Source organism: Platalea leucorodia, assembly GCF_965183815.1.
Source record: "Platalea leucorodia genome assembly, chromosome: Z".
Lineage (NCBI taxonomy): Eukaryota > Metazoa > Chordata > Aves > Pelecaniformes > Threskiornithidae > Platalea > Platalea leucorodia.
Window position 1 is genome coordinate 72,496,731 of NC_138858.1, and position 72,089 is coordinate 72,568,819.

Here is a 72,089-nt window from a genome sequence, read left to right on the forward strand (position 1 = left end):
GTGATCACCCTTCATTTATTACATTAATTTCAGAATATTGGATATTGGTGCTATTATTAAATTAATGGGAATGCTTCTAAAGATGGACTCGTTAAAACATAGTTTGCAAGTGAAGCCACACTTTTTCATGTTTCTTTTGCAGTACTGGCTATTGGTAAAATGCTGCTATTTCTTTCAAAGTGAAAGCTGAGATTTCACTATAACTTTCCAGCTATTATTTGTTCTTATAGGTAAAATCTTATAAACATTACTTGTAAACATAATTTTTAAGGTGTGAAAAACAGGGAGAAAAGTACCAACAATTAACCAGCTTGGCAGGGGGGGAGGGAAGGGGAGGAAACGGGCACTAAAATTGCAAGCTTATAGGAAACATACTAACATATTTTGAAAATAAAATATGATCGTGCCTTTCTAGAAGACTGGATTTTCTGTTTTGCAGACAGATGGGATGAAACCATCACATTTGATCATTACATTGAGACTTTTCTGGAGTGTGAGAGGAAGAATAAAAAAATGTGATCCTGTTGCCCACACACACTGGTTGAAATTGCATGCTACTCTATTGGCCTGTTCTCTCATGATTATTCTGGACGAAGAAAAAACATTTTCTTCATATCTCTTTGGATTTCCCCTCCCGCTACTCAACCATTCATGTTGTAGAACTAGGTTGGAGGTAATGCAAAATATTAGAAATAGGTTCCATTATTAAATCAGCTTATTTACACACAGTACTTAGTGAGAGAATATTTCTCTAAGGATTCAAATATCAATTTCTTGCCGAAACTCAGGTATCCTTGTTGCCAGAACTTTTTAATTTCTTAAAGAATGTGTTTACTTGGTGAGCCATGTGCAAAATCCTTAGGAGTCTATAGAGTTTTCTAATGAATCTAACTGTGCAACTTAAACCTAAAAAAAACAAATGCGAGATGCTGATTATTTGCAGAGCTGTGTTGGACAAAACAGCACTTCAAACTGTAGGTGAGTTACTATGCAAGTGGCACAAAATGTTATACGTATAGAAAAGGTAGCAGATTTAAGCATGTCTAGAAGAGTTATTTGAAGTATTTGGAGTATATCCCTTTGCTGACAGAAGTAAGAAACTGATTTTTTTTTGTGTGTGTGTGTTTTGTTTTTTTTTTTTTTTTTTTTTTTTTTTTTCCCCTAGGATTTTGATGCAGAAGTAAGCTGGCATGTCTGTGTGAGAAAGTCTCTGTCATTTCACTTAAAGAAAAGTTCATTTTCTTTCCAGGGCAGTTTGATCCAGATGAAAAACCATCCAAGGGTTTCTTAGCAATGGAGAGACCACACAAAGACAAAATAGGGAATTAAATAGGGTTATGGGAGAACCAGTGACTGTTGGGTTCTAACTGAGGAGAAAATGGTGAGAGAAATGCGAAATGTGATAGTGAGAATTCAATAGTGACAAATATACAAAGTAAAAAAAACCTGGAAGACAGGAGAAATATTTTTATCTCCGTGCCTCAGTAGTTATGGTCTTGTAGTGCTGCTAATAACTGAAGGTTAAAAAAACTCACCAAAATGAAATTTTGAGAATGTAGAGCACTTTCGTTAACCTACTGCCGTAGCAACTGCTGAAATATCTAGCCACAGGCTGCCTCTCTGATTTAGCATGGTTTGAGTTTATTATCTTCTTCGGAAAATTTTATTTTAAGGCTTTAAAATGATGAGCTTCAACATTCCCATAAGAAAAAAATATATGTAAATAATCTTTATGTTATGGCAAGCTGTATTTTTCTTATCTTGTAGTTTGGAAAATGGATCAGCATGTGGCAGATAATCTGTAAATTGAAGTGTAAAGCGTTTGTAAGCACCTTGTTTAGTTTTGTATTAGGCCAGAGAAATAAAAAAATAGAACAATGTACACTAGGCAGGAAGAAATATTGAAAAGAAAACTATGTTTGTATAGTGTATATGAACAATGACAATGAAATATGATGGCTATTAAAGAAATATATTTTAACAGTTTCAATAGTTAGCTGCTTCGTTTTCATGCAGATTTATAGTCATTATTATCTCCTGGCCTAACTAGAGGATAAGAATAGACTCAGTGATTGATGACCCTAAATTAATACTATGCAGTCATTTCTATAAATTAATTTCATATAGCATATTTGCAGTGCCTTGTATTAACAGGGGAAAACCAAGATAATAAAAGCACCACCACCCTCTGAGCTAATAAAGTCTTCAGTGGCAGCACATTCTTCTGAGTGAAGGACTCCATCATCAGTCTCAGCAAAGGGAAGAAAAAGAAAAGAAAAAGGGAGAAGAAAAAGCCTGGAGGACCACTCCAGCGGCAGTGGAAAAGCTTTTAAGGTGGGAGTGGATCAAAACGATTCTCATGCTCAACCCACCCGTGTAATGAGGGCCAGGGAAGTCCAGGCCTTGCTGACACTGCTTCTCCTGCCTAATTTTTCACTTTTTGGCACATGACAGCAGCTGGTGCGTGTCCTCTGTCAATCGCGTGTGGGTATGACAGCCTCTGGTACAAGTAACGCCCCTTCCTCACTGGTGGCACACAGTTCTGACTCCTCAGGGCTTTCCATCCTTCCCTGTGTTAAAAGCTTTGCAGCTGCTATTTAGATGAAAATTAATGGTTTAGGCATCTGAGAGGTCTCCTTGGATGTACAATAGCTTCAAAACGAACAGGAACTGTGCAGCTAGGTTTAGGTAGAAGCAAAACTGGCCTCATTAATAAGAATAAATTCTTTAAAACTTTTCTGACTAGGCAAGACCAGAAGGCTTTGTATTTTACCTAGGTGTCTCAACTGAAGAAAATGTCTATGGGCAAAATACTCTCAGGCTGACCAAAGACAATATTGAAAACCTGGTGTGCTTTCACACTGTACCCATTTGGTACTATGTCACTCCGTTCATTAATCATATTATTAACACAAAATTGGTTTTAACTCTGGGTCCAGATATCAGGGTACAGTGTCTAGCTGTGACTTGCTGACAGTGCTGCATGTCCCTTCAGACCAGCTGCTAGCTTCAGTAAACAGTTGCATAAACATGGCTCCTGATGCCATGAAATATAAGACTAGCTGATTAGACAGCAGCAAGACGAAGGACTCTGTTCTACTTTGCTATGTGCTTTACTCTGGGATGAGAAGAAAGGGATTTCATATGTTTCTTCATTAAAACAGACTTTTCATCCTGCATTAGGCAAAACTCCAGGGAAACAACCTTTCCCCACCCTTAATTAATCCAGAGAGTGAACATGAGGATGACTAGACAGATGGGACATAATTTGAGTATGGAAAAATTGTCATCATCCCTCTTTAATTAGTGTTATAGGATGGCTCTCTTCAGATGTAAGCAGATATGACAAAGATGTGTTTCACGTATTCAAGAGGGTAATTAAACTGCCGCATGCTCAAACCAATATACATACAGATCTGATTAAAAAGCTGATGCTCTGAAAACAATGATGGATGAGTTTTTAATGCGCATGGGTATTAGAAAAGCAGTGAGATGGGATTGCTGTGAAATGAATTGTTTCAGTTCTTGGCTGTGAAGACAAAAAAATGGGGAAAACATTAAATTTAAAACAGGGAAAAGCTACAAGGAGGAACTGAGGACACAGGAGGATGAACTCATGCTATATAGTTTAAAATAATGATTTAATTATAAAGACAGAGGAGAGCAGGCAAACTACCAGTCATCAAACCAAAACATATCTCCCTGAGTAGCTATGCAGTATGCACCATGTAGACTGCTTTTTCACCTCCAGACCATTTGGCTGCTCCTTGAGATAAGGTGGTGAGTTAGGAGTGTGTATTTCTGGAGATGAGTTTTAACTTTTGCACAGAGACATGCCAACAGGAAAACCAAAGTCTTCAGTTGCTCTAATGGGACAGGAAATTGGTTGTGGCTTTTGTTTCTGCCTTGCTGTTGGCAGTGTTTTGACCTAGCAATAGAAACTTTTTTCACCACTTAAAAAAAAAAAAAAAATTCTAATGTATGCAGCAAAGTTTTTGCTGACTAAATTCTCCCTGTAACCTGCTTTCCTCTGGTGAGCTCCATGTGGGCTCTTGGAGACACTGCAAGAGTACCTGCACAGGGGAAGGAGCCTGCAGGATTTCCCAAGGTGGTCTGCATGCTCAATGGATGCTTCTTTGCCCATCTGCAGGTCTATCAGCTCATGCAAGGTCCTCTCTGGAGGCTACTCCCTTCATGAGACAAACCTTGAAGTTGTTTTGGCATTCAGTCTCTGTGCACTGTTGCTGTCTTTGCAGAATGGCTGTTGTGACTCAAAATCACAGAAAAACTCTGCTTAACTGCACTGAAGTAACATTGAAATGGCGTGTTACTACAACACTAAAAAGTCTTGGGATGAGCTTGGTAGGCAAGAGAATTAAGGGAAAATAGGAGTTAAATATACTTGTGGTTTCCTGTCAAAATATTGCATAAATCTGTTTACATGTAAGAAAGACAAAAGAAAAACATACACAAATGCCATTTCTGTTGCTTAAGGGAAAACTGGCATGCCAAGTTTGGGCCCAGTCATATTGTTCTCCCTATCCACTGTATCTGCTAAAAAAGACACCTCTGCTTGTGCTTATGTTATATGGGAACTGATGTTGCTGTTATCTGTAACATGTAAGAGGAAGTGAAGCAAATGGTAAAGTTTTTGCACTTCCAAAGATGCTTCCTCATCCAGCTCCGTTGAGGGTTTCAGCTTCAGATCTTAGTTTTTCTCCTATTGTGAGTCTTGTCTCATCATGCCACTTCACTTGGTAATTTCATTTTTTTTTAAGTGAATACCACTCACTAGCAGAAAAATGATGCTTCCTGACAGATATTTAGCTTTACTGTTGGTTTTTACCTACATCCCTGGAAGAGTGGTGCAGCTAATGGGCAACTTTGACAGTGCAGAATGACCAGATGTTTTTTCTTCATAACCTTATATTTTGCTGGAATATTGTAACAGTTTCCAGATTTATTTATTTTAGTTTTCTTTTCTCCAAATTAGATATATAGTTGCATTCTGATGGCACAAATGCCCTGGCACTTAACATATCTGAATCAAAGAGAACTCAGTACCCATTAAAGTTGGAGCTGGAGTTAAATAACTAAGAAGTATAGAAGATCTTTGAAACCTGCTTCAAATAGAAATTTCAACTCCAGACACTCAGCCAGCAGAATTGCCCTTTTATTTATTTCCTGCCACTTTCATTATGATTTATTCTTCTCTATATAAATAATCCCTTTACTGTGCCCGGGGAGTCATTTCATTTTTAGGAGATAGAAATCATTCATTTCCTGCCAATGGAAGCTCATAAAACAATATATTGACAATTACAGCCAGCTGAGCTGGTGATTATGAGATTAATTATTGTTGTGAGTGATGGTGTTTAGCAGCTTCAGGTTTCCGGCTCTGGTACAGTGGGCATTTTCTGCAGACAGAAGGCATCTGTGTAAAGAGTGCTGCAATGGCTGTTGGACACAGGGTCAGGTCTGTGTGAAGGACTCACAGCTCTCCTCCAAATGGACAGGAGCACATGGCCTTAGCTCTGGGATTTGCAGCTGATGGCTTCCTGACAGCTGACATTTTGTGAAAATGGCTCTAGTACAGTTTGGGTCAAATGCCATTTTGAAAAAGAATCTCTGGGTTTTATATGCAGGTAGGAAGCTATTTTCACTTCCATCCACGGTAGATTATTCAGGATATCCCACAGGCAGTGGTGACAGTTCAATTTTCCCTGCAGTTATCATGAGAAACTAACGTCGCAACAGCTGTCATAAGAAACTAATCTGCAGAAGAGCTAGACAGTCTCTCAGATATTTTGGACCACATGCTAGTCAGCGATGACAATAGAAATTTGACTAAAGGAATTAGAAGAAAAGCCAGTGAAGTAACCAAAGCACCTGAATAATTGGCTGTGAGCTACTGAGCAATCTTTCTGAAAACATGAAGCTTTCTAAGGTGGATATGGCTAAAATACTTGAGCCCCAACAGTCATGAATGCATGGACAAATATTTTTTCTTTAAATGCTTTAAGCTAATTCAGCTCATTTTAACTGAAAAAGATTAGGAATCCGTCTCCAGAGTGGTTTAGCTGACAGATCTGTGTAGGATGTGGCGAGCCCAAGTAGACAAACTACAGCCATGAGTCTCATCAGCTTTGGACTGAACACAGGCAGATTTGCTAAAGGGAAAAAAGCTGCTGTGACTGTGATAGCTGTCCCAGAGCCTAACTGCCTGGTGATCCTGAAGGCAATTTCACTGAGCAGCATGAATACTGCTCTTAAAGCCAATGGAGAGAAAATTTAAGTGACAGTTTTCTTATTTCTTATCAAGAAAGTGAGTCACTGGAGATGTATTTTCTCCACTCCTCACCAGATCCTTGCTTTCACAGCAGCTCTCTGGGCAGCACCTGAAAGTGGTCAAGCCTGGGGTGAGCCTGTGGACAGTGCACATTGCATTGCTGTAGAGGCAGTACTGATTACAGTGGTGCTGCGACACTGTGGGGCAGCCCAAAGTAAAATACCTGAGATGGTCTTTTAAATGTGCATGTTGCTGTTAAAGAGGAGAAACGTTGCGTTACATGGAGTATCTGTAGGCAGGGGACATGACCAAAGAAATGGCAAGTGTGGATGCCCAAATCACTCAGCCTGCTGAGCCAACTGATGGTGAGGTGATGTGCCTCCCGTGCTGAGTTACGTTACATGCTCCATGCACCATCAGACTATGCGGGCCCAGGTCAGATTGTGATGGAGTCCTTGCTTTTGCACCCCTTGTTACTGCCCTGGGAATGGATAATTTCCCAGAGCTGCAGTCTGAGATAATTATGTACAGGAAACATCACACAATGTCCCAGTGAAATCCCAGGATACTCCATGTTCTAGGTCACCTCTAAGAAAATTAGGTTGTCATATCAACATACAGTGATTGCCCAATTATACATCCCCAAGTGGAAAGCAACTGTTTAAGGAAACTGAAATCCAGAATACTTTGTCAAAAGTTTGTGTCTTGAATTGTATTTCACTTCCGTGGATACCAGACTGTAAGGTGAATATTGTTATATTTAACATTCCTGATGGCTGAAAACTCCATTATGAATGATCTTAAAGCAACCTTTAAAATGGTTTAAATGTCAGAATTTTTACCATTTCTTTTTCTTAATCTATATAATTGCCAACTAAAGCATTATGAGCTGTTTAGTTTCTCATTTTTTTGGAGTTGGGCCAGTTATGGCAGAAAGGTTTTTAAGAAAAGGAAAGGAAGAAATTTTCCTTTTTAATGTGTAACCTTATTCCAGAACATCTCAGTAAAGTGGGTTACAGCTTCCCTTCCCACCTCAAGCTGTATTTAACCAGGATTACACATCATTCCAAACTGAAATAAAATGTACATGTTCCGTGAAAACCCACTGTTTCCATTCTACTCTTTCCTGTCAGCAAATCAAATAGCAGTAATTTGCCTCCCTTTATTTCCAGTTGGAAGCCCTTCTCATCTGAAGTAGCTTGTTTCTTTGAACAACAGTCTCTCATACTAATGAAAGAAACACTAATAAAAGAATCTTCTCTCATCTGGAAGAACAATGCTGGAAATATTGCAGAAGAGAGAATTAAAATGTGGCAGATTTTGGTTATGACTGAGCTGGTCTCTGTTGAGTGGAAGCATACAAATATTAAGTGTTCTTTGCTTTGAAATGCTCATGATTTAACATTGGCAAGGCTGGAGAGAGGGAATGGTTTGGAAGGTACAAGATGTAAAGGAGATGGACCAGAAGCCTATGGCAGCTGTGCATTGCTCTGTTCTCTCCTCTCTGTCACCCACCATGTCTTCACAACCACCTATATGGGCTGCTAAGGATGAAAAAGGAGGCTGACTTTATAGCTGCCAGCAGGATGCCCCCAAAGAATAAATGCTGTTGCATTTACAGGTAGGAGGTAATATACTCTGATATCTTATCTGAAGCTACAAAGTGGAATATCTTGTCATCACATTCATAATCTCATTCTTTGTGAAGAAGAGCAATTCCAAAAAGAAATAGAAGTATTTAGTTGCATTCTAGCCTCTTCTTACAAAGCATTTGGTGTAAATCTCACTGGGTTAAATGTGATTAGAGGAACTTACTTAAGTTCAATAGTACTTGTCACTGATTTACAAGTGCTGAAGTCTTCTTGAGCTGATTAATTATTAGTTAATTTTTGGTCAGTTGAAGGAACCCTGTTAATAAAGGATGTTATCATGGACTGTAAACATTTCAGCAGAAGTGGGAATATTTATTCACTTAAGAATTAGTTCCCTCCTCTGATAAATTGAGAGCAATAATAATGCATGACAGACTTGGACAATATATCTATGTACTCTGGTCAAACAGTGTACAAGCTGCCTAAACTTTGGTGGTCCTGGGAGAGGATATATGAGCTACAGTATTCAGCTGCAAAGAGACAGTGCCTTAGGGGGAAAAAAAGGTGCCATGAGAGAAAATTCCTTTTTTTCCAATTTATAATTTGGATTGCATACATTTCCCTGCTGAAAGGGAAAACAATATTGTAAGGATGCCTTAACTCTTGACTGTTTCACTGAATCAATTCTGCTCAATTCCATGGAAACCAGAACTGTAACAGCAGCAGCGAACAGCAGAGAGCTTCAGGAGAATACAGTGTACACTGTATAAGACACAGCTTTTTACCGGTTTGTTGATTTTGACACCAAAACATTTTACAGAAAATTAGAGCTTAAAACATAGAGGCATTAGGAAGGCAGAAATAATAATCTAATTTAAATCTTTAATGCTAAACCACTTATTTTACAACTTAAGTTTATAGAAACAGGAGAGGAGCTTGTTTCAGGAGGTAGTCAGTGGCATGGCAGGGCTAATCCAGTGCAGGCTGTGTGGCTGTGCAAATGTGTGTCTCAAGGGTGGTGGTTGTCACATGTATGCAGCAGCTTAGTTGCTCGCACTGTTATGGGATGCACAGAGTAATTTATGACAGAGCAAAGATTGTTTTAGCTGAATGACAGCTATAGATTTTCAGCTCATAAAGGCAAGATACTGAATAGTCTGGGATAAAACTATGCATGGTCAGGCTGGTTACTGCTATGGGCCATCATCTTTAGGGGACATTAAGGAGGGATTTCCCCCCCCTCCCCCCGCCTCCCCGGCACCTGTGGGACAGTGCAGAGAGGTATTTAGAAGTTTGTTGGTCTCACGGCATTTTAAAAGTGGCTAGGATTGCTGGTATTCGTCCTGAAAGTATAGTTCACTGGTTGCTGGCTAGTTGTGTGTTGTTAAAAGATAGCTGCTTCAATCCTGATTTAAATATCTTAATGTAGTTTAAACTTTGTGAACCAAGCAGTTTTCCCCTGTAAAAATATATGTGTGTGTGTCGTTTACACCAGCTAATCATATAAGGTCCATAGTAATTCCCTGACTTTACAAGCCTAGTACCTCTTACGTAAAAATTCCTGTTTCTAAAGGAGCTACCTGTATTCTTCTGTCTGTTTCTTGAAACACCAACCCACCTGTTTGCCCATGTCCTTCTAATAGCTGGATGCCTGGAACTAAACATGCAAAACTCTGACAATAATAAAGTTTAGAGAGAAAAATTATTTATTCAGCATCATAATATTTCTATGTGTAAAACACAATATTCTGTTAGCCTTCATAGATGCCTTCTTGCCTTGTGAACTTCTCTAGTTCATCCTGTCAATTTGGAAAGGCTACCACCACAGCAGGAGAGAAGAGATTCGAATGTCTGTGTGTTGGTCCTGAGTCTGGTTCCTTGCGCTACCGGTTCTGCAGCCAAAGGAGATCAGGCTGCAGTTGAACATGGCCTGGTGTTGAGTGTGGATGCAGGGCCATCATGTTTCATGAGGACTCCATGATGAAAGAAATTTGAGTCCATCTGGACTGATAGTGTACAAACCTTTACTGCAAGTGTGATGCAATTTAAACTCTTCTCACGGAAAATCCCAATTTATGCACCTACTGCCTTTCTCTTTTGAGAGATGTGTGGGAGAAAAAAGAGACCAATAAATGCTTTGCAGCCAAATGTACCTATAAGCAACACAGAATGCAATTGATTATTTCAAATTTGTTGTGGTTCTTTTCAATTCACCTAACATTGGTAAAATGTCTCTTGATAAATAGAAGCTGTCTGTCTGTTTCTTTTGCCTGGAAAAGGAGGCAATAGTGCCATTTGTTATTTCTGGTTTGTTTACTGCAGATAGTTATTTAAGCAACAGCAAAGAACAGAAACAATGGCTTTCCTTGACTTGTAGAGTTACACAGCATTGTTTTTTTGCTGCCTTTGGCAAAGCTGAAGTAATCAGTGGAACAGAAAATGCTCAAATGCTATGCTTGTGTGCAGCTGACCTGGATGTCGTTGTGGAAAGCTTATGGTGCATTTAACTGCAACATTGCTTCACTTGCCTGCTTCTTTTGTTTGTTGGAATGGCTAAATGAAGGGAGTGTCTAGATTTGATTGTGTGTGAAAGAAATTAGTGAAAGCTTCACAGCAAATGCATGGGGAATTTGTATTAGATTCTCATGAAATCCAGCAAATCTGAACCTCATACGCCTCATTAGTCAAAACAGAAATTTAGAAATCTTGGTACAAACCTTGTTTATCTTGCAGCCTGCATTAAAAAGGTTCCAGCATATATGTCTGTGGCATACTGTTTGTAAGACATATTGTCCTTTAGTGGCTCCTCTCAGCCTTTGTTCACAGTAGAACTAAGTTTATAGCATCACATATTTTCCTCCCAGGCTAATGGCTTTTGTCTTGATGAGCTTGAAATCCTTTGATGTACCGATGTACCATATAGAGCCTTTGCTGACTTTATGTACACAGGCCTGCACACATTACTATCTGGGTGGTTCTCCTAAATGCAATATAGACTTCTACCATGGGCTGGCATGAAAAGTAAATAGTGGGACCCTCCAGTCTGCAACTTGGCCCTCCAGACAATCATTTACAGCAGTTCAGCTATAATGTGAAACTGTTTTGATCATGGACCGTTTTATGCCTCCTGTGCTCTGAAAGAAAGGATGCCTGTCGCAGAGCAGCAGGCAATGGCACCAGCTCTGGACTCTGTTCCTCCTGGTCTTTACCCACCCCAGTGGAATTTAATGAGTCTTTTTATTATGTTCTGTGTTCACCTGCTCAGACTCTAACCCTCAGTTTATAGCTCCAAAATGTCTATTTGTCTGAACCATACTCTATAGAGAGTTACTCTTTCTTATGCGGTGACTGTGAAAACTGATGACATTGCTTGTGACCTTGCAGTGCAATTGAAATATAAGGGATTCAATTAACTCTGAACCTCACCAGCTTAAGCCATCAGCTGAAGTGGTGCTGGGTTAGTGGTCTCAAGCTTGTGACTTTCTGATTGTGCTTTGGTGTCCAATGAGTTTTGCACTCTTGTTAGAGCTCCTGCATTTCACTTTGCCAAAATAATGTCACAGTGGAAACAGTCTCTGAAGCAAGACTGTGCTGAGGACTTTGCTTTCCTCTGATCTCTTTCCCACATCTCAGCCGCTGCTACTTTCCTTGTACATTTCTGACTGGGGACCAATGCACATGCTGAGTGAATGGTTGGCTGACTAACCCTTTTGAAGTATTTGCCACAAGGTCAAAGGAACATGTGGAAGCTTGCCTCGCTACTCCTTTATGTGATGGTCTCAGGACTTTTCTCGTCAAGGGATAACATGTTTCCCATTAGAAGACTCAGAAAAGCTGAAGCTCCTAGTAGCAAAACTAAGCAAATCCTTTTTACAGTCTTCAGAACACTAATCAAAAAAACCAAAAAAGAAAAGGGTTTCCCCACATGTTTTTCCAATTAAGTGCCTCACAATTTGATTTAGTCACTTCCTGAGGGTTTTTAGATGTCTAGACTGTAAAACTTACTTAAGATCTTTGAATTTTTTTTCCTGTTTCTCCACCCCAAAAGCCACTACTTGTACTTTTTGACGGTTACTCACACGTAAAATCCTACCCATTGTGGGCCTGTCAAAAACATGTTTCCTTACTGATAGTTACCACAGTGATCTTTCCACTTTTTGATTACATCTTTGCTTGCTGGGGGCATTAGCTATAAATTTGCTGCCAAAATAATGTCAGTTTACTGAATCCCATTTCTGTCCATGCATGACACTCATGCATAAATACACTTAAATACTCCAATGTAATCTTCTCTTTGCTTATGACATTGCCTATTTAATGGAGTTTTTTGAAAAAAAGACTTGGTTTCTTGGGATGGAGTTGGTGAATATGCATTGGAAATGAACCTGAGAAGTTACATCATCTCTGAGGGACTTAAAGAGTAAGTGTTCTTACCTTGATTCATGATAGGAATCCTGCAATTAGCAAGTGGAGCACTTGCTAATTATATAAACATTAAATGCTGCAGTATATGACTTCATCAATATTTTCTGACCATCAGTGGGGGTAGGGAGGGAAAGCAATTTAATACTGACAAGAGTTAGTAGCACATTTGCGTCATGGGCGGTCATAAATATAGTTGACTGAATTATTCATTGCAGACAATTTTCATGAAGGAGCTAGCTCCTTTTTCTCTGCTCCTAGTGATTCACAAGCTTTGCCCATGTGAACAGTGTCTGTTGAGCCCCATTAACTTCATGAGGGAAGGGCATTAATTTCTGCAAATGCGTTTTACTATTGCTATGTGTTTCCCAACTAGCAGAGGTTATTTTATGGGCAATTCACAAACAGTTTACTTTGACTGTCTCCCATTTAGCATTCAATGGGTGTACTTGATCAGCTTAAATGGATGAGACTAGCACCTTTTGGAGGTAAATAAATTTGATTCAAAACTTAAATTTTGTAAAACAAGATGTTTTTTATTGTAAAACTGAGGAGTGGCACAAAAGTTAATCATATTATAAAATATATCTCAAAGCCGATAGCTGTTCTATCAACAATGTTTGTTCCCCTCTTAGTATGTTTGAACTCCTATATAACAGCACTGAGAAACTGGAAATGAATGCCAACAAGCAAAAGTGAGATTTGTCATGTTTTGACAGTTTTGCTTTTGTAGGCCTAGCTGAAAGCAGCTGTCCTGCAGATGAGATGATACAATTTCAGTCAATTATAGTGAATGGAGCTGATCAAATTACTTTTTATGAAACGATGTTTTTGTCAAAAGTACATACTTTTTTTAGAAAGAGGTAATTTTGTATGTTTCTTCTTTCACATTAAGAAAAATAAAACTGTTGGTTGTGACTGGACTGCTTCAATTTTGAAACCTGCAAATCTTCCCACTAACTCTTCCTCCTTTCTGTGTCTCCCTTATTTTTCAATTTTGCCTAAGCATGACTGGTAATTAAACAATAATTTATCTTGTACCCTTTTTTTTCCTGTCCCTTGTTGACTTAAGGGCAGCTCTTCAGTTTACAATTATCTGGTGACAGTTCACACTAAAAGAGGGAGCTGAAACAGGCGTTACTCATGAATTTATGTGGCTCATTACACAAGGAATGTCTGCTGAATCAGAGTCTGTGCAGCCCAGCACTGTGTCTCCAGGAAAAGGGAGAAAATAGCCAATTTCTGTTGTCTGTTCTCTTGGCGCTCTGTGCCCACAATTGTTGCATTAAGGATGTTGTGGAATACATCCTATCTGGCTTTTTTTTAAGTATCCATTTATGGGACCTGTTGTTTATGAAACTGTCTAAACCCCTTTCTGAACCTGCAAATACTGACTCCCTCTACAAATACCTTGTGGCATTGTGTTCTAAAATTTTCCAATCCTCTGTAGAAAGTAGAATTTTTGTGCATTTAAAACCAATCTTCTGCTACTTTCATTGAATACTTCATTCTTGTCTTGTGGTTTTGGTTTTGTGTTTTGGTTTTGTGTTTTTCGGTTTTTTTTGTTTGTTTGTTTGTTTGTTTTTGTTTTTTTTTTTTTTTGTTTGTTTGTTTTTTTTTTGTTTTTGTTTTTGGTTTGGTTTTTTTTTTTTTTGGTAAGGTGGAAGGGGAATACAGCCAACCACAGTTCCTAGATTTGTTGTCACCTTTCTATTTTGGAAACCTTATTCACATCTCTGCCAGGCTTCTCTCTAAAGCAAATGATGTCAGCCTTTTCTGGTGCTCATTGTAAGGCAGCTGCTCCTTTCTCTTGACAGTATCCAAGACAATATTCAAGATGTAGGTATACCAAAGAATAACAGCAGAAGTATACACTCTGTCTTGTTCTCAGTATCTATTTTCCTGAAGTCCAATATTTTGTTGGCTTTTTTTGGGCTGCCACTGCACATTGGATCTAGAAATGTGAAGGACTTCCAAAATAACTTCAAAATCTGTTCTGAGTTGTAGTGCCATATACTGGGGCTGCATTGTTGCGCTCACAAACTTTCTCCTTATTTATTAGTTTACAAAAATAACATCTGCCTTTTATTTGGTGGAAAATATTTTATGGCTTTAATTCTCTTATAAAAGAGTGGATTATCTACTATTTCTTGTGATACTGCACCTTCATAAAATATCCAATAAAATTATTGAATAGCTAGTTTAAAGTAAGAAAAGGAATGTTATTTTACTTCATGCCATCTTTGCTAATTTAATTTCTAGCGGTTGTTGGAAAGGTCCAAAGAAAGAGCTGGGAGATAGATACACTGGTAGCTATTAAATGTGGTAGGCTGGTTGTAAAATCCAACTCAGAAAGCTGTGAATCTCTGTTATCCAAAATATGAGATATTATCTTAGGCTAAGTAGCTGTCCATTTAATCTTGTTATATTTTCTTCCAAGCAAGTGATGCTGCTGGTCTCATGCACATAAATTTATATATCATATCATCTGTACAGAACTAAAGTGACAACTGAGATGTTTAATATAAGTATCTTGGCCAATTATAATTAAAATAATGAAAGTAGAGATATAAAAAAGTCATTGAATATCTACAACATTAAAGTCAGTAATTACTGGAGTTAGCACAGTTGCTATAAGCATAGCTTTTGACTAGATTTTTGCCTTCCTACTTCTTGAAGTAGCATTTTATTTAACCCAGCCTGAGATAGGGGAGTTGCTAATGTACCCTGTTCAAAATAATTCCAAGTGCATGCCAGAATTGCAATATTTAGCCTATGACTTTAAAGCATACTCAAAGTGGAAGGTTCATGCACAGCTAGTTATTTGTCATCACATTTAAATGAGTAAACTCTTAGGATGACTTATTTATTAAGTGATTATAGTTACCTGTCTTTATGTTTGGAAGGATCTGCTGAGAAACAAAGAGAAGTGAGCTGAATTTTAGTTCTATCATCCTTCTGATGACCTTATATTTTTTTCCTCACCAACATCTCTTGTCAACGTGCATCATTGTTGCCCTTGCTGAGTGAAAGGCAGCCATACAACTGAGATGGTAGAGGCTGAGTTTAAACAGAGATACCTAAATGCATGACTTCAAAGAAGGAGCCCAGAGGACTTTTTTGTTCCACTATTAACTGTGAATGTTTTGGAAGTGGAGCTGTTCATTTAGGTGATGTTTATTTTCTTTAAAATATTTGGTGGACAGAGTAAAAGAAACAGTTCTGGAAGATCATATAATTTCTCTGTATTTGCAAATGGTTCATTGACCACTATCAAGAAATGTTATCCATTGAGGAGAGATTGGCAGTTCATTAATTTGAAACAGTAATAATTTAGCAGAACTGATTGTTTTCTGAAGTGCACAGAGGACTGTTGATTAATTATGTTTCTATGGTAACATTTTGTATTAGCAAGGACAAGAGCATGGGAATTGGTAAGAATGTTATAAAGCCATTTCATAATTAAAGATCTGGTTTTGCATATCCTGAGACAAAGACAAAAGTAAACTAAAGTAATTTCTTAACTATACAGATGCTCAGAGTCTGATATTGTAGTCAGTAATGTGAACAGATGTTAGGTAGTCTGATCAGGCATCAGAAACACTATTTTTCTGTTTGCTCCTGCAAAGATAATAGATTATTTCCCTCTCCTCTCTACAACAGCATATGGCAATTCTGGAAATGAGGTCCTACCGTGGTTAATATGTTGCTGATTCATAGATGTTTTAATAACCACCTGCCGAATTTATTCCTCCCTCAGTGAACTGAGGATAAGCTTCAGAGTGCTATACAAGAATAGGGGTGGAGAAGTACCACAGCCGTGTGTTTGATGGTTGCAGCCTCCTGAGAGAGAGGGAGTCAGGAGCAGTTTGTGACTATGTTGACATTTGAGTGGCTGTGCTTGGGATGTGAAGGGCATGATAGGAGGTATTTCTCTAATAATTAGCCTCTCTGCTTTTGTAAGTGTCTGTATTTTCACTGGCTCTACATCTGGGCAGATCTGGTACTGCTGACACCTGGGAAAGGGACAGTGTACAGTAGAAATTACCAGTGTTTACTTTGGATGGTGATGGAGGGCAGCGAGGATTAATTGTAGTGCAGGAAGGATTTCTATAAAATGGGGTTTCTTATAGTACAGGAAGTACGGGTATGAGAAAGCTGAGTAGAGCAAAGAACAAGGGATGGAAGAAGACAGAAAGACCTGTGGGAGACCCAGGAGAGTGGACTTCTTGATGGTGCTGATGACGACTCATGATCTGTCTGAATTATCTAGCAACAAAACAGGTATTACTCCAGATTGCCAATATCCTGGAGGAGGCAATAAATCTTTGTCCACTGGAAAGATCAGTGGACACTGGTCTTGGTTCGGTGCTGTAGGAGCTACTCTGCTACAAACAGCACTACGACAACATAAATCTCATTCTGACTTAAATTCAAAATCCCTCATGTATATTACTACCACATTCTTAAGGTGTTTTCTTACACGTTGTCTAGCTGCACTAACTGGGCTCAGTTTCTAATCCTCTCAAGCGCTTTTATAGAGCTTGAGCATCACCCAGTTTCCCACTCTTCCCTTAAGTGTTACCATTTTTCACTGAATAAATTAATCTTCTTATCATGTGCATGATATGCTCCATCAATATTTTTCCATGTTGAAAGGGGATCAAGCCCTAATCATGAAATATTAACTCAAAGTTGGAATCCAACTAGCTTCCCAACATTATGCATGTTCTTTTTTTTTCCATCCAATAATTTATTTTTTAATAAGTCTCAGAAAGTCTGCAAACCTCACTACTTAAGCAAACTTTATATGCCATTTCTTATCAAAGCTGAATGAGATCCTAATGTACAGAGATATTTTCATGCACTTGGATTGTTATTTGTCTTTTATTATTATTATTGACTTGACAGAAAGCTGTCTTTGAAGGAAGCTAAAAAGGCAAAATATACTGATGTGTGTGTGGTAGGGCATTATTGGTCCCTTCATTTGAGATGACACAATAATGCCTGAACCAAAATCCAGCCAAGCGTATATACTCAGGTCATGTCTTCCAGAATTGAGAGGATGCTATACGAAATATATTTCAGAAGACAATAAGAATTAATTGTTTAATTAATGTAGATGTTTTTGAAAACCTGTGTCATTGCCAATCAACATCATAGAATCATAGAATCGTTAAGGTTGGAAAAGACCCTTAAGATCATCGAGTCCAACAGTTAACCTATCTCTGCCAAGTCCACCACTAAACCATGTCCTCAAGCACCACGTCTACCTGTCTTTTAAATACCTCCAGGGATGGAGACTCAACCACTGCCCTGGGCAGACTGTTCCAATGCCTGACTACCCTTTTGGTGAAGAAGTTTTTCCTAATATCCAACCTAAACCTCCTCTGGCACAGCTTGAGGCCGTTTCCTCTCGTCCTATCGCTTGTTACTTGGGAGAAGAGACCGACCCCCACCTCGCTACAGCCTCCTTTCAGGTAGTTGTAGAAAGCGATAAGGTCTCCCCTCAGCCTCCTCTTCTCCAGACTAAACAACCCCAGCTCCCTCAGCCGCTCCTCATAAGACTTGTGCTCTAGACCCTTCACCAGCTTCATTGCCCTTCTTTGGACACACTCCAGCACCTCAATGTCCTTCTTGTAGTGAGGGGCCCAAAACTGAACACAGTACTCGAGGTGCAGCCTCACCAGTGCCAAGTACAGGGGCACTATCACCTCCCTAGTCCTGCTGGCCACACTATTTCTAATGCAAGCCAGGATGCCATTGGCCTTCTTGGCCACCTGAGCACACTGCTAGCTCATGTTCAGGTGGCTGTCAACCAACACCCCCAGGTCCTTTTCCGCCAGGCAGCTCTCCAGCCACTCCTCCCCTAGCCTGTAGCGTTGCATGGGGTTGTTGTGACCCAAGTGCAGGACCTGGTACTTAGCCTTGTGGAATTTCATACAGTTGGCCCCCGGCCCAACGATCCAGCCTGTCCAGGTCCCTCTGTAGGGCCTTCCTACCCTCCAGCAGATCAACACTTCCACCCAGCTTGGTGTCGTCTGCAGACTTACTGAGGGTGCACTCTATCCCCTCATCCAGATCAGCAATGAAGATATCAAACAGGACTGGCCCCAGCACTGAGCCCTGGGGAACACCACTTGTGACCGGCCGCCAACTGGGTTTGACTCCATTCACCACCCCTCTCTGGGCTCGGCCGTCCAGCCAGTTTTTAACCCAGCGCAGAGTGCACTTATCCAAGCCGTGAGCAGCCAGCTTCTCCAGGAGAATGCTGTGGGAGACAGTGTCAAAGGCCTTACTAAAGTCCAAGTAGACAACATCCACAGCCTTCCCCTCATCCACTAAGAGGGTCACCTTCTCATGGAAGGAGACCAGGTTAGTGAAGCAGAACCTCCCTTTCATAAACCCATGCTGGCTGAGCCTGATCCCCCAGTTGTCCCACACGTGCCGTGTAATGGCACTCAGGATGATCTGCTCCATGACCTTTCCCAGCACCGAGGTCAGGCTGACAGTCCTGTAGTTCCCCAGATCCTCCTTCTGACCCTTCTTGTAGACAGGCGTCACATTTGCCAACTTCCAGTCATCTGGGACCTCCCCGGTTGACCAGGACTGCTGATAAATGATGGAGAGTGGCTTGGCAAGCTCCTCTGCCAGCTCCCTCAGTATCCTTGGGTGGATCCCGTCTGGCCCCATGGACCTGTGAGCATTCAGGTGGAGGAGCAGGTTGGCGACTGCCATCTCTTTGACAAATGGGGCTTCATTCTGCATCCTATCTCCATCTCCCAGCTCAGGGGCCTGAAAACCCCGAGGATGACCGGTCTGACTATTAAAGACTGAGGCAAAGAAGGCATTAAGTACCTCAGCCTTCTCCTCCGCCTTCGTGGCAATGTTTCCCTCCACATCCAACAAGGGAGGGAGATTCTCCCTGGCCCTCCTTTTGTCACTGATATATTTGTAGAAACATTTTTTGTTCTCTTTCACGGCAGTGGCCCGTTTAAGCTCTAGCTGGGCCTTTGCCTTTCTAATCTTCTCCCTGCATAACCTCACAACATCCTTGTAGTCCTCCTGAGTCGCCTGCCCCTTCTTCCAAAGGGGGGAAGCTCCCCTTTTTTTCCCTGAGTTCCAGCCAAAGCTCTCTGTTCAGCCAGGCCGGTCTTCTTCCCCACCTGCTTGACTTACGGCACATGGGGACGGGCTGCTCCTGCGCCTTTGAGACTTCCTTCTTGAATAACATCCAGCCTTCCCGGGCTCCTTTGCCCTTCAGGACTGCCTCCCAAGGGACTCTGTTAACCAGACTCCTAAGCAATCGAAAGTCTGCCCTTCTAAAGTTCAGGGTAGCGGTTTTGCTGACCCCCTTCCTTACTTCTCCAAGAATCGAAAGCTCTATCATGTCATGGTCGCTGATCCCAAGACAGCCTCTGACCACCACATCACCCACCAGGCCTTCTCTGTTCGTAAACAGCAGGTCCACTGGGGCACCTCCCCTGCTTGGCTCGCTTACCAGCTGCGTCAGCAAGTTATCTTCCACCCACTCCAGGAACCTCTGAGACTGCTTTCTCTTTGCTGTGTTGTATTTCCAGCAGGTATCTGGTAAGTTGAAGCCTCCCACGAGAACAAGGGCTAGAGATTGTGAGACTTCAGCCAACCGCTTGTAGAAAACTTTGTCTGTTTCCTCGTCCTGGTTGGGTGGTCTATAACAGACTCCCACCAGGATATCTGCCTTCTTAGCCTTCTCTCTGATCTTTACCCATAAGCGCTCAACCTTATCATTACCGTCATTGAGTTCTAGACAGTCAAAATGGTCTCTAACGTACAAGGCTACCCCACCACCTCTCCTTCCTTGCCTATCCCTTCCAAAGAGCTTGTAGCCATCCGTTGCAGCACTCCAGTTGTGTGAGTCATCCCACCATGTTTCCGTGATGGTGGAATCATTAGGTCTTTAATTCCTTTGGCCCTGTAGAGATGGTCTATATTGCTGAGTGGAGTCTACAGTATTTGATTAAGAGAATGCCACTAGAAAGCAATAAATTCTACACTTGCTACCACTTCGACAGAAATAAATGAAGGCATTTTAATTCGAATATATGCTACAGATAGTAACTTTTTTGGTTGTTTAAAGGCTCTTCATCTTGCAAAAAGTATTGGTGGACAGCCTTGTTTTCTTGGTTGATATTTTCTGAGCAAAAGCAGGAAATTTCCATGAATCTTGTTCTTGACTAGTCTAATTTAGTTCTCAGACTAGTCTGAAATCTAACCATAACTAGGGATTTTATGCAGGTCCAGATCAGTACTCCCCAGAGTCACCAGGAATTTCTTCACTGACATCAGAGGAACAGGGTGGGATGACTGTAGTCTCTTTGGAGTAACCCACGAAAAGGTTTGGGGATGAGGCTTCTTTCTCACCTTTGCCTTCCTTTGTCACTCCCTATACTGTACCTCCGCTTGAGAACCTGTCCTTTGCAAGCTAATTGACCGAATTCTTTCTCTTTCCTTCCCCAAATTCTTTTAATTTATACAAAGGTCTCTCAAGGAATTAATTTAGAAATGCCTGGCTAAAAAAAAAGCCCAATATTTAGCTAATTCAGAGCTTGCTTTGATATTTTCTTGTCTATATAACTCACCAAAACATGTCTACTAAAGGACCAGCAAGTTTAGCAGATTTTATTTACAAACTTCTAATTGATGTGATCAGTAAGTGGAGGTCCTATTGTTTCTTGGAGATAGAGATATCCCAGATTATCTTTCTTTATTACTGTTGCTATTCTTCCAACAGGCAGCCCTTGCTACTCGAATGCATCTTGTGTTGTAATGTAGAGCTGGCAGAGTCTCTGCTTTCAAGTAAAACAGTGTCTACAGTAAGAAATGCAGATGGGAGATACTCTATTTTTTGCTCCATAATGATCAATCAACTTGGAGTTTTCTTGAGCAACACTTTTGCTTAGCTGGGCTAAGCAGAAAATTGTATGAGTGTATTACATAAATAAGAAGCTGTTCCTTAATTGCACAAAGGCAATATCAATTTTAGTGACCTTAGGAAGAACTATTGTATTAATAAAAATTTTGCATCAGGAGATTACTTTTATCTGTTACCTCGTTACGGGTAAATTTATCTATTTTGGGGGGAGGGTTGAAGAGTTTGGGAGAAAATATAATAGGAGTTTAAGAATTGAAATACTTCATATATAAGTATTTGTATTCGGAATGGTAAGTGTTCCTGATTTATTCTAGTTTCGTTGTTTGTTTGTCTTCTGGAATTGCTGCCACTATCATAAATGTATCCTACTTTTTGGGCTGTATGTGCAATGTTTTTCTCAATTAGGCTCACAATGAAGTCATACAACTGTTGTTGCTAAAGTGTTTCTCAAAAGTAAATCTGCTAGAAATTGAAAATGCAAATTTTTACATAGTGGGTAATGTTAAAGTGTGTTGGTAAAATAGACACAAAACAAGGAAATGTTATTATTTTAGTTTCAGTTTAAGAAGTGTGCACTGTCTGGAAGTCACGGTTACTTTTCAAAAGGCAGGTTATGTTTGTTTATCTCAATCATGACAAATACAGATGTACATTGCTAAAGCAGTCCTGAAATAAGAATATTCTTTCCCTCTTTTATATGTAGATTTTTACCAAAATTTGCAAGTCTACAGAAGGAGCAGGGTAACTCTGGAACTGCCTTTACACTTTTTGCACAGAATAATCAATCCTGAAAATGGACTATTGGGTTAATTGGACTTCTGGCCAGATGAATGATGATAGTTTCTTTTGTTTTTTTGGTTGGTTGGTTGGTTGGTTTGGTTTGGTTTTTGTTGTCCTCACCTAACCTGTTGTTGCAGTTTGAGCTGATTTTCTAGCTACCTACTCCAAATGGTGAAAGACTGATTTTTCATCCCTTTATTCCAGCAGGAATTGTAACACCATTACTATTTCCCACATCATATTTCTCTTTTCCAGACAAAACAAAGCTCATTCTTTAACATTTCCCCACAGTTCAAGTTCCTTGTCATAATTTCTTTTCTGGATTCTCTCAATTTTTTAAGCACAGGGCCAAAACCTGAGACAGCACCTCATCCAGTGCTTTGCCACTGCTGTTATGGCAGAATGGTTATCTCCCATGCCTTCCAGATAATACTGCTGATTGATAGTAATTTCTTGACTGAGATCTGCTCTTCATGCAGCAACACCATTAACTTAAAATCAGTTTGCATGCTCGTATAAACAGGAATGTTTTTTTCACGGCATTATTTTTGCCGACAGTTTTCCCTTTCATATTTACATATTTGGGATCTCCTTTTTTCATTTGGTACTTTCTGCTTGACATATGAGCTTTTTTTGTGTTTTCTGCATCAGCTCTGAAACTCATAAAGCTTCCCAAAATCACAGATTGTTTTAAAGTGTTAGATCACTCAAATCATAAAGAAAAAGATTGAGTATGTCTAGGAAAGACCCATGGGATGCCACTTGTGTATCCTTTTAGTGTGGTAGCAAACTACTGATAACCATGCTTAGAGGGTTTAATTGGTTATGAAACCATCTCCAGTTTCTCAGGTCTCCATGATGGAACTAAGAGTTTGACCCTATTCATGGGCCTGACCAACATGAAACTAGATTTAACATCTGCCTCTTTTCCATATATTTCTATTAGTTTGTTCTCAGTTAACTCCACTGTTCTCAATAAATTTGGATATTCTTATATTAAGATAATTAATTGACTTGTTTTCTAACTTAATTGGACTTTGCTCAACAATCCTTGTTTGTGCTCCTATCTCTGTGTGAAAATCAATTGTGTAATTAGTTGCGTTTTCAAAAGTCTACTCACAAGGCATTTAATACTTCAGACTTTTCTCTTTCAGTGTTTATTTGCTCTCCTTCTCCACAATCAATGAGCCTATACTTTCCTTTTACTCCTTCCTCATTCTGTAAAAGCAGTATAATATTTTTGTTCTTATGCTTAATATCTTTGGCCAGTTGTAACTCTTGTTGTGCCTCCATCCATATGGTTTATATTCATACATGCCTGCACTACTCTTTTGTCTTCCCCTGCTAGATTTTTTATTACGCTTTGATTTTCGGAGTTAGATGACCTTTAAAATTTGGTCATAGCTGTGTCTTGCCATTTCTTGTCTTTTTCACTACTTTGAGAGATACTTTCTTGTAATGCTTTCTTGTAGTATCCCTTATAATCTGCCAGGTCTCCTGAATGCTTTTGTCTTTTACATTATCTACTCAAGATCCAGTGCTTATTCATAAGGCTACTCTATTTTTTAACTCTGTTCTGAATTTGAGTTATTTTTCTGAGGACAAACTATGAAAATATTAAGGACATTTTTATAATAAAGCATCAGCCTAACTAACTCATATATTAAAAATGTTATATTAACTCATATATTAACTATTCATATATAACTATTAAAGAGTTATATTAACTCATATATTAACTCATATATTAACTATTCTTTATGTAAAAGCACAGTTTGTGACTCTTATTTAGAACAAGCTGTCTGCATCTCTATTATTTTCAATGACACTGAAGTAAGACATGCTCCCCACTGCTCAATTAAAGTCCATGAAGTGGAGTTAAAGTGTCCACTAATTAGACATAGTCAGAACAAAAGACTTGTTAATCAGGATGACAAGCTTGGTTTGCTCAGTTTTTGCTAAAGTAAAGCTGCTTGTTGTCTATAATTCAGTGAATGAGTTGCACATAACCACAGACTACCATTACATGAAATACACCTAAGTGATCAAATAGAGCAGACAATGTTAACTGTAATTATAAGACCACTATTCAGATCATTTCACACATTTCATTTGTCACTGTAACAGCATAAAGTCACCGAACAAATATAACTGTTGAAAACATCCTCTGTGTCCAGTGACACAGACATACATGCTTCATTCATATTAGGGTTTGGAGAGCAGTTTTAATTTAAAGCAAATAAAGAATTCACACCTTTTACAGCAAGATCTAATGGTGTTCCTTTAGATACTGCAGCTGGGCTTGCTTGAAGACAGATGAGAAGTAAAGACTTACAGAGCTATTAAAACAAGTACCGTGACCTACATATGCATGCTGCAGTCCCTTCCTTGTTTAAGCACTATCCTGTCTGAAACACTGAACTTTGCATGCTTTATTGGATGCAACTGATCTTCAAGCACCTTTCCTTTACAAAGACTGGCTCCAAACTCATGAAAGTCTTCAAGAGTCTTCCCATCAGTTCTTAAGTCTTTGTGTCAGGAATGTAAGTTAAGCCTCTCCTTTTGAAAAACTATACTTCTAAGTATGTATTAAGCCATTCAGTCACTTCAAAAAGCTGTCAGAGAGCAACTGCTGTGCTACTTTTGAGACATTTGTTTAGGAATGGGCAGAACCTGCAGCTCTGCCTGTTTTTCTGGTGCTTGATTAGTTCTGTGTTCTCCAGATGATGAAATGACATAAGGTAAGGGCTGATTTGATGCCTTAATTTCTAAATCTCTTAAAAGGAACATTTTTCTTTTTCTTTTTTTTTTTTTTTTTTTTGGCCAAATTGTTTCTGCCCTTGCATTTTTCTGCTTTCTCTCTCTGCTCAATTTTTTTCCCCTTCTCAGTACGGTTTCTATGCCTTTTTATTTTCCTTTTTAAACCTTCAGTTGGTTTTGATATGTTGTTTTCCAGAAAACCTGTTTATTGAATCATTTGACTGTGGATGAGGATCTGTTTTTCTTCTTTCTGTACAACAGTGGCTTGTTTCCCCTCACATTTTCATGGGTACCAAATTATTTATAAAAATAGAAAAGGAAGCTCCTTTCCATGCAACTCAGATGAACCAGAATTTACACTTGTGCATGGAGCAGGTCAACACATAGTGCATCTGCTGCACTATACGCATAGACTCTAATCAGAAAAGAGGACAGTGGTGTGAACAACATACTAATTTAATTCTCAGATCAATGTATGTGACAGAGTGTGTGTTAAAATGTTATAACTAAAGAGTGGATGAGTCAGGAGGAAGAAAACTTCACTGTTGAGTGTGCTGCTGAAGTTCACTCATTTTGTAGGTAGAGATCACTTGAGGAAAATTGTACTGTTCTTTACGTTGCTGGTAAACTGCAACTTTTTTATCAAAAAAAAGTAAAAACATTTCAGCTGGATATTTATTTTATGTTAGCTAAAATTATACGTATTACATGGTGCACGAGACAACACTCTCATTTGAGTTTTTTGATTAATGACCACAGTTTCCTGACGGGCAGACCCATCAGAAAAGGTGAAAGGGGGAAGCCTGACATGGCACTTGGGACGAGTGGGAGCTGTTCCTTGTGGATGGGATAACAGGGGGCTGCACGGGGGCAGTGGTGATGGGAGTGAGGGGTAGGGGGAGATGCAATGAGGTAGGAGAGCAGGGAGTAACATGACACATTGGGAAGAGGCCCTGTGCTTTCAGGGATTCCACAGAGGCCCAAAACACCATGGGAGGGAGGAGGCATATGAAGGGAGAGTGAGTCCAGGGCTGGATGTGCCATGGGGAGCAGGGGCACTTGTCCCCAGCCAGAAGCCTTTCTGGAGGCATGGCGATAGCAATGTCAAATACTTTCTAAGCTGTGTCTTAGCACCAGCAGTTCAGAAAATAAATGACTTGTAGAGGAGCTATCAGAGCTGTAAGGCTAAATGTATGTGTTGCCCTTTCCTGGGGTTTATGATGACGGAATACAGTGTAAAGCCAGTGTTAAAATAGCAAAAAGCAAGTAATCTCCTCTACATTTCTTTGTTCTCTGTCACTGTAGAGACAGATTTTTTTTAATCTCCTGCTGAATCAAGCTATGACCTCTCAGTCCGCAAAGGTTCATAAATTGTTAATGAGAATTTCTGGGTTATCCAGGTGCTGCTGCAACAAAAATAATAAGTGGACATATTGGCCTTGTAGCAGCTATACAAAAAACTTGAAATGAAGGAAACTGTGTGTAATTTCTGATCTTTGAATGACCTTAGTGTGAAGCCCTAAAGGCTTGCCTTCGGGAAGCATGATTTCCTACCAGAATACATGTAAGCAGGCCATCTTTTGGAAAGGAATGTTCCTAAGGATTTAACAGAGTCAGTCTTCACTTTGGCTGCTGTAAACCATGGAGGTTCATATATAATGAAAAAAACAATATTTTAATATACTTTACTAGTCAAACTTAAGGAGAAATTCTGTCTCACAAAGGGAATGGGCTTGAGAACAGTCATGTCAAAACCAAATTGCTGTTATATGCTATAGGGATGAAATCTTTCCTGCTGAAATGCGTAGCAGTGTTCTTGAAGCAGGAACTGAAGAACATTATTTGCAAAAATGATAAGTCAGAAGCTTAATCTTATTATCATGGAGCATTCCTTCCTACCAACTAGATTTTACTTGTGTGTATCAGTAAATTCTGTATCTGAGTTACAGTACTTCTTGTCTCTTGTACCTTTCTAGAAGTGCAAGGCTACCAGGCACTAAAGTATAACATTTTCAAAGAAACCCATAGTTCCTTAAATTCTGGTTATGTGTTTCATGTATTTGAAGCGTCCCATCCTTTAAGTATGCATTTTTTTTGTATTTTGTTCTGAAATATGTTTTCTTGCCAAACAGGTTTAGATGCAATAGGAAGCAAGTGCAGAACTGTGGAAAGACAATTCATTGTCATTATGCTTTAGCAGCACTATGAATGATAGTTATTATACTTGAATAATGGACTTGCTGTACATGTATAGTAGAAGCACACTTATGCTTCTGTCTGACTAGTCCTCTGTCATTCAGGAGAGACTATGTGTTTTTCACTGGCGAGTAATGGACACACAGCAGATGCGTGTTTGCAAGGGAAAAGGCAACAGTTAAAAATATCAGGTCTGGGAAGTGCAGAAATAGCAGAGGTTCCTGTGAAGTGAGAACATGATGTATGTGCAGTCTTTTTCTCATATATCTACTTTCTACTTGGTGACACACTGGATTCTCTGCTCTTCCAAAGGAGGGAGCTCCTAGAGACATCTTAGAAAGATTAGGCCCATAAGTGACCTCTACATTAAAAAAAAAGAAAAAAAAAATAAAAATTAAAGCCTCTGCTGCAAAATGTGAGTTGATGTTTGGTTCTGAAATTCTGTAAAGCTATGGATTAATTTGCGTGAGCTGTTCTGGTTTGACCTCTTGCAGGGAGAGTAGGAAGGCTCACAAGTAAAATTTGGAGCAGAGCATTAGCAAGCTGAACAAATAAAAGAAAGTTTTGTCATGGAAATGAAAGGATGTATTAGAAAGCTGCAAATGACAACTCCATGGCACGTGGAAAAAATATAATTATATCAGTTTGTTTCTGTAAATGTGAACGATGACATCATCTGAAACAGGACAACTTTAACAGTAACAACTGAAATTCAGATTTAGTTATTACAGCTTCTGGCATGCAAAGATTATGATGAATGAACAGCAGCTGGTTTATGACACTAGAAATGTCTCAAGCCTGTTTGTAAATGTTCTTGATAGAGGTTTGATGGTATGAGTCTAAAAGGGAAATGTTTGACTAGCCACAAAAACACTGAAGGCAGAGAACATGCTGCTTGTCCTACAAACTTGAGAACTCTTCCAAACCTTCAGTTTTTCCACAAGCTCTTCTCTTAACTGTGAAGGTGTTGTGATGCCTCAGGCAGTAACTGAGTCTTTTGTAGTGTCTCTTTGTGCAGTTTGTTAACTATCTTGTTTCAAAGCTCAAAAGATCTGTGAGGTCATGTGATTTTGGGGTCACCAGTTAGCCCAGAGGCCCATAGGAAGCTAAGCAATCAAGATATCTGTACCTAGGTGATAGTAGGTTGCAATTTCCCAGCTTACCTGGTATAAGAACTGATCAGTCAGTTCAAGACTTCTTCAGTCAGAAGGTCCCAAGAACCATCTGATTTTGTTGATTTCTGGAACCTTTCTGAAAACCACCACAGTTGTTAGCTCTGGAACAATCTATTGCCATTAGATTGTACTCTTTCAGTACAAATGTGTATGGACATTTCATCTCAGGATGCTGGAAGGTACTTCTGTCAAGCCCTTTCATTTGCTTATTGTGAACTGGGTAAGGAAGTATTCTCGTGTTTGCTGTGCAGCAAAAGTAGTACCTAACTTCATGGCTTCTATTGCATCTAAAAGAAGTTGAATACAAATTTAAGTACTTTGCACTCATATAGCTGCTGAACAAAGTGAGTAAAAATATGAAAGCTGAGAGGAGGTTGTTACGGTTGAACTAAGCAACATGGAATATAGACTAGTATGAACTTCACACGGGTAAGTTGTAGAGCACCTATGACCATCAGTGCCTCGACATTTTTCATCCCAACTATTTTTTAACAGAAAAAGAGAATGTTCCTGAACAGTGTAATGAAAAAAACTCTATAAACTATACAAAGCTATACAAGCTTCCCTTCACAATCTGCCCTTTTTTAACAGGTTTTGAAATGTTATGAACAGGTCAATTCAAAATTGAGCAAAGATTCTTTTAATTCAAGGTGCTTTTATCATCACAATAGAAATTTCGCGGGTGGTAAGACTCACTTTTAATTGCACTAGTCAGAAAAATACAAATAAAATATATGTACCTTTTTTTTATTTTTAGGTGCAAACAGAAATTAGAATCTACACATGCAGATTTGTAATGAAGTATGTCACTCTTTCATAATTCCTCTTTTTCTTTTTTCCTTTCTTCTTTATACTTAACCTGAAAGGGCACCCTTAATTAAGTAAAAACAGTATTCAAGCTTGTATCTAAAAATAAGCTTCTCCTTCCCTTCTCCTTAAAGTTGTTATGGTCATTTACACAAAGAGGTAAGTAGACACAGTGAAAGCATTTTTTTCCCATTATATTTATATGTGTCAGAATAAGGCCTAGTTCCTCTCTCCATCTCCCTCTTACCCCAAACCAGCTCTGTAAATGCACTATAACTAGGGATTTCAGCTCAAATTAAGAATATGCAGATTCAAACAGGAACCAGATTTCCTAGATCTCCATTTCTCATACAGCAGGTAAACAAATACTAACTGGAGTAGGAACGATCATTCACATAGGTGCCGTAATTTTTGGCATGCATTTTAGTACTAAAGATACAATGCAGAAACAAAATCAGTTTGATTTTATAATAGTGGAAGAATTTACACTTGTTTGCTTTTTAAAAATTTTATTTCTGTGTGATAACAAGTCCTTCAGCTTAAGGGGAAACTCCTACTGTACTAGAAAATGAGCAGCCCTTGGTGGCAAAAAAGGGCTGTTTTGTAGTCCGTCTGTCTGCCAAAGAGGATTAACTCACCGTGCACATTGGCTGATGCTCAAGGGTTTGGGTGAATTAAAAGCCATTTGAAATGACTCATCTCTGTGAACCTCTATGATTTTTCATTTCCACACTCCTGGGGTGGACCTTTTAATGGGCAACTAAGGCTCAGAAACCTTCGGCTGGGGCTGCACGGCTAGAAGGCGCATCCCCTGGGTGGTGGATAGGGGATCCCTCTCTGGAGGGTGCACCGGATAAAATTGAAGAAGGTGCCACGAACAAACGCAGCCTAAGGGAAGGACACCCTGACAGAAAAACCACTGGCCCTCCAAGTAATGGGGGTTGGGCAGGAGGCCAACTACTTCCTCCCGGAAAAAAAAAAAAAAAAAAAAAAGTTGCAGAAACGACGAGCATCAGAAATGGCGGAGATGGAGAAAATCGGTAACGAAGTGAGGAGGAGGAGATGGAACTGGATCAGTCATGTCTTGAGGAAAAAACCAACAGAAGACTGCGCTGTGGCCCTTGACTCCAGAGCACGCAGCCGCAGACCAATCGAAGTGGAAGAACGATGTTCGCGCCTTGTGTGCCTCCTGGCACTGAGAGAATTCAGATCAGAATGCTCAGAAGCATCAGAAATTTAGATACAGATTTCATAAATAGGCTGATACCCGAATGAATGCTGGTGAGGAAGAAACTTCCAAAAAGTATCTCTTGTTGAATAGTAGACTTTCTCCAGGGTTTCCTAATGGACCGTAGAGACAGATATAATTTTTTCACTGCTTTAGAGGAGAAAAAAAGTGAGGCATAGTGGCAGGGAAAAAAAAAAAAAAGTACTGAATTGGTAATTAAAAGGTCATTCTACCAAGCAAAAGTGTTGATCATAAAACATTTCCAACAGCTCTCATCTAATCTGAAAAAGAAAAATAAAGAGATTTTCAGTATAAACACACTGGCAATAAAAAAATATACGAGGGAAAATATTTTACAATATGAGTAACTCTTAAAGGGAAGGATTTTCAAGGTATTCTTCATAAGGAGGTGATGGAATTAACTTCCCTACTAAATCTTACCTTTAACATCTAGCAGTTTTTTAGCAAACTGTTTACAAAATTGAGGGATACCTTTATGCCTTATAACTCTGGAAGAGATTTGCTTCTGCAAACTCCTCTGCTTGCTTTTTGAAGCAAGCAAGTTCTGTCACCCATGTTATCTGTCACCCATGTTATTTGGTGGTTCAGAGTTTCATAGTTCGATTCTACATGGTAGAAAGAGAAGTATTTCTTCCCTATTTGTACAAAGCTTTTTGTTTATTCTCCTTGGTGATTCTCACCATTACTTCCTGTATTTTTTCAGATATTAATCCTTCTTATTCCAGAACACCTTTTGATGCACAGTCTTGTCCAAAGCTTCCAGGACAGTGAAATACACGTTATCAATAGCATCACCCTTCTGAACTTGAATATTGACTATTTCAAAGAACTTACCACATGCTTGCACTTCTCCAGTGTATTGCTTTTACCCGTTTTTTTTTTCCTTGTTGGGTGGGTTTAAGGAAAAATGGCAAAAAAAAAAAAAAAAAAAAAAGGGCCTGGTTTTATTCCAGTGCAGTTTGTTTCTGTTGTAGGACTGTTTTTTGACTGCAAAGCAAAAATTAAACAAATAAAAAATAATTTTTAAAATGAAAAAGACTGTAGTGGGGATCTAGGCAGGTGGCATTGTAAGAAGAGTAAATTAAAAAGTATTAGAAGAGGTGGAAGGGGAACAGGAAGCCACAGTTTTCCTGATATAAGATACTCATGAATCTTTAACTGGGTTTCAAAAATGCTAAGAGTACTGGCAAAAGACTTAGGAAAAAAACTAGATGTCATTCTTCCCAAACTTCTGAGACTTGTCATGTTCATCAGATTTTTTAAAATGGTATAAATATTTTATTTTCTCTTCTATTAAAAGAGAGGACAAGTTTACTACTAAAATAGCATGCTCAAAACATACTTTGGTGCATCTTATTAGCCAATATTGATCTACACTGATAATTCACAGTGCTGTCACACTTACTTAAGCAAGCAAGGATGATATTATGTCTTCAACAAACAGAATTAATAGATCAGTGTTGTCATATTTATTAATAGATATATTATGTTTTCTATGTTATAAATAGACATATAATTTCCCTAAGGAATGGGGAATGCAGTGAAACAAATAATTTTTACAAAAATGGGCACACTGATCTATAATTACACTTCCTCCCTTTGGTAATGTCTTTTGTGTCAAGCCTTCTCAATGAATTAAAAGACTATTACATGATTTTTCTCTACAGAAATTATTCTATTTTGCCAAAACCACAGTAAGCTTAAGTTATTGCCTCCAAAGTGAGATATATATATATACAAATAATAACGTGATTACATAGTACATCATTAAAAATTTATAATGAATAGTTGAACTGATTAAGTGAACAGCCTATTCTCTATAAATTATCTAGCTGAAGTATTTGCAAATACTTTCAATCATCTAACACATTCATAGTTAGCAGAGCTTGCACGCAATTATCTATGAATCAAACCCTGTATCCAATTTAATCCGTATGCAATGTCGGAGTTTTAATATGGAAAGGAGAGGCATCTTAAAAGTAATTTCTTGGCAGAGTAGAAAACCACTTTGAGTAACAGTTTACAAATGAGACTATGATGGAAGAAAGGAGACATGAATGTACAGGCAGCAGCTGCAACTCCCTTGAAACACAAGATACAGTACTTCTGGTCAAATTTGGCAATAGACTTGTACTTCTTGCCCTGCCTTTGGGTGACTTGGAAAAATTGACCTTTCAGAGACATTTGTACAAAGATAAATAGGATACACAGGTTACAGAACAGCACAGATTTGCTAGAAATATTACTTTGGAGAAGTATCAAGGAAAAAAAAAGTGTTAAAATGAAGGTAGTTAACTAATCTCAAATTAGAAGTAAGAAATTCTTCATTAATGCCATCGTATACTGTCCTTTGACTTACCTTTAACTTTATTAGAATTTGGGTTTCATGTTCTCTCCTCCTAAAGTTGTAAATTATCCTATTCCAAATGATTAGTGTTAGACATGCCTGAGAATTCCCTCCTTCCAAGGCAGTTTTATGTTCATGATATTGCTTTAAAAATGTGTTTTAAAAGCCTGTAGGTTTTTTTGACTAGAAAATTTAAGGGATGACTTAAAATAAATCACCTACTTGAATGCAGTATTCGATACACATTTCTTTATTGCATGGTCCATTACAATATCTGTATCCTATCTCTTTGCTACTATCCATTCTGAAATAAGTTTGAATATGTAATTTGTACCATTTAGGTGTATTGATTTTTTATTAATTCCTTTTCTTTATTGGCAGATATCTTTCTACAGACAGAAGAGAAAAAACAAAGGCTGGGATAGAAATACAGAGCTCAGGAATTTTTTTAGGAAATCTTTAAGAATGTAAGTCTGAATGGTGCCACCATATCGGGTAGTTCTGCTGTCTGCTCAGTGTATTGTTTTTCTTTATATTTACAGCCTCTTTCTCTTATGAATTTTCTTTTCTTACAGTTAGAATGCATAGTTACCAGTGAGATTTATTCAGACTCTATGTTATTTCCATTTCATAATATTTCATTAAACTTTATTTGTGTGTCATTAAACTCACACCTTCTCTGGTCCTGCACTGTAGTTATCTTGTCATCATAAATCCTCTGTTAATAGGATTTTATTTCTGAACTAACAATAAAAAGTAATGGAAAAATGAAAATTTTGTAACAAATGATTGTAAAGTGCAGAAATTGAGCCAACGGGCTGGAAAAATGAGATAAGTATTTTTCTTCACTTACAGAGCAATATATTAACAATTTATGAGCTATCACTTCAAATAATCTAATTGGATTGGTGGAATCAGGACAATAAGTCTGAAATATTGTCTCTGAGGGAACATGTCCTATATTGTTTTTTTATTCTAACCATGTTTCAAACTCTGTCATAGCAATGGAGAGGGAGGTATGAGTTGTAAAGAATTAGTTTCAGTTACTTTTTAAATGTAATTAAGGCTTTTAAAACGGATGTTACTTACCTTATATACAAAAATTAGAGCTGCTTCTGGAAAATTTCTAATCTATATCAGGCTGCACAAATCTGTTATCATTTTTATTTCATGTGTTTCTTACTTGAAAAACAAAGACTGCTTTTTTGTTTCAGATGTTTCCCAGAAGAGACTTAAAACCACTATTTCACCATTGTAACTTCCTAATATAAAAAAAGAAACAGAAAATTCACAAAATTAATCAGCATCTTATATCTACTTATTTTCCTAGAATAGCATCAGACAAACTGGGGATGGTATGGTAATGTTTTGTAATCACTGGTGTTTCAACATGATGCCGTTGTTTGTTTGTTTTCAGCTGATCAACCATTCAAGCAAGGAAAGTGTTTTTCTATCTAATGATTTTTTTAAAATGACGTTGGGTTTCTTTCTGGCAGATAAGCTTTAAATAGATATTATATATACAAATAATATAATTTCTTGAGCTCTGAAGGCAAGTCACTAAGGAAAAATATGTCAGGTTACAGAGGAAATTTATACATGTAGTTGAGGGTTTGTTGTTTGTTTTTTTGGTTTGTGTTTTTTGTTTTTTTTTTTTTTTTTTTTTTAGTTTTTCATCCGTTCTGTAATATGCCAAAAGAATTGCAAAATTTTATATATGTATATGTTTCCAGAATGCATATGCAGGCAATAAAACGAACAGGAGTAAACATGAAATAATAACAGCCCATTTGAAATTTAGCTTAAATTTTGTTTAGCTGTATATGCAAATACTCATGGTAGCACTACACAAGGTCCAAGCATATTTCTCAAATACATTTGAGAAATGTTAAGCTAGAAAGAGAGCTAATAGTCTCCCACAGTCTTTACAAAAACTTTTACCAGAACTGGTGGCCGAGTTTATATTCTGTCAGTTTGGGAAATGTAGCAATTTATAAATAAACATCCGGAGAGACCCATATAGGAAAATCCCATACACTTTAATATACTTTCTTTTTAAGCAGTTACATTGATACTTTTCATTAGATGAACCCATATTAACTTTGATTAAGTATTAAAAAAGTTGCTAAGTTATCTAATAAAAATATGTTTCTAAAATGTATTGGGGAGACTCTGGTGGGGAGATTTTTTTCTTTGGAAACCAGCAAGTCTCATTAGGATATCATCACTTTTCTGTACGTGAAAAGGACTGAACCACAAAGGTCAGTTTGCAGCAGCAATTGCTACCCTGTGCATCTGTAAAACAGCATGACATCATCTGTAGAGCACAGCTGTGATTTTACCTTTCTAAGACACTCTCCTCTCAACTTCCTAATGTTATTAAGATTTTTCTCCTGGTCTTGAATGTTCACAGGATGAACTGTTGGCATCTGAAGAAGGAAACTCACATTTCTAACAAGAGCAAAGTTGTTGAGGTGCCACGTAACAAGTATGATATAACAAGTATTGTCAAATGTCTTTGGTTGTGGGAACACTGAAAAGGGAGAGCAGCTGGGTAGATGGGCAAAGGTTGAAAGCTGATGTTGACTACCTACAGACTTGGGTAGCATCCTAATAAATATATTTCTTCTATTCGCATTTGTTTTGAGGTTTCAGGAAGGTCTCAAAGTTTTGTCATCTTTTCTGCTACACATGTTAATGGATTTAATTGTGAGTCACATAATCTGTAGTAAAATCATTGGCTATTTAGGTGAGCAATGCCTACATTTTCTGGGGCGAAAGGAAGATGACCTCAAAGCACTGGGAGTGCCAGAGCACCCAGTTTAGTGGTGTTATGTTGTATGACTTCAATTTACTTGAGGCCATGCTTTACGCTGTCACTGAACAGTCAGGAACCTGATGTAGAAATGTAATAATTAGATACTGAATGTATATACTTCTCTTGGGGCATTTGCATAAACTAATATCTATTAATATATGATACAGAAGGAAACTCAAGGCTCATGCATTTTTAAGTCCCAGTAAAGCCTTAATCTTGAGCTGAATTGAGTGACAAACAGGCTTTGTGGCAGCTTTCTTCATAGGGATGCATTTTAGCCATAAATTTGTTATTTTGTGGGTAATGAGTAGCAAAATCACCTTTGGCAGTTCTGAAAGGAACTCACTTTTGATATTATTTTCTGAAGCTGTTTATACACTCACTAATCCATTTGGATATCTTCTGGGCTCCTGGTGTTAACTCAAATCACTTTTGTGAAAGCCTTTTCCACTGTTTGAATCAATGATAATGATAGGGTATAAAAATTATGCAAAAGACACTCAGAAAATAAAAAGGGTGGTCATAAAACTACTCCTTACTGGCATGTTTGCCTCCACTGGCTCTTGGCTCTTCACTGTCACACGTGGACAGGCATCAGATGAAGTTATTAGGAGCCAGGTTCAAAACAAAGAAAAGAAAGTGGCTCTTCAAGGCAGAATTGGCAGAGCTGTGGATGTCTTGCCATGGGATCTCCTGGGCTTTTATGGTTTGAGAGGGAGACAGGACAAGTTCATGTAAGAGAACTCTATTGAGGTTTAATATATTCATACTATAATTACACCTAGATCAGGAAATAGCTGAACCGAAAAATTTCTTGGAAGGTTGGAGAGTGCAGGGGAAGTTTTCCCTGTGTTTGAAGGTCACTGAAGGCCACTGTGAAGAGATGATCCCTGACCCTGGAGACACTTTGTTTGCACCCTGAGCAGTCATTTGTGAGTTCTTGCGGTTTTCTATCAATCAACTGTGTTTTCTATCAGTTTGGTTCACTCCAAGGATCTTCAAGGGTCATTACCAAAACAGCATACTTCTGAGGAATATGTGCTCATTACAAATTTAGATTCTGATTTTGCAACTGATTTGTTGGGTAGTTTCAGGCAATTTATATGTGTCTTTGTTTTCATGTGTTGCTCTGAGAAAATGGAGAGTTTTCTGCTGATGGGCTGGGGTTGCTAATAAGCACCTATTTCTCAGGTTAGAAGACAGCTGTGTTGATCTTATGAGTGCTGTTGGCAAAAGGCTGTAGAACAGCTAAGGACCATCAAAATGGCACTGGAATATTTTCAGCTCAGCTCTTTCCTCATTTCTCTGTATCACGTGGCTACCACACTACTTCCTTCTCCCTTCAAAAATTCGAATTAGTTCCTTTTACCTACAAAACAAAACAAAACAAAAATCCACACGGCATATTTTCTTTTTGTTTATTTGTGCACAAAGTCATGGGGTTAAAGATGATCTTGTTTAGGCCACAAGAATGAGCTTATTAGGGCTTGTGGATATATTTGTCCTGGAGAGGTGATACATTTTCTGAGGTGCAACATGTTCCACAAAAGGTACTTAATTCATGAACTTAAATTTTAGGACAATATTCTGGCAGGATGAGATTCCACACAAGTGCAACATGGACAGTAGTGCATTAAGTGCACTGGACAATGTCTTATTATAACATATTTTACAGTAACTGTTTGTCACCTCTTTAAATGTATGTGCCTGTTTCCACCTGGCTATATCAGGCACTGAGAAAGGATGTGGTAATTAAAACGCCCAAACAAGAAGTTTAGAACAACACAAACTGGAAGAAGGTGCTAGTAACTCCTTTAACAGATGTAAATGTAAAACTCTGGAGCTTGATAATAAAGAAAAAAGGTTTAAAAAGAAAGAACTTGATACCTATAGTGCAAAACACAAGAAACCTGTATTTAAATTCGGACTCCCAATCAGTAGCCACAAACATGGATAAACGGGGATGCATCTTAGTGACGCTGTCAGACTGTCAGGGACAATGAGCTCAGAGATTTCAAAGGATGTGAAGCAGCTTAAGCAATGAATTGCCCATTTTAAATGCAAAATAAATTCCTGCTGTACAAACAGCACCAAGGAATGAAACTAAATGCATGTGAGAAATTGGAATTGAGGTTTGCCACTCTACATGTGTTGCTATGATGCTCTAGGTAATAAAGTGTCCCAGCTTGCCATTATTTCAGCATTTTGTTTCTGTTAGAAGTGGTGCAAAATGAAGTAATAGATATCAGGGAGAAGAAATAAATGCATCTTTCTTGTGGCTGATTATTTTTTCACCTTATTTGAAGACTGGCTCCTTTTCAAACAGGTAGTTTTATACAAACAGGGTACTTGTTTATGCCTAGCATGGTGTACATGACGCAATAAATTGCACAATAATGCTTCTTTGGCTTTGATGGTCAAAACAATTGTAATGTCCTCTGCTTTTAGCTGTAGGCATTTCATCACTTTGCAATAGTCTTAGGAGGCCATGTGTTTGAATCTTTCTCAGTAATAGGACCAAAAGTCCGACCAGAGGATAACAAAGAGTGAGTTTTATTATACAGTATCCCTTTGCATGGTTTCTGAGCAGCCTGAGCTATCTTTTTGCTGCTGTTCAAAAGGCACCCTGAATGGTAAGTTGTCAATGCAGTTGGGCCTTTCAGCAAAACTTTGTGTTTTACTTTTAAGTCTCTGTATCTGTGGTGTCATTTTGTTTAGGTGTCAAAACAGAAAATTAGGCAGCCAGCTGTTAAAAAGCAAACATGCTGACACCAGGCTTTCTGAGGCATATTATTTAGCTTATAAGCATAGGATATTCCGTAAAGATCTATTTTCTTCCCATAGCTGGTGGCAGACATAATGGATGAGCTTCTGCATCATTATCTTCTTCCCAGTAATGTCAGCACCTGTACTTCCATTTCTACTCTGAACATTAGATATAGAGCTCATAGTAGGGGTGACTATCAGACCAACATGCCTACAGATCTTGGAAGTATTTCTACACCTTTAAGTCATCTAGGGATTGCTCTAAACACTGCTTCACCTCAAAATGTGGGAGTGCAACCATATCACACAAAAGATCTGACACAGCAGGTCACATGGGTGCCTTCTGGACCTAAACTTTAGAAACCTGCATTTGTCTCTATTTTCTCATAACCAGTAGCAATCTTAACAATCCTCTGGGGTCCAGCTGACATGTTGCACTGCCCCAGAATAGAGCTGTAGCAGTTTCAGGTTTGTGCATTCAGAGGGAATTTTGCCCAACTGCTTAACTGATAGTTGACAGAAGAAATTTTCCATGCACCAAGGAACAAAAAATACTCCAAGTCAGAAGGCGAGTTTGCACCTTCGTTTAACAGAAGGGCAGATTACATCCTTTTTTAAGATTTCTGCTTTTATGCAGCTGAAAGGGAGTATTTCTGCAGATTGCAATAATAGATCCATGTGCAAATATGTATTCATATGAATTTACATTCACGATTCAACAAAGGGCTGTGCATTGCCTTCCTGAAGGGATGAAGACAATGCACTTGGCTACCTGCAACAATAATCTGGCACTAAATGAAGACTCAGTACAGTCACGCAACTAAAATAATTCCTTTTAAAAGTATTACTGTTTATTGCTGTTGAGAATGAACTGGAGTGGGTTGGAAAAACATTACCAACATAGATCCTGGGTATTCAATAGCTATTCTAAAAACACACTACCTCCTGTGTAATTTACATCTTTAGCACTGCAGCCAAATTAATTCTCATACCCTGGGAGCCTTTCAGTACTGCATGAGTGTTGATAAAATATCCACCTCATCATAAGAGTAAACAGAAGTATGAACATGTGACACCTTGAAATTTATCACCCTGAAAAAAAAGCGCAGAAGTTGTCCTAATAACATCATATATTGTGAGAGTCCTTTAATGAGATATAATGTGGTGATGCTGAAGCATAGAAATTGCATGACATAGGAAAGAAGTTTAGAGAGAGCCAGTTTTCCACACTTAATAATACAGAAATTTTTCAGAGTGAGTGAAACTTTGGCAGGATGGGTTTCTGGAAATGCTGCTGAAGGTTTAAAAGTGAAGCAGTGTGCCTCTCCCCTTTTGTCCTGGGACCTTATTTTGTATACATTTCAGTGAGAATCAGATCTGTGATTCATGCTTTAAGCACAAGAGCATAAACTGGCTCAATAAGGCATTATCACCTGATTGGATTTAGTCAGCTGTACAGTTTAAAGAGTTTAACATTTTTTTCCCTTTTTTTTCCAGTATAAGCACTCATGTGCTCTAAATGTTAAAAGCTGTTATCTACATAGTGTTTGGAAATTGGCAGGTTATTTTGCCTGGCAATTTCACATGCTCAGATGAGAATATTTTCTTGCAACTTTAACTCAATAGAAAAGTGGCTCATGGAACTGCTCAGCTAGCTCATTACCATATCCTGTCAGTATTTTCATTAGCTGGACAGAAATACGCCTGCAGACTGTTAAGTGGCAACTTATATTACTGTGAGGCTGTATCTGTGGGGCTTTTTAAATCTGTAATGGTGACTGTCACAGCAGAAGACATCAATTGAGTCATAAAAATTGCTGTCCCTCTTCTGATACCCACCTGTGTTCAATGGCAGGTTTGCATTCACTCCAGCAGCCACCACGAATACTACCTGGGCACAGTGGCCTCTTTCACCATGGGAACTGGTCAGGCTCCCCTGTTTTGGTTCCTTTTCAGTTAGGCCCAGGTACTTTTTCAGCTTGGTTTACTCTTGTGACACTCCCAATGTCTTTTGGGTCATATGATCTGACCCAAATATGAGGGTGAGGAAAAGGCAGAGAACTGCTTCAAATGCACCGGCTATGATAACTATTTGGGTGACCACCACAAAGCTAGGATTTAGACTTGTGCAAAAAAAGCCATGGCATGCAGCTTTCCCCCTGTTTTATTTTTTTTCCTTCTCTCTTTTCAATTTCTGGGACTGTGAACAAGGAACCAAGTAGCTGGTCTGCCGCCTGCAGCAGCCAGTGGAGCATGCCAATCCTCACAGCATTTATAAGTATGGTAAAGGAATTTTGTTAGCTCTCTAACGTCTATCCCTGGAGGAGATGTTTCACTAATCTAACATTAAATTAGATTTTGAATTCCAGCTACTACATAACCAAAGTTAATTTGGGAAAATAATTTAATTACAGTGCTGGGTTACACATGAGCAATAGGTAATGCATTATGAATATTATATAAATTTTATCTACAGAAAAAAACCCAACTATTTAATTGTAAAACTTATTTACCAAATATTTGAAGTAGATGTAGTTAAAAAGAAAAAGAGACAAGACAACAAAATGATTTAATTAAACAGAAAGAACAGAGAAAATGAGGCAGTAGCTAGTTCTGAGGCAAAGCAAATGGGAAAATTAGCCACACCACCACAAACCTGTGGCATTTTCATGTAACTGAAATGGAAAAGGACTTAAATATACAGAAAATAAAGGTAAAATTTAAGGATGTCTTGTCTAAGTTCAGTGTGTCAGGGTGAACAGGGAGAGTCTGACATACTAGAGGGAAGTGGAGGACTGCTGTTGGTGAACAACAAGCAAAGACTCTCACCCACGGAGACCCCAAACCACATTACTCTCTAATGCATCTCAGTGCCCTGACAGACACGTGCTGTAATAGCCTCACAATGAAGTGCTGTGTTTTAATGTTCCCAAATGATTGGGTTTTTTTCAGCTGTATTTCCCCCCCTTTTTTTTTTCCTTTTCATTTTTCAACATTCAGTTTTACTGTTGTTTCCTTTGGATTTGTATTTTCATCTTGATGTGTGCTGTCTGCCATCATTAAAGATCTGCTAAGGGTGAAGGCATGAGGTCTGCACAGCAGTAAGTAGTTTAAAGCTGGCTTTTTATGGTGCTGAGTGTCGCCAGACGTAGTTTTACAGCACTTGAGTTCAGCAAGTTACAACACCACCAGACAGGCTGTCTGGGGGTGATATCATGATACCGAAACAGGAGGGAACAAAATTTTCAGGGTACAGCCCTGGACTTGGAAACAACATCACCAACCAGACCAACTGAGAGACCCAAAGGTGACAGTTATGTTCTGTTTTGTGTTTTTTTTTTTTTTTTTTTTTTTTTTCTGGGGGAGTTATCATGGGCATATGAGGCTACTTACATGAGACATTTCTTGAATTCAGCTGCTTCAGGGGGTAAGAGGCCATCATCCATAACCAGTTGGTTTGTTTTACAGTATTTTATTTCTGGGAGTTTTTTTTTTTATAAAGCCACAGAAAAAAAGCTATGTTTATCTGAATCAGATGCACCAGAATGTTACACTGACATAATATACAAAGTCAGTGCTGATCATTCCAGCTGTAATACTTTTGAGAAACAGCTAGCCATCTTGTCATACTGGAAAGAGTTAATAGCACCATTATTTGTTTTTTCACCTTCACTGTGCTCTCAGCAAAAGGTCTTCATATTTCTTTTTTCAGTTAAACGTAATTCTTTGAAACTTGGAAATGTAAATACAAGAGCTTAAATAAAATTTGGTAATAATTTCTGCTATATCTTATAGTCTTGTCTAAAAATGTGCTTTTAATGGAAAGCCAGGGCAACTTTTCTAGAAGCATTTTTGTGTCTTCGGATTCTAAGAACAGTTTGAAAATATGCCTTAGGAGGCTGTCTCTCTGAAAAATCAATTTGAATGAAGCTCCTAAGTAATTTACAACCATTTTTTATCTGTCTATTTGTCAGTCTGTCTGTCTGTCTGTCTGTCTATCTCTATCTATCTATCTATCTATCTAAAAGGCCTTGAGAAGGTAGGATTGCTGGAGGTGAAAGATTCCCAGCTGTAATCCGCTGCCATTGTATCTCCAACAACCTACAGAGGCAGAGGCAGATTAGAGAAAAGGAGGAGGCAGCAGTTGCTGAAATACACTTTTGTCTTGGTTATTTCTAAAAGTATATTAAGTCAAATAATTTTTTTTATCCATTTGGCTGGGATTATCTATCTAATCTGTCTACAAGAAATAAGAAATGATGTGTTAATAGCTTGTAAACACTTAATCTGTAAACATTTACAAAAACAATTGTGCTGAATTGTTATACCAGATGGGAAAAAGTCTTTCCTTGTGTTTGTGTTGACACTGTGCTTCTGAACAATGAGATTACATTCAATAAAAGCATGTGGAATGAAACATGGGCTTTTAAACAAGGTTTGTTGCAATATGGCATTACATCCATGGCCTTGATTGGAACATTGAATTAAAATGAATCTTGTTTTTAAAATAGATAACACAAGTCCTTAGTGTCCTGGGAGGGGGGAAAAAAGAAGATTCTGTTTAGCTGAGCAAGCAGTTCCTTCTCCCAAACATAGAATCATAGAATCATTTAGGTTGGAAAAGACCTTTAAGATCATCAAGTCCAACTGTTAACCTAGCACTGCCAAGTCCGCCACTAAACCATGTCCTCAAGCACCACATCTACACATCTTTTAAATACCTGCAGGGGTGGGGACTCAACCACTTCCCTGGGCAGCCTGTTCCAGTACCTGACTTCCCTTTTGGTGAAGAAGTTTTTCCTAATATCCAACCTAAATTTGCCCTGGTGCAACTTGAGGCCATTTCTTCTTGTCCTATCACTTGCTACTTGGGAGAAGAGACCGACCTCCACCTCACTACAACCTCCTTTCAGGTAGTTGTAGAGAGCGATAAAGTCTCCCCTCAGCCTCCTTTTCTCCAGGCTAAACAACCCCAGCTTCCTCACTTGCTCCTCATATGACCTGTTTTCTACACCGTTCACCAGCTTCGTTGCCCTTCTTTGGACACACTCCAGCATCTCAATATCCTTCTTGTAGTGAGGGGCTCAAAACAACACAGTATTCCAGGTGTGGCCTCACCAGTGCTGAGTACAGGGGGATGATCACTTTCTTAATCCTGCTGGCCACGCTATTCCTGATGCAAGCCAGAATGCCGTTGGCCGCCTTGGTCACCTGGGCACACTGCTAGCTCATATTCAGCTGGCTGTCGACCAGCACTCCCAGGTCCTTTTCCTCCAAGCAGCTTCCCAGACACTCTTCCTTAAGCCTGTAGCATTGCCTGAGGTTGTTGTGACCCAAGTGCAGGACCTGGCACTGAGCCTTGTTGAATCTCATACATCATCTTGGCCTCAGCCCATTGATCCGGCCTGTCCAGGTCCTTCTGTACAGCCTTTCTATTTTCCAGCAAATTAACACTCCTGGCGAACTTGGTGTTGTCTGCAAATTTACTGAGGGTGCACTTGATCTCTTCATCCAGATCATTGCTAAAGATACTAAACAGAACTGGCCCCAGTACTGAACATGAGTGAAATGTTTCACACTGTAAATAGACAAAACATCACCTGGCTGAAGTGTGTTCTTGAGCAAAACCATTAATGGTGGAAGAGAAAGATTTATGGCACTGATTGCTGCAAAAAGAGCTCTGAAATCATCTCCCCAAAGTTTGTCATAATTGTATTTGCTTTGCTTCCTCTTTGATCATTCTTTAAAAGTGACCTTTATGGCTTATTTACATTTCCCATTGACTTCAGAAACCATACTTTCACTGTAACTTTTGTAATGTGATGTTCTTGAGCAGATTGTAAAACTTGGGGTCTGAACCCAGGATCCATTTCTAAAACAATCCAATCTAAAAAATAGAATTTAGTTTTCAGAAAGTCAGTAGCAGATTCATTACTTCAGTGAAGTAACACTGCTGCCTGAGGGAGACAAAAAACTGCAGTTAACATATTCAACTTCTGCCTACAGAGATTTTTTTTTAATCATTGTTAGCAATGTTTGCATCTTTTTTGTCACTCTTGCTCCTGTTTTCCTCAGGTAGAAGCAAAGCTCAAAAATGAAGCTGGAAAAAGTGCCTGTGAACTTTTCTACAAGAATATCTCATTTCTCCACTGCTGTCTCTTGAAAGAGAATGAAAAGATGTCAGTTATTGCTTTTCTAACATTGTTAATTTGGATCAAGCTCAGACGCTTTTGCTCTATATCTTCCTCCATGGAGAAGTGGGGAATTAATAGTATTTTGGCAGTTGTATAAGGTAACATCTCATAAAGTTAAAGTCTGTTTTCAACAGAGACTATCACCAACATAAACTTAGAAGGACCTCTAGGAGACCACTCTAAGTATCTTTCCTCCCATGTTAAGCTGATTCCGTGATGAATTAAATAGAGCTAGTTTTTACCAGCTGCATGCTTTTCTTTTCTGAATACTAGCGGTTCCTTTTTTTCCCACTGGGAAGGGGAAATTTCCATGGAGAGGCAAAGCACACACTTTTTAGACCCAGTTCAGAATAATGTGTTTTATTTTGGCAATTTAAAAAAAAAATGTTTTGCATTACATGTAGGGCTAAAAGGGAAAGAGTTGGTTTCTACTAAGCTATAGGGGAGCACATGGTGATTTGCTCATTTTTTACTTGTAAGCCATTCCCTTGACAGCAAGTGTTTATGAAAGCATGACTTGAAAACCGCAGACCTTACCAGGTGTACCAAACATCTGAGCATTTTGAGAGTGAGCTTTTTTTCTGAACTTTTTGTGTGAGAGACCCTAGTCTTACCACGGGACAGAGTTCAGAGCTGCCCACAGTGGTGCTGACCACCTGGTCCAAAAGCAGCACAGACCTGTAGTCATGTGTTGACCAGCGGTTTTGGGAGCTAACCTGAGGGTGTTGTGCCACAGCCCTGGGGATGTGGTTCAGGAATGCCCAAGAACCCAGCCACTGGCAACGGTATACTGGTGGTAGGTGCAGTGGTACCGAAATGAGTTTTCAAAAGTATGTCAGATTTAAATGAAGACTGTGCTTCCACATAAATGTATTTATGAAACTGCTGCCTTTTACAAAGAAAGGGCCAGCGTGCCCGTCTGTCTCAAGAATCTAGCTTGATTAGTTCTTACATACAATGAATAATATAATATAATGCCATTGGACACAAGTAATTAAAAAAGAGAAACTGAGTAATAGTGTGTGCTGGAACTATTTACAGAAATGAAGGGAGATTTGTGCCTAGGAAAATCTTCTGTAGGCCTAATTTGATTATTTGAGTTTTGAAAACAGGCAAAATAATAATTAAGGCAAAGATGACTCTGTAAATCTACTATGCTTTCTAAGCCAGAAGCAGAATGCTAATCAGTGTTCAGAAATTAACAAACTCTTTCCTGCATTGCAGGCTACCCACCTGATAATCTCAGTCACTTATGTGGCATGCTGGTGTGCGTAATTACTATTAATGAAGTAGTCTCTGGTGCAACGGCTTGCTTTATGAATGGTTCTGTCTAGATATTATAAAACTTTCTGGAAAATGAATTTGGCTGATGACCTGCCTCAAAGACAGATGACAGATGCATGTTAATCTGATTTGTGTCTAAGGAGGTAGAGTAAAAAAAAAATTGTCACTAGCACTTGAATTAGCTTTTCAGACCAAGTCAGGTCCCATGGCAGAGCTCTTTGCCAGAGGGTGTTGAGTCAAAGTTTTGTTGCTGTCCAAATATGATAAATATGCAATTCTTCTTTTATGAACTGGAAATAAGGAGAAGCAGCATCTTACCAAAGGCTCTCTAGGAAAAACTGCTTTGGTCAATATTTTAATGTTTTTATATATCTGTTTGTAGGGATTGAGAGACAGACACCTGAGATACTCAGTGTGGCTGGATAGGCTTCGTTTATTCAAAGCAGTCAATACCAACTAGCCAAAGCAAATTATCCTATTTCCTGAAAATAATTTGTTCAGATATTTTGTGAAGCACCTCAAAATGGTAAATATTGCCTATTTAAAAAAAAAGAAAAAAGGCACAGTTTGTTCCCTAGCCACAGGAAGGCTGCACGGATTGCAGGGACTCTGAAGGTGATGGCGTTCCTCTTAAGACATGCTGCTTAACATGGTATTGAACACTCTGGCTGTTTTGGTATAGGAAATATTTTGCCACCATGTAGGCAGCTGCCTGAGTGGGAAGAGACAGATTTCTACATTACTTCCACCTCCTAAATTGAAGCAGTTCAGCGTGGGAGGGTTGTAGTAACAAAGGTAGCTGTCAGGACTGAACTCCAGTCATGAGAGTCAAAGCTCTGAATTTGGAAGAAATGTTACCAAAGGTAGGAAAAGAAATGCAGGCGGTTACAAAATATTCCTCATAGTCACTGTCTGGCTTGTAGTTCATTAAGTGACTTTTTTAATTTCAGTCAGTTCCACAGTCTAACACAACTATGAGCAGGGTTCCAGCTTTTATTCTTGTCCTTAATTACAGAAATAAGTGATTCTGTCTAGGGGACGCAGGAAGTATTTAAGGGTATACGCTCCTGTTATTTCCAGCCAATCTGTTTTAATAGCTTGCCAGGGCTAGAAAGAAGTAGGCATGTCTTTTGTCTCCAATGATTGTATGTAACTCTGAGTGCTGGCGTCAGGCAGCAGCAAGCAAAGAGGAATAATATCCTACAGGATGGAAGTGATAGATCTGTAAAATCTTCCACCACGGTGGCCCTTCCTTTACCTTCCTTTTTCAATGTCTTTGAATGAAACTGTAATGCCTCTTGTATTCTGGGCAGTAATCTGACACTCAGCAGGATATGTTTGTCAGGCAATCGGATTTGTAAGCTCTGTGCCTGTGTGTGTAATTCAGTAGCCTTTTATATTTGGGTGGATACAGACTGTCAGGACAGATGAAAGTTTGGGTGGAATCTCATCTGTGCTAGAAGGAACAGGAGTTTGTCCTCTGTCCTATCCCATGGAGCTTCTACTTTGCACCTTAATTTCCTTGTTTAAAATTCAGTTGAAACTGTATTTAAGCAGTATGTTCTAGTTTTAAACTAAATGTTCTACAGTTTGTACAGCAAAATATGTCATGAGCTACGTTTAAAACCAGTATCTTGCTCTACAATGCTCAGAAAAAAGTATCTTGATTATTGCATCAGCATTTTGCGAACATTTGATCTTGGTTTTGTGGAGAATGCAACCATTTCCTCCCATGCTAGAAAGTGCTTGGGATATATCACCCTTGCGCAAGTCTAATCTGAGGTGAATTTAGCAGTAGGCTTTTGAAGGGAAAGTCCCACTATTTGTTGTTGCATTTGTAGCCAACAACTTTATGTGATCTTAACTGACTTATTCTTGTGTGCGATTCCACATGTATACAACAATAATTAACCAGATATGAATTCAGCATACATTTTTCACACATAAGCCTCTCTGTGAGATTTGGCCTCAACTGGGGGGAGAATGAATGCATTTGAAGTAAGTATTGCATCACAGAAATGAGTTGGGAAATTACAAGAGTTTAAAGAAATCCACCAGAAAGAAACTAAATAGTTTAACCATCAGCTTAATCATGCAATACAGTGAGTACATAACAGGTGAAGCAATTTTGATGTGATATGGCAAATTCCTGTGCTACAATGAAGTATATGCAGGAAATACATGCAAATGTTTGCTGTATAGACACAGAATGAAAATAGAAAACAAATATAAATCCCTTAAGTAAGCAGATTTGTAAAACCAAGACTGTTTCTTCTCAGAGGAAAGAGTGGTTCTCTAGCAAAGCAATCTGCTATGACAGGAGACTTAATTAAGTTTTCCAACGTCCATGACTATGAAGAAGTGTGTAGGTTCCTCCTGATGGGAATTATTGTGTACATAGTTTCAAGTGCAAAGGAACACAATCAAGGTTTTAGATGCTTCTTTTACTATCTTCATATATGGAATAGTAGATCATGTAACAGAGTGGATAAAATCACATATTTGATGTAACAGAATAGATAATACGGATTGCATAATCTCTGTAACTAAAATATCTTTATCTATGATAATTGGATATCATCATACGATCTTACCTCTAGCTAAGTAAAAATTAATATTGTTTATTGGCTACTTGGCACTCCAGCTGTTTCTTTTTAACATTTGCCTATAGGAAGTCCCAGATGATATCTCATTTTCTCATTATCACATGCTACTCTTATATTTATGATGGTAAATAATATACTTAAGCCATATGAAAGATTTGTGTTTAAATGGTTGATCTATAAAAGGCATATTTTAATGTTGCAGATGATCAGCTGGTACATCATAGTCATTCATACCTTTTGATGCACTTTTTTGTATGCCCTATTAAAGCAGAAATGAGAGACATAGGGTGAAAAAATCCAAGACGGCATAATTCAGAAAAAAAAGATCATTCTTTTGTCCTTATTTTATCACTTCTTGCTTATTATAATGACTTCTTTTGTTTGGTTGTTTCTTTAAATTTAAACCCACCTTGCTTGTATTTTCCCAACGCTAGCTGCTGCATCTGTATCTCTAGTGCTAAATTGCTAAGAATAAGCTTGACAGCCAACAGAGTCTTTGAAGAAACATTTCGCATATTGTTTCAATGGTTTCTGTGAGATGGAAAAAAAAGGAGTGGGAGAAGAAAGCTCCCTTCGATGCTTCTCTACAAAGTAAGTGGAAACTCCTGTTGTTTCTGAGTGTTTCATAGATGCAGAACAGCATGCCAAACATAGGGGGCCTCTCCTGAATCTCATTGCTCTTGGCTTCAACAGTAACAACTGAGTCTTCTTTTTTGTGTGTGTATATTAGAGCAATAAAAAGTAAAAGGTTGTGAAAGCATCTGCTGTGGCTGACTGTTTTTGTCAGAAATCTTCACTGTGGATGCTTGTTGTTTTTTGCTGTATTTCTATTACTTTCCTCTGACCTTTAAAGATCTTCTGAATGCTCTTAAATAATACTGGAGCTACCTGATAGGCAAATGATAGACAGAGCAATCCTACCCTGTGGTGTGCAAGTCATTGCCACTGTTTAACCTGGCCTAGTTCAAATATCTGTTTTTTGTTTGCTTAATACCAGTCATGAAAGATGGGAAACAAATCTGCTGGAAAAGTCTTAACAAAGCCCAAAATAAATAAGAAAATTTGTTTTCAGCGTCCTAAGCTTTCTGAACTGCTGTCTCCCCTCTGATTTAAGGGTCAACGTGCTGGCACAGTAGTTCCAAATCTGTTGAATATTTGTGAATTAAAATGAGGAATTGTGGAAGATCCAACATGGTAAATGACATACAAGTCACATGTAACGTGGAACTTAATGACTCACATTAAATACAAGAGATAGTTGAGCAAGTACTAGCTGAAGGCTATCTGCGAACTCAGTAAGTTGTGGTGGTACTATTTGAGTTGTGGCAATGTTTTGTCTTTTCTGTAAATCTCCAAACTGATACACTGTATTTAATTTTTTTTTTTTGCTTTTGTTAATAGATCCTCACATTTTCTGTCATTAAGGATTTGTTGTGTAGGTCTGTGTTAGGCTAGAGGGGGTGTGATTGACCCCTCTTCCAGGTGTTCTAGACCCTTGCTTGTAAAGTAAGTGAATATTTGGAGCTGGGTTGTGCTTCTCCAGGATATGATCTTTTGCCATTCATTTACAAAATTAGCATATAAAACTAATAAACAAGTTACTTATCAAGCTGAGATGTTTTTATGAGGCTGCTGAAACTCTGAATAGGGTTGGCTGCATGTCCCCTCTCTTGTCTGCTCTTTGAGTGGCCAGAATGAAGATAATTTTCTCTTGTCCTCCATGTGCAAAGGATAGTACTCTCTGATCGACAGATTCTTCATTTTGCAATTCCCTCCTTTCTGTTCTTGTCTTAAATGACTGACCATACCCTATATCTGAGTGTATTTTCTGGGGCATCGCTACACTGATATTCCAAGGTACAGCTGGTGAAGGCAATTATTTGGAGTACTGTATCCTTATAGGAAATCTATGCCAGTTTGGAGTAAGTAAGTTACAGGCAACCCTTAACTGATGCACATTAAGTGTTGACATGCTTCTTCAGCACATGGTGCAATTAGAATTATTAGAGAGGAAAAGAAATTCACCTTACACCTACTAAACTCCTACCAATGCCTTGGTAATTGCCAGTTTGGCTTTGCTTTCATTCCTCCAATTGTCATATACCAAGAGACCCAGCATCACTCTTTTCTGTTCAATAGAAGGACTTCTACCTCTGAAATATTGAGTGCCTTAACCACACTTTTCCTTCTCTCCTTTTTCTCCTTCTCATCCCTCAGGAGAGAGAGAAACAAGTTAGTTCAAGCGAGATGAGAATCTGGGGTGCTTAATTTATGCACAGGAGTGTACTTCTCTGGAGTTTCTGAAATGGTTTTTGAACTTTGGATGATTTCAGTGGTAGTAGGTAAGAGGAAAAGGGGGAAGAAAAACAGTCTGTGTTTAATTTGCACATTTTTGAAATGAATATGTTAATTCTTCTTTCACAAGACATTGAGACAAAATGGACTAGAAATCTTTTTCTATCTATACCTAGTTTCACCTAGTATGTGCTTCAAATTATGATAGAGAAAAGGGGGAAGAGGGAGAGGAAGAAGAAGGGCTTAGAGTCAATTGAAAATAACTTTGCTTTTGGCAGAAGGTTATGGGGAGACTGAGTAAATTTCAGCATGAGTTACTCTCACAGCTTGGTTTGTATAGGGAAGAGGGCAACCTGGGGACTTGTCGACGTCCTCAAAATCACAGCAGGTTCTTCAGAGAGCTTGGCCACAGCTCGGACCTGCAAAGTCTCAGACTAAGTGCTGCCATTGCAAGACCTTTCTTTCTCTTCCTTCTTGCTGCCTGGCTCTGATCTTTCTCTCTTTCTTCCTGCTACAGCCCTATTGTAGAAGCCCAAACTGGTAACCCTCCGCAGCAGATCTGCAGAGGAGTGCTGCAGTGCCGTTGGAGGAGTGCCAGCTAAGGCCAGGTAAGCAGAGGCGTGCAGCCATCCAAAAATGTTTTGCTAATCTAGAGAAGTGGCTGAATTTTCCAAGCTTTATCTCTCAGCCTTTCCTGTCCCCAGAGTTCTGACAAGCAGTTCTGACTGGGGCCTCCTTCTTCTGCACTCAACACACTCCCACTTTGAAAATCTTGCTGAAAAGGAAAAACTTGCTCGTAATAAAATGCTTGGGAAAATGATTGCTGTTAAACACCTCAGAGGGAGCGATTCATTCTGCCACCATACATAATAACATCACCTGCTCTACTGCTTCTGAAATCCTTGAGCTATTTTTGCTGCATAGAGGGAGAAATGAAAGGTAATATAAAGCATAGCAGACACTGATTAGTAAATTGATGTCTCAGCACCACTGAGACTAGATCAATATCTGAGTCCACGGATAGGCTGGTTGCTTTACGAGCACTTAGAAGAATAGAAAATACAGTGCAAAAATTGTCAGAATGGGTGGGTGAAAGATAGTCCTTCAGCTGCTTTGTGCCAGACACATCTGAAATTAACCAGGGTAGAGCATAGTTTCCACCAGGGATACTGAAGAATTACTGCTGATACTGCGCCTTTTTTTTTTTTAATCACTCTTTCCTGCTTTGCCATCAGAATAGTTTAGTTGAGAGAAGGGATTTGATTTTACTAATAGCCTCAAAGACTTAATGTTCACAACAGCCTACAACCTGATATACAGTTGCTTTCAATTTAGCAGGTTATAATTTTCTGTCTTCCCTTTATTTTAGATAATGTATTATCAGCATTTTTTGTCTGTGTCATGGTTTAACCCCAGTCGGCAGCTAAGCACCATGCAGCCTCTTGCTCACCGCCCCCTCCGGTGGGATGGCGGAGAGAATCAGAAGAGTAAAAGAGAAAACTCGTGGGTTGAGATAAAGACAGTTTAATAGGTAAAGCAAAAGCCGCACATGCAAGCAAAGCAAAGCAAAGCAAGGAATTCATTCACTACTTCCCATCGGCAGGCAGATATTCAGCCATCCCCAGGAAAGCAGGGCTCCATCACGCCTAACGGTTACTTGGGCAGACAAACGCCATCGCTCGGAACATCCCTCCCTTTCTTCCTCTTCCCCCAGCTTATATACTGAGCATGACGTCATATGGTATGTAATAACACTTTGGCCAGTCTAGGTCAGCTGTCCTGCCTGTCCCCCCTCCCAGCTTCTTGTGCACCCAGCAAAGCATCGGAAACTGAAAAGTCCTTGACCAGTGTGAGCACTACTTAGCAACTACTTAGCAACAACTTAGCACTACTTAGCACTACTCAGCAAGAACCAAAACATCAGTGTGTTATCAACACTATTCTCATCCTAAATGCAAAACACAGCACTATACCAGCTACTAAGAAGAAAATTAACTCTATTCCAGCTGAAACCAGGACAGTCTGGTTTTGTTTTCTTTTGCATAATGCCTTTTAAGAGAGACAGCTAAGTTTCAGCGAGATATGAGACAACACAATAGGGTGGTCTGAAGCAGGTTGCATAAAAGATTGTTCACCTTTCTTCTAATGACCTTCTTGCCTAATAAATAACAGAATTGAGCACTTGAAGATTTCGCAGGTGAGCTGAGAAAAGAAAGATGCAGAAGAAGAGTAGTACCATTGCTCCTTGATGGATGTCAGTTGAAAATGGGGCACCTGGCAGCAGGTTGATTGTTGTAGACTTACCCCTTTCCCTCAGAGCAACCCTCTTTTCCTTCCTTCCAGAAAAGATTGAATGTGATAGCAGTCTCACTGTGGCCCAATCAGAAATAAATAGCTAATCCCCTTGACTGCAAACCTGAGGTGCTTTTGAGTAATGCTATGACTTCTCAGCTGAGAGGATGAAGTCTTGTGAAGAATGGGATGGAAATGTCTGACTGCTGCAATTGGTTGCCAGGCCTGGAAAACCCTTTGCTAGGCTATAATTGTGCTGTGCTGGGCTCTGGAAAAAGAGGGCAAACAGACAACTGCTACCTTGTTTCATGGCACAGCCTTTTCTTGGCATGCCTCTTAAACACAACTGTACTTCAATATGTAGAGCATATTGCTCTACAATATGGTGGATTTAGATGCCAGCAACATAAGAGAAAATTTCAATCAAATAAAGAAGCTTAATATTACCAACAAAGCAGAAGACTCCACAGACTCAAATCAAGCTGGACAGAACAAGCTTTTATATGCAAACTATTTCAGAAGGCGTCTTTAATAGGATGTTACCTCATGTGTTAGGCTTACAAGGGCTTAAAAAGTTTTATTGTCTATCTTACCTGTAGCAGTCTGTCCATGTGAATTACTACAAACCAATGGCTACAATTGCATCTTTCTTCCTAGACTACAACATTTTCTCATGGGATATGGATGTTAGAAAGGCAGTACCTTGTGCAAGGTAAAGTTGTATGAACTTGTTTAGCTCATCAGTTTAAAGTTCATAAGAAAAGAAGCAATTCTCAGCGTGAATAAATTATGAAATACAATTCAAAGGACATATAAGAATTATAATTGACCTTTTGAAGAATAACTGAGACTGAAGCCCTTGTGCTATAAAATATGTGAAGACCAACAACATAAGTTGAAAAGTGAAAGTAATCAGTCTGCTAGAATTAGGAAAATGGGTTTTCCCTTCAAAGGCTACTTGCCTCTAGTGCAAAAGTGTCATATTGGAAGAAGCAGCTTTTTATTTAAAATAACAGCTTGCCAATGACATTGGCTAAAGCCCTCAGCCCAGTACACCAGCAGATTTCACTTGTACCAAGGAAACCTGGCAGAAGAGAAGCTATGGTGTTAATTACCAACAGACAAGTAGAGCTGCGCGTGTCTAATCAGTGGCAATTTATATCTGTACCATGGTCAGTGAACTGTTAAGCCTTTGGGCCTGAATTTGTCCTTTCCCAGATTAGAAATGGGCTCAGGCTGGAGTAATTGAAACAGTCCCCCAAAGAGTGCAAGTTTTATGGCAAGGGCTTGGTTTTTTTTTTTTTTTTTCCCCATTATGTCTCCCTCAGAAGGCAAATCTCCCCATTCTTGGCTTCAAAGGATTGAATTTATCTTGCCAAATATGGGATAGCTGCACATAATTCTCTACAGCACAGGTGGTAGCTGTACTATGTGTCTTGCTGATGGGACATGACACATGCAGTGACAATTCATCACATGCTAAAAAAATATGCATCACACCCTGGAACTGTCCAGTTCTCTTTGTTACGTGTAAAGGAAGACAAATCAGGCAAGTGTACATGCCAGTATTGTAAACACCTAAAGCTAGGGGAGATATATCACCTTTGGACTGTTTGTCACACAGTCTTATTGACTATACAACTCCTTTCTTCATTTTATTCATGTGGATTATCCTCATTTTTAGTTCCTGAGGAAGCAGATCTGTTTCCCAGGATCATTAGTTGCTCTCCCATAATCCTTCCACTCTCCAGCAGTCTTGGGAAGAACTTTTTTTTGTCTTGTCCATTCCTGCAGTGATAAACATTTGCTTTGTTCCTTATTACTTAGCTCCTGGTTTTCTTCCTATTGTTTATCATGGTAACCTCACTTAGTTTCTGGGTGTTGGCGTTTTTCAGAATACAGTTTCTGAGGATGAGAGGAAAAGATGAGAACTTTGCAGTATAGCAGATGGATATCAGAGAGAGGGAAATAAGGAAGATGATATCTCATTTTCCATTGAAATCATTCATATTGTTCCAATTGCACTACCAGTCTTACAAGAGTTCTGTCATCTGTTGAAACTTCCTTAAGGTAAAAAGAGAACATCTTTTCTAATCTGTAGTTGGTGTTGTTGCAAGGAGTAAAGAAAAGCAGCTTTTGGAATAAATCACAAGGATTTTGGCAGGTGGGGCAAGATCTGGAGGATTTAAGCTATAACTGTGATATGAGAATGAAATTCAAGTTTGACTGATAGTTTCAGGTGTGGTGTAGCTGGGTACCAGGGCTCTGCCTGTGTCCCTGCCCCATGCAGTTAGTCCTTATTTCCTTCTCTCTGTGTAGCTTGCACTCCAAGTTAGTTTAAGACGATGGGACAAGAGGCAAAGGGGTTATTCATAGCCACCTTCACAGAACAACTGACCAATTAGTAAAGAAGTTTGTGGGGAGGACACCAAGCAGTCCTGGATCACCCCCTGCCCCAGGAAGCCTCACTGTGCTCAGGCCCCCTGTGAGGCACTTTTCATATGCTGAGATGCATTAATTAGCTGTCTTGGTGGGGGTATCCAGGGCAGTCTACAGCAGGGATGTCCCCAGGCTGTTCCTGCTGTGGAAGAAGGTTGTGAACAAGCCATAAAGAGATTGTAAACACTTAGCAGAAACTGTCCCTGCTTATGCAGGAGGGGTCTCGTAAGACAGTCTTCTGTATGCAATTGGAGATAACCAATAGAAGAAGATCACGGGTATGCTGGCGTAGTTGCTTAGGACCATAGGTGAGCTGGATTGTTGTAATTGACCAGAACTACAGTTTGGCACATCTTCTTTAATCCTGCTGAAGATATTGCCACACGAATGCTTGCAATAGAGTCTCCTGTCAACATCTGGACAGCGAATGGCCCATGTATTTGAGAGCTTCAGTTTACCATGTAAATATTACCTTATAAAAAAGGCCTTAATAAATTCCTTTTTGACAAACATTCTGTCTGTGTGTGTCTGTCTATCATAGGAGAGGTACAATAAACCCTAGCCTGGCACTGTATGCTCAAGAAAGTCAGTGTAAAACATGATCCAGGAAGAAACTGATGAAGCTCTTTCTATTTTCCCATTTGAGATAATTTGAATAGGTGGCAAAACGGTGACCTCCACGGAGGAAGAATGATCCAGATGTTAAGGTGTTAGCACAGAAGCCAGTATCATTCTCTGCTTTATCACATTTATCTTTGTGACCTTGGGCCTGTTCTTCTGTATCTTGGATAATGGGGGCTGGATAAGTACCATCAATAGAGAAGTACCTCTGCAGGGAGAAGATTAATAGTGCTCGAGGACTCTTTAATCTCTCAGACAAAAGCAAAATGTAGTGTAGTGGCTGGAAGAAGTTAAAGTAGGAATAAAAGGTGGAATTATTTGGCGGTTTTTGGACTGTCTGAAATGGTACATATGATTAACTAATGAAAAGAGTTTGTACAAGTTGTTTCTTTTTTTTTAAGAAAAAACTAAGGAATATAGTTTATTCTCATAACAACTCAAACTACCATTTATTTAAGTCTTTTAGTGAAAGACTTCTTTTAATGCTGGATTTTTCTAAAACCCATGTTTTAGCCAGTGGAAACTTCCAACCACTTTGAGAATAGTTTTGTTAAAAATCCATCTAAAATGAAACAAAGAAGTCAATTTTGCTGAAAGTAGCAAAATACCATTTAAATCCATTTTTCTACTGATATATTCCTGCTCAACAGTTCTGGTTAGGCTTAGGTATTAACTAAACACAACCACCTTCCCACTGGCACTCTGTGGAGCATTACTTCAGACCTATTCTAATGCAAATTCTACCTTTTAAAAGTTAGGAAGGGGAACTTCTGAGAGTGAATCTTGATAAGACATAAGAAAGTGCATCTTTGTTTGTAAAAGATATAGCACAGGCTGTTAATCTTATTTTATTTAAAAAAAGACCATAAATTCCTTGTTTATTCTAGCATAAACAAATTCATTCAAAACAGGTGGGTAAGGTATATGGACAGAAATAGGATTATTGCTTTATGAACGTAGATTTGGGGCATTTGACAAACTAAATGGTCTGGCTTATGTAATCACAGACAAAATAACTATACTTGCAAGTATTTGCCATTATTAATAAATGCAGGACATCCTGTTCACTCTAATTTTCATGCAGCAAAATGTAGGAAGAATATAGATGAAGGTAGAATATGGAAAATGCATACAGTGTTCAGGCTCATCAGTTAACTTGATACACAAAGTAAAAGAGGAGAAAAGAGTGAGTTTTGCATGTTAAATATTTTCAGTTCGAGGCTTAGAATTTTTCAGAAAGTTAATACAGACATTGGTTCGTGAGTAGCATGCATGAAATTCTTCTGACATCCAGAAGATGCTACCCTACAGTTACTAAATCAAATGGAAAAATATGCCCATAAGGAATCACATTCTGGAAGTATGCGTGCAAACCAGTGAAAGGTATATATATGCATATGGAAAGGGGAGGCTATATAAGGCCACTGTAGTGTCAGGTGTATGGGAGGGTGACAACAGGTTACTTGAAAGGAGAGATGGCTGGTAAGAAAAAAATAACCACACAAATAGTCAATGTAAGTTTGCAGCTTCTTATCTTAGTTCCAATTTCTGGTCATGAAAGCTTGAGAGAACTTAATAATGGGGTACCTTTCCTTAGCTTGAAATTTGCTCAATGGGAGGGAACTTTTTGTAAGTCAAAAGGATTTTCTACATTATTTCCGTCGTATGTTTTCATGCTCTGCGGCTTCCTCTTCCATGGCCCTTTGCATTTGACTTACTGTGGTACAGTGCTGGTGGGTGGAAGGCCAAGTTCTCAGAGGCCGGGCTTAAATTTTGCAGATATGCAGAAGAAAGGAGTGACAGACTGTGAACTGGCATATTCTGCAGTGAACTGGCTTTGCTGAGAAGGCTTCAATCCAAGTACAGTAATGAGTTTTGTGGGGCTAGATTTTTATTTATGCTAAATTAACTTTAATCATTCCAGCAGGCTAAAGGAGCCTTGAAGGGAGTACAAAAGTAACTTATGCCCAATTTAAAACCTTAGAGTCTGCAGGAGCTTTTTAAAATGATATCTGTATAACTGGGGAATGTGGCCCTTGGTATATAACTGCTAATTTAGTCTGTGGAGTTGTGCTTTGATTGGTGACAAAAGCAAAACAATTTACACTTTCTGTCTGTAAGTGTTCATGAGTATCCAAACAGTAGGATTTAAGAGTGCCTAGCATTGATTATTCAGCACAAAAATAACCTAGCTTTCATTGTGCTGTATGCAAAAACAGACTAACAAAAGAACTGCTGGGGTTTGGGACTTCCAAAAATGTCCTTATTTACACCATCTTCCTTAGTGTTCTTGAGCTTTTTGTAATATGACTGTTAGATACTGTAAGGGGACAATCATCACCTTTAAGCTGGACAGATTTATTGGTGGTTTCCTCATCTTGTAAAAACATATTATGTATATAAAACTGTCTTCTGAAAAGCAGACTTTTCAAAGCAGCTTCTGTGCTGGATGATTCATAACTGTAGAGTAATTGAACAATAACATAATAAGTGCTTTGTGCCTGTCCCATTTGTCTTTTCCCAGCCCCTTCAATGATGGGCTCTCCTTTGGCCAACTTGGGCAGCAACAAAGAAGAGAGCTAAATATTTTAGATATTTTTCCTCCTCACTGAAATCTCTGAGATCTATGAATATGCCAAGCTTCTGCCTTGAGTCTGAGACCTCTCTATCAGTGTCTTTGAAGGCTGTTTATGTTGTGGGTGTGGTAAACAGCACAGCAAAGTCTTGAACTCTTCCAGACTACTATGTTATGCTGTGAGTCTAATTCACTCAATCCTGCAACAGTTTTGTGTACCATAGTAATCCTTGGAACAATACTGTATGTTCTTTTCAGCCAATTTCCAACTTTAATTGTGCTCCTTTGTATTAAACTGCCTATGCAGATTACTGGCAGTTTTCTTTGTGAAAAAAGGCACTGAAGGATTACCCACCTTTCTGGAATGTTTCTGGTTTGGCTTAATTTTGTTTCAAAAAATCTGTGTGAGAAAAAGGACTATGAAAAGCTTTGGGCAGTAGGAAAGCACGTGGTGCTTTTTTGTGCTGTTTTCCCCCTTTCTCTGATAACTGCAAAGTACATAAAGCATATTTCCTCTCCATACAGTTAAGCTGGCTGTTTTCTTTTATTGAGCTGCATATTTCTGTTGAAGGCATTGAAATGAAATGCTGAATTTTGCAAAGCTATTGCAGAGTACTAGAAAACTTTCTGTGGACCAAGGTAATACTGTGCTGTATTTGTCACTGAAGAACTGAATTATTATCATTCCAGTCAAGCCATTTAAACTGGTGGGCTGATTTCCCTCCTGTAAAACTATATTAATATTTCCATTGTCTGAGCTCGTTAGAACTTGAGTAATTAGTCTCAAGAATTCTCTCTTATGCATTCGTACAAGTCCTACCATAATCAATCTTAGTTTAAATTGCTTCAAGTTATAACAAAATTCAGTATAAATTAGAATGTATTTCACATACATATTGAAAAATGCATTTGTAAGCTTTTAGCACCAAAACAGTACATTTTTTATTAGAATTTAGAGCTGTGCAGATATTTACATACTCCATTCTTAACAAAAAATAAATTTTTGGTAGAATAATTTTCAATAAAAACTTTTAATTAACTTTTCATTGAAGTTTATGCAACTTGAAACTGAATATTTTATTATCTTTTTTTAAATTCCACAACAAATAAAACAGTATTGTCCTTATGGGGGACTTCAACTTGCCAGATGCCAACTGGGAATACCACACAGCTGGTACAAAGAGGCCCAGAAGATTCCTAAACCATCTGGATAATAACTTCTTGGTACAGATACTAAGGGAACTGACCAGGAAAGGTGCCTTCCTTGATTTGCTGCTTATTAACAGAGAGGGTCTTGTGGGTGAAGTGGTGATTCATGGCTGCCTTGGCCACAGAGACCATGAAGCAGTCAAGTTTAAAATCTATGGTAACAGGAGGAAAACTGCCAGCAAGATCTCAACTCTGGATATGAGGAGAGCTGACTTCAGGCTGCTCAGGACTCTGCTTAGTAAGGTCCCCTGGATAAAAGCTTTTGAAGGTGCTAGGGTCCATCAGTGCTGGTCACTTCTTAAGTACCACCTCCTAAGAGCACAGGAGCAGGCAATTCCAAATTGTCAGAAGTCAAGCAGGTGAGGTAGAAGGCCGGCTTGGCTGAGTAGGGATCTTATTCTAGAACTAAGCTGAAAAAAGAAAACGTATGGCCAGTGGAAGCAAGGTCAGGCGACATGGGAGGACTACAGAGATGCTGTTTGCCACTGTAGGGAGGAAATATGCATGGCCAAAGCTCAATTAGAGCTGAAGCTGACCAGCACTGTGAAGGACAATAAAAAGGGCTTTTTAAAATATGTTAATAGCAAAAGGCAGGCCAGAAATAACATTGGCCTGTTACTTGGTGAGCATGGTCACCTCACAAACAGGGATGTAGGCAAAGCAGAGATGTTTAATGCTTTCTTTGCCTTGGTCTTCAACACCGATGATGGGGTCTGGGACCCCCAGAGCCCTGGGCTAGAGAACCATGACTGCAAGAATGACAAACTCCCAACCAATCCCAAATTTATGCGGGATTTGCTGCTCCAGCTGGATCCCTATAGGTCAATGGGGCCCGATGGGATTCATCGAGGGCACTTAAAGAGCTGGTTGATGTCATAGCGAGACCTCTCTCAATGATTTTTCAATGTTCTTGGGAATCTGGAGAGGTCCCAGTTGATTGGAAGCTGGCAAACGTCCCAGTCTTCAGGAAGGTCAACAGGGATGACCCCAGTAACTACAGGCCTGTAAGTCTCACCTCTGTGCTTGGCAAAATTACGGAGAAGATTATTCTGGGAGTTATTGAAAAACACTTGAAAGACACCGCAGTCATTGGTCCCAGCATGGGTTCACAAGGGGAAAGTCCTGCTTAACAAACTTAATTTCTTTCTATGACAAGGTTACCCACCTAGTTGACCAAGGGAAGCCAGTCGATGTGATCTTTTTGGATTTCAGTAAAGCTTTTGGTACTGTCTCTCACAGTATCCTCCTGGACAAGATGTCCAGCATACAGCTGGATAAACACATAATGCAATATGTGAGCAATTGGCTGGTGGGTCAGGCTCAAAGGGTTCTAGAAAATGGGGTTACATTGGGCTGGTGACCAGTCATTAGCGGTGTTCTGCAGGAATCCATCTTAGGGCCAATGCTCTTCAATGTCTTCATAAATGACTTGGATGCAGGACTTGAAGGACTACTATCTAAGCTTGCCGATGACACAAAATTGGGAGGAGCTGTTGACACTCTTGAGGGCAGAGAGGCCCTGCAGAGAGATCTGAACAAATTAGAGGGCTGGGCAATCACCAACCATATGAAGTTTAACAAGGAGAAGTGCCAGATTTTGCACCTGGGACATGGCAACCCTGGATGTACATACAGACTGGCCAATGAGAGGCTGGAGAGCAGCCCTGTGGAGAGGGATCTGGGGGTTCTGGTCGACGGCAAGTTGAACATGAGCCAACAGTGTGGCCTGGCAGCCAAGAGGGCCAACCACGTCCTGGGGTGCATCAAGCACTGTATTGCTAGCCAGTCGAGGGAGGTGATTGTCCCACTCTGCTCTGCACTGGTGCGGCCTCATCTTGAGTGTGCAGTTTTGGGCGCCACAGTATAAAAAGGCTACAAAGCTACTAGAGAGTGTCCAGAAGAGAGCCACAAAGATGGTGAAGGGTTTAGAGGGGAAGCCGTATGAGGAGCGGCTGAAGTCACTTGGTCTGTTCAGCCTGGAGAAGAGGAGGCTGAGGGGAGACCTCATCACGGTCTACAGCTTCCTCACAAGGGGAAGAGGAGGGGCAGGCGCTGATCTCTTCTCCCTGGTGACCAATGATAGAACCCAAGGGAATGGCAGGAAGATACGCCAGGGAGGTTTGGGTTGGGTATTAGGAAAAGGTTCTTCACCCAGAGGGTGGTGGAGCACTGGAACAGGCTCCCCCAGGAGGCAGTCATGGCTCCAAGCCTGACAATATTCAAGAAGCATTTGGACAACGCCCTCAGATATATGGTGTGAATTTTGGGGTTGTCTTATGCAGGGACAGGAATTGGACTCTGTGATCCTGTGGGTCCCTTCCAACTCAGGCCATTCTATGATTCTATGATTCTATGATTATTTCAATGTTAAAAACAAAGCTCTCACCCCAAAGAAACCCCAAAATACCATAAAAAAAGGTGTCAATTAGAAATTCTCCAAAGCAATATTATAAATTCAATGTTTGTCAAGTATTTCAACTAGTTTGCATCTCTAATTTTCAGACAGAAAGATTTTAACTCTGTATTTTTATTCAAGCCTTTCACCCTCATCTGATTAAATGTGCTAGAAGAGAAATTTAACTTTCTGTTGAATGTTAGCATTGTAATATGAGTAAGGGTAACAGGCTTTTCCACTTTAAGCTGAAATTACAAGGAATACACCATATGTCCTATATATGCAAAATGCTAAGGAAGAAATCAGCTTCCACAACTAAGTTTTGACAGCAGTCAGGGCGCTAACACCACCACTGAAGACCCCAGTCTGAAGCAAAGCAAGACACACAATTTAGTCCAGAGTTTAGCAGCATTGTTGTGGCGCTGTACGCAGGTGGAAATTCTGACCTTGGTCTCACCAGGGTCAGAGATGCTTTTCAGATTATTGGTCTTTACCACAGACGACTTTCTGTGAAGGTGCCTGGTAATCGGTTCTCTTTTTCTCTCTGAGTGCATGCATGTTTGTAGACACATCCATTCATCACCTTATCTTTATGTGAGGCTAATAAAAGGTTAGCGTAATTGCTTTGTGGTAACCCCTCATGAAAGATTACTTTCAGCTAGGGTCTGCTTCAAACAACCAAAAAAGTCTGTATTTGGGACTTTTAATTCTAGCATAAAGAGTGAATCCATTCTAGTTTCTTTAAGAAAAGCAACAGCCAACCTTTCAGTTTTAAACTGAAATTAAGAGAAACATGCAGTAACCTCTCCCTGTCTCCCCAAAATCTCACACCCTAGGTGCAGCAGGCGCAAGTAACAGGAAGAAAAATAAGTTGGAATGGGTAAAGAAGATGCAGTTCTTTTTCCAAACATTTGAACAATCTCACATAGATTGACTGCAGCTTCTTAAAATGCATTGCCACAGACTTGGTGAGCTGTATCTTATTTTTGTGTCTCTTTCACTCTTTAAAGCATGCATTGTGGTGTTTGCTGTTTTGTGATGAGCTGTTATATGCAGGTCCGTGGTGTTAAACCCTATAAGCATTGCTTGATGGATTACAGTTTGTAAACAATTTCCCCCCCAAAGTCTGTTTGGCTTGACTAAAGATAAGACATCAGTGTGTCAGGGTATATTTTCTCCTAAGATATGTTGCTATTTAATTAAATCTTTTTCATTTTTTTTTTCACATGTGAGATATGGGCTCCCTGGTATTAAAAAGGGGAGAGAGCAGAGAGATAGAAAGCATCTTACTGTAATTACAGGGCATAAACCCTGTCAGAGAAAAGATATAGACCTCTCATTATATCACTTTTCCTTTCCTGCTTAACTATCTTTTTGCAGGTTTTTTTCCGTCTTGCTCATAGCTACCAAACTTCATGGACATATTTTTCTACCTGCATAGTGTTCAAGTAAAATCTGGGTCCCAGAAGACAGGTTTAAATGATTCAGGAGGCACGTCATGTTGAGCAAGTTCAAATGGGTAAGGCATCTCAAGCAAGTTCAAGGTAAGCATACAGGATTCAAGATCACAGGTAGGTTAAGGTAGTCAATGCATATACAATAAAGCCAAAGTATTAGTCTTGCTGGACAAATGAAGGTCAACTACACAACATCTGATGTCAAACCTACTGTGTGCTGGCAGTTGGGAACCAAGTGTGTGCTTTAGATGGCTTTGAGGGCTGTAATAGTATCAAAGACATTCTTGTATGCTAGTTCGAACACCCCTTTATTGAGTTTCCTCTTGCTCAGCCTCCAAGACTTTTCTTTCAAGAGGGATGGAAGGGACTTTTGAAACTCAGTGGCATTTATTTTAATCCAATTTGTGTGGGAATGTGCACACTCAGTACTCTTAAAGTAGTTGCTGACAAAACATATGTGTGTGGGTTAGGAAGACTGGGAGAACAGGATAAGCGAGGTAAGAAGAAGGAAAAGGATATTCCACTTGAATAAGAAATTGAATACATCATCCTTTGCATTGTACTGTTTTATAACTTTTTGGATGAATGCAAAAGAGTACCTCTGAAGTAAATTTTTCTTCAAGGGAATAAAAACCTGCAGACAGTTTTTTTTTGTGCTTCTGAAGTCTGTTTATAATGGGAAATATAAATTCTTGAAATACAAATTTAAAGTGTAAATAGCAAATTGTGATTTTGCAGACTTTTCATCAATGCAGTCTTCTCCAATGTCACATGAGTTTACAGTGACCTGCAGCAAGACTATGTAGGAATGTTTTCTGAAATGTTTTCTAGACTTAAATGACTATGCACTTATGCTTCAAGAAAGGTACATCTAGCCAGGTGTGTAAATGCGTTACTATAAGTTATGAATCCATTAAGTACCTCTTACCATGCTTATTTCTCTTAGTGGCCTGTACTGTAGCTTCTTATTAATTGTTTTATTTTCCTTGAAGCTGACTAAAAAATAGATTTACCAGAGATCCGGGACCTGAAAATTATGAGCCTCGCTGTTGTAAATGAGCAGGTTTCCAGGGTCACATGGGATCTGATAATTACTAGGGGTCTGATCTAGAAAAGTTCTGAATGAGGTAGCTGCTTTCAGGACTAGGAGACTGTGCTCTGTGATGAAGATCTCTGCCAGTCATCCTCACAGGGCTGGGCTGGGTGACTTTACTGACAGTTCCCAAGCCATCCTACAACTCTGTGGATGTCCTTTCCCAGCATGCATGGTTGCATCTTGCTGCATGCCACCATCACAAAGCACGCTAGGCCATTATGTACACATATTTTCATTGCAAAATGGAAACTCCTGTAAAATATAGTAAGCCCGTGATGTTATTTTTCTTCATTTGTGTTGTTGCAGTGCTTTGAGATCCCCCTTGAAATAAGGGGAAATAAGATCCCCCTTGAAATCCAGCTAAAGCTGGATTTCTTTCCTAATGATACATCGGCAACTTCCCAGTGCTACAAATATAGCATAAATAGGTATTTGTGTATCTATATATGCAGCTATAGATACAGACATATTTAGTGCTTACAGATCACATTTAAAGGATCAAAATTGTCCTGGTCACAGAATGGAAAATTTCTCGTAATCTAAGCCTTGGATGATGCCACACTTGATATTTTCAGAAGCATTTCTAAGTGCTGAGAAACTTTCTAAATTCAGTGGGTTTTTTTCTGCCAGTCTGCTATCAAGACCTTGGATTGCTGGCTCTTTTTGACCTGTTTTTTAAGATCTTTTCCTCTTGTCCTGTCATTCTCTGACATTCATAAAAGTGAAACTCTATGTCTAAACCAGTGATTATACATAAAAAAGGAATCATGGCCTGTCAAGAAAATGACATTCTCTTTTCCTTATCACATTCTATATATGAAAGGTTTCTTTCCAGTCCTATTTCATGTATTAATTTCTTTACTATATTTGATAACATTTTGCACTTAGTTGTTTTCAATTGAAGATCATAAAGCAGTTTGGAAGCATATAGAAATTCATATTACCTGTTATGTAACATCTGAGACAAATGGGCTGGAAATAATTTAAGCCAAGGGCTGGGGGGGAATTGCCAAGGATTTTGTTCAGTAGCAGAAGGGACTTGATAGAAGGGGATTCAGAAATGCATGAGCTATTTTAGACAGAAGAATTCAGGCAGCTGATTTGAAGCATCCAGATCTGAGTGATGAACGTGTGATCCTGGTACCTTCCCTTCCTGCCCTCTTCCTTGAGTCACTCATGTGCACCTTCACCCCTGAAGACAAGAAACTGATGCTTCCTGACCTTTCCCAGCTCCCCTGTAATTGCTGGGTTGTTGATATGATGCAGGAAGATCAAGCACCTGTCCTGCAGTTTGGACGATGGTGGCAGTCAGTGTGAAGTAGTTCTAGCAGAGCCCGGTAGTTCACTGTCCTTTGTGAATTAAAAATAAGTAATATTTTTTCTCCCTTTCTGTTTCCATCTAATAGCTAAGGCTTTAACTATGCATCAACAATAGCTTTGAGAGCACGTCAGTACTGTTTTAAGTGATTAGTTACCAAGTAAACACAAGAGCTATGCTGGTATTGAGCTACTATGCATCATGTGTGCAAAAGATGGCTTAACGCCATACACAGATATAATTTCCTATAGAAAGCTGGAGCCTGCAAGAGAAAATGGGTACACACCACAGATGGCTGGTTGATGAATTTTCAGAGTTATTCATGGATCTTAACAGGCTGAAGCAGAGGTCAGGACAGTCTCCCAGTTGCACAGGTGAGAAGAATGGTGAACCAGCTTGGTCTGCTATATATCCCTTGCTGGTGAAAGACTGCACATGCAGCTAGGGCCCTGGGGATGTCATGCAGGCTTTTTGTCCTGTTGATTTTAATGCAGGTGATGCCTTTGAAAGAAATTAAAGGAGAAAATGTATGGGAACAAATATATTTTAAAAATTCTTCCTCTATAGACACCTACACAAATATATGAACAGTATTTTCAATATCAGAATGTCTTCTGTGCATTTTGCCTGCTCTCACAAGGTTCTAGTTAATAATACCATATAAATGCAAGACTGTTGTTCTTTTACTGGTATTGAAAGGATGTTATTTCTTTCTGACACTGGATTTTTTTTAGTGTCTTAATTACAGTAAATTAGAATAATTAGAGTGAAATTATATAAACCCTACAATTCCCTATGGCCTTTATGCTGCTTTTTAGAATGATAATGAATGTTAATGTAAATCATCAACATATTCTTACTACCTTTTAGTCTTTATAGCCAACTTTCCATTTCACAATTTTGCTCTAGATAGAATTCTATTCATTCAGTATTAAGAACAGTATCATGTAATATTTCAGCAGAGCAACAAATGTTAATTAAGTTTTTGGTGAACCATATTGCAGATAAAACTTAGCAATGGGCAATTTCCTAATAATGGATATCTATGTTAACGTAAAATGAAATAGGCTTCTGTAAAACCTCTCACACTTAAATGTATAGCTTATTACTCACAAAATAATAAAATAAAACAAAACAAAACAAAACAAAACAAAACAAAACAAAATGGAGTGTGCTCGAAGTGTAATGGCCATACAAAAGAGCCACACACTGCAAGAGTTGTAATAGGAGCTGATCTTGTTCCTTTTCAGTTTAGGATTTTATTTTATTTTTTTAAATTAAAAGCATACACACAACACCACACTATCTGCAATAGTTCTTTTCCAGTGTCATCAATGGATTGCTATTGTAGCTGAATGCCCTCCAGCATTATGCAACATGACTAACAACCTGTCACCTGAGATTAATTTTCTCTCTTATCCTTTCCTGAAGGAGAGTAATTGTGTTTATAGTACTGTTATATTTGTAAGGTTTTCTCCCTCACAGTCTCTATTAGTACACACATTTTTCTGCATGTTCATATTACAAGAGTTGTGTCATTAATGTGCATTTTGCTACTGGAGCAGAACGTGGAAGGTCGTGTAGTAGCTCTACTGCTATTTATAGAAGATGTTGAGACAAATAGTTTACCTGTTGGTACAGTCTTTTATCCCTGAGTTAAAGGGAGCCATTTCCCAGTGAAATGTACCCCAACATCATACTGCAGTCATCCTTATGCCCAATAGGGAAAAAACTAATGTAAAAAATATGGAAGTGGGACTGTAATAGTCCCTTATAAAGGATTAAAGGAAAAGAAAGAAACCCAGGAAGATGCTTCTTTCCCCAGGGCAGCCCAGAGAGCAATCTACTTCCGTGACAGTCCCTGAAAAACACAGAAATGTGGTTGTGCCAGGGAAACCTCAAAGGAGCCTTTCCAGCTTTGGACACTGTGAAGATGAATAATTGCAGGAAGACACTACCCAAATTCTTGTATGCTGGCCATTAAACCATCGTCACTTAAAGAGTTGAGTCCAAATTGAAACAGTTCAGAAATGGGCAAATCCCATCATTTACTTACAGCCTCATAAGAAGAAATTGCAAAAAAGATATACCAAAAATTTTCTTTTCGACACATTCTCATAAACACCACAGCAAGAAGATACCCAAAGCTAACCTGTGATAATGTGTTTAAATCTAGTTATATGTGAAATGTCTTAACCTTTGGAACTCTTTTCCATAGGTTTTGCTGCTGACTAAATTACAGGTGGATTCCAAAACTACACAATCACCTGAAAACAGGCATGATAAAATAAAAAAAAAGTGGGGGGAAATATAAGCTAAACTCCTTTGGAGACTACGCCTGTCACTATCTGGCTGGGCTTAGCAACAAAATCCCATTTGAACCACTGCTATTTTATACAGGGTATGGTACCGTCCTTTCAGACATCTGTTATTTGCACTGTTGTGGAAAATAATCTGAATGAATGGATCACCAGTATATTTCCATATAGCTGCTCGTGTGTGTGCAAGCAAAAAAAAGCCTTAAATTTAAGCTAGAAAGTGAGTGAAGCCAGTATTTTAGTCTTGTATTGTAGATGAATTTGAACTTATTTCTTTGGATTCATGATAAACATTTGTTAAGCCAGTTGACATAAAATTTTACTGGAAAGCTCATGAACTTCACGTACAATCTAGCTGCAAAGTAGAAAGAGGGCAATGGATATACAAGGTTAAAAATAGTTTTTCTTCTACATGTTGGATGGATGTGAGAGGTCTCTCTTTTTACTATGTGAAATATTGCTGTAAATGCACTCAGCTGAAAGAAGAAACACATTTCAATTGGAAGGTGGGGGACAGAAGGTTAACTATGGAGTTGGTTTCTGAGCCGATGCCCAGAAGAGCGTGAGCTCTAACATGGCATTTGTAGAACCATTAGAACCATTGCAAGCCCTGTACAGTATGGGAATGAGGATTTGTAGACTGGATTTATGTTTTTGAACAGCTGCCTGGCACACTTAGACTTCAGATGGTAAATGCTATCATGAAAGAAGATCCAAGAGAGGAGAATGGCAAAGGTTAGTCTACTCTAAATTTAATCAGTGACTACCTGAGCCAGGATTTTGAGACATTTGCATTAACTGCTCTCAGGGCTCTTGTCAGTCAGGAGCTAATAAGGGGATGTAGAGCTGTCTTGTCCTCGAATGAGAAATCTCAGTATGGTAGTTCAAATCAACTTTGGGGCCATTTAAAGAGCATATGGATACTTTATGTACTATAGCAGATGGTAATTATGATTGGCATCACTCTTGCCCTTTCAACAGCATCAAAATGACAACTGCTCTCCTTATTCCCTGCTCATTCACAGAACATCTGTTCCAATAAAATATGCTGTTGCTTCAGTTACAGTAGCTACTTTTAACATTACAGACTATCTTCTGTTAGTCAAGTGGTGTTACGACCCTTAAAGAAAAGAGCTTCTAGACATAAAACTACAATCCATACAGTGATTACTCACATTTTAAATAAGCCTAATCTGACTACCTACTTTTGTCCTCAGTCTTCAGTGCTCAATACCTGAAGATGCATCCATGCATGGGAAGGCTGAAAATTAACTTGTGTTCCTTACTTCCTTCTTGGGTCTTCATTTTAACATGCGACATGAGAGTCCAAAGAAGGCACCAAATCCTAAGATTCTTACTATAAAGTAGGTTTGGGATTAGTTTATGCTGACATTTGAAGATAAGATGGGCTCAAAAAACTCAAAAAGAATAGGAGAGATATGGGTATGGGCAATGCAGTGTTCCACCACTGCATCCATCCCTAGTTAACCACAAATCTTGAGGACATGAGCTGTGCTCACTTTTACTCACTCATGTGAGTTTAGTAATATACCACTATGTCATTAACTATTGCATAAACAGGACTACCAAGGGGGTTTTCTAGAAGCAGTATGTTTGGGACATGAATGTTGACATTACAGATTCCTCTCTGTATCTTTCAGGTCATACAATGTGATGTAGCTGGATATAGATATGGAGTCCATATCTTTTCTGGCAGCTTGGCTTTTATGACCTTTTTCTGCGTTTAATCCTTGATGTGCACTCATATCAGCTTTCTTCAGATAAACTTCATTGCATGGTATTTTGCTTAAGTCTTAATTTGTTTCTGTATTTGCTCCTTACAATGACCCCTCTCACTGCAAGTAAAGAATTTCAGGAGAGGATGGACTTTTTGCCCTCTTTATTTCTGCATTGCCTTGTGAACTCAGTTGTGAAAAGGTATAATTAGAAGTCTGGCCATATATGAAAAGATACACTAGACCAGCATCCCCCTGGTTACAGAGGTTTGCTAGTGTGGGACTTACTTTGCCTGAAAGTAGAGACTTTGATGAGGCAAGACCTTCCATTTTGAAAGCTTCTCCACAATCCTTCCTGCCTGGATGTTTTGGCTGGGTGCTAGAGTCTGGGCTGACTTTGGTAACGGCTGCTTGGATTATCACCAGGAAGAGAGAGAACTGATGCAGGAAGGTGTGCAAAGCCTATGTAACAAAAAAGCCATGTGCACAGACGCATGCATCTGCCCAGAATAACGATCCAGCGAGCACGTGTGACATGGTAAGAGGAAGCTGTTATCCATGTTGTTTCCTGACACTTTGTTTTTGTCTCTCTTTAAGTCCAAAGCTGCCCCATGCACCCTTCGGTGTACACAATAATCAGTGTTGTGAGTAATTCCATACTGCCAGAAACATCAGTGTTCCTGACCAATTATGTCTTATAATCTGTTTCGATCCTTAGCCAATCCTGTTTTGAGATGCCCTACTGTGCAGTGTTTGTAAACTCTGAGTAGGTCTATAAGTATTGATGTCTGCTCAGCTGTAAGAATTACTTGGGCTATGCTTTTTCCTGAACTCCTGATTTTGTCCGCTGATGGATGAAAAGAAGAGCAGAATTTAAAAATGAGTTCTATTTCGCCACAGAGAACAATATGCCATGAAGGGACATTATCAGTTCTGATTTGTGTGCTGGCTGCCTGGAGTGTGATTGATCACTAGCAAATCAAGGTATCATCCCTCTACTTGCTCAGATGCGATGTCTAAGAAACACCCAGATTAAAGCAACACCCCCCTCCAGCTTCTTCTCCATCCCCCACAGCCTTGTGCGTAAGTGTTTATGATTAGGGGATCTAAATGTAAGCAGATTCTGCGACCAAACTGTGGAATAAGAAATGCAAAGATAAAAAAAGAACAGCAGCATTTGTAAATGTAAATGTAAATTTGTAAATGTTTCACAGTCTCGTTTCCACAATAGGAATGCGTTCTGTTCCCTCATTGTTTTACCAAGTCTGACCAAAAAGATGTCTGTCCACAGACAGTCAGTCATGGGGATGAAGAATAACCAGTTTCTTTTTAATCAAATAATGGAATCTGCTTGCAGCAACAGATAAGCAGCCATTTTCCACAGCAGCATCTTGCAGCTGTTCCTCCAAATATGCTGATTTCTGTTCCTCTGTCAAGAACATAAGAGGAACAGGAACTGAAATAAGGAATGGGATCTGCCCACCCTCTCACTTAAAAGTGAGCTTTGCAGGTTAAAGAAGAGGAATGCAACCACTACATAAAAACTGGCCATCTGTCTCCTTTTAAATAGACATGCCCCCAGTCCTCAAGGTGCCAGAGATTCATTTAAATTTAAAATTAATTAAAATTCACGTGATCCGATATGGTATGGACAAACCACATAGTGCATAGGCAGGCACGTATTCCTGAAATCTTCACAGTTTATTAAAAAAATGTTTAATTTGTTTCCTGAAGAAAGTAAGCTTATGTGATCACTCAGCATACATGTTCACAAAAGAATGCTTATATATATATATGCCTCTGGCCGATAATGTTTTAAACTCATTAGACAATTCTAAATAAATTAGAAAGAAGGACTGAGGAAGCAGAATTATTAATTCCCCCAAACATACTCTTAGAATAAAGGGTTGGAAGAGAGAAGGGGCTCAGTTAACACTAAGGGCAGTTCACAGAGTGGTTTCTTGCCTTTTTTTGATATGCACAAAAAAGTGTGCAAAAAGAAAAGGGCTTTGACTGTGAATTTGGTTTTGGTATTTGCACATTATAGGATAGCCAAGTGCTGTTTTCAAAATTAAATTAGAATATAATTCTCAAATGTATTTAAATATTTAAATAGGTTTTACAGTCTAGACTCTTGCC